The following is a 64,315-nucleotide window of genomic DNA, read 5'->3' on the forward strand; positions in this document are numbered from 1 at the left end:
TTCAAGCAGCCTGGAGGTTGACAGCAGTGGGGTGAGAACATTCTCTCCTTGGAGGCATTGCTCCTCAGGAAGCCAGGTTATCCGATGGTGCCTTGGTGAACGTGAACTCAGAAAGCGAAATTTTAATGGCTCCAGCCTCTCTCTCGGGCAGTGGGTGGGCAGACCCCACCAATGTGCAACTTCTGCCTCTCCTTCAGGCTTCCCTGGTTCATCAGCCTTCACCAAGGGACCCATTCTCCCTGCAAAGGGGTGATTCCATCGTGGGCCTAGGGCCTCTGCACTCCTGTTCACTTGATCACTAGCTGATTTTCTGGTGTAAGTCTCAAGACATCCTTAATTCCTTCCTTCCCATGCTCCCTGGGGTCTCTCTCTCTCTCTCTCTCTTTTTTTTTTTTTTTGGCTGCACCACGTGGCACATGGGATCTTAGTTCCCAGACCAGGGATCGAACCTGTGCCCCCTGCAGTGGAAGCCTGGAGTCTTAACCACTGGACCACCAGGGAAGTCCCTCGGGGGTCTCTTTTAGTCACCATGCAGATAGAATCTTGGTTTGGACTGGACTTGAGGGTGGGCAGGAGGGAGGAGTCAAGGCTGACTCAGGTTGTAGATTTGGGTGGCAGGCTGGGCGGTGGCACCGTTCTGAGCAGTGTGACAATAGTCCCTGTGTATGGAGTGCTAGGCTGTGGACCTCAGAATCATCATCTCGTTTAATCTTCCCAGTGTTCTTCCAATGAGGAAAGTACCAGTATATTTCCCACTAGGCTGAATGGCAACTTTGATAAATTCACTTGTTTTGTTTAATCATTTCATTTTAATTGAAGTTTTCATTTTGTCTTTATAGCAGCATTTAAAAGGAACATTCAGAGTGTCCTTGCTCCCGCTTCCTGCTGCTGCTGTTGGAGCCTAAGGGTGGAGAGGGGGAGGTGGAGGGAAAGGAGAGTAATATATTCTTTAATAAGGAGAATTCTTATGAGCATATTCTTCATTCATGCTTTCTTATTCATATGGATAATGTATTTATGAGAGTCTTCATAATAAAGAACACAGGCTCATGAATGTATTCTCTTCATGCATCGCCCCCAGCCCCCGCCCCAGCCTGCCTCTCTTTAATCCCCTTTCTCCCCTGTAATCTTCTCCCCGACTTGGTGCTTCAGTCTCCAGCTGCAGCAGTGGAGAGCTGGGGAAGACAAGAGCTAAGTATCCCGTAAAATCCTGATATGGGGACAAGACAAGAGCTGATCAACGGAAACAGGATACTTCAAAGAATCAAATGATTTGGTGACTCGCTCATTTGGCAGACTGGCTCTCCGTGTTTTGGGAGAACTGAGCACTTGGCTTGCCTTTTGCCTAACTGCCCACTTTAAGTGACCTGGGGTCCTTTTCCAGATGAGGAAGCAGAGGCTGGGGAAGTTAAGGAAGTTGCCTGAGGTCACAGTAACTAGTGTGAGATCCACAATTTTAAAAAGGCTCATTCGCGGGTGAGTTGGTGTCTTTGTGCCATTCAGCAGGATAAGAGCACAGGAGAGAGGCCAGTAAACCTAGGATGGTTTCCTGGTGTCTCTAAAGAACCGAACTGGGGAAGTTGATTTTCTTTTTTAAACAGTTAAAGAGGAATTTGTTTATTAATTTTTAAATGGATAATAGAGAGTATCAAATAGCCATTGCGTTGAATTCATCTAAAGAAGTTAATTTTTAAGTGTCAAAACCTCAAATGCCTACAGAGGGCAGGAAGGTGAGAAAACAATTGAGGCGGTAAAGGAATTAGAAAAATCTAATTTACTCTAAGAAAAAACACAGTGCAAAGTGTGATGCTACCTGGCTCCTGTCACTTGGCACCAATGACAGGGAGGCATTAGAGATGGGTGGGGACTGCGGTGAACAGAAGAGGGAGCCGCCATCAGTGTTGTAGATCCTCTGATTATTCACAAAGAGCTGGAAATCTTGATTTTGATATCAAATCTCCCAAGCTGTAAGTGTAACTTCAAATTACTTTTAAATACCGTGTAGGCCAATGTAAGCAAATCTGCGTGCTGGATCTGGTCTATAAATTTTCAGCCTTGTCAGCTGGTTGGCATGGAATCATCACCAAGTCTGGAAGTCGAATCAAAACCATGGATTCCATGTGGCTGTGGGAATTCTGCAAATTCTGATCATGATAAAGAGTAGATAAAGCGGTCAAGAAATGACCTCAATACTTACAAGAATACCATTTTACCACTAAAAGGAAATCAGTTGCAAATATATCACCTTGTACATGGAGTGAAGAATTTAAAGATCAGGCTTTGGAACTTGAGAAGTCTGGTGCTGAATCCCAGCCCTGCCACTTAACCACTGTGCAGCCTTGAGCAAATCAATTAACCTCTCGGTGCCTTTGTTTCCTCATATCTGGATTCTTGTGAGGCTTCAATGTAATGAGATACAAAAATCAAGATAACTGGCACATGGGAGATTCTCGAGAAATGGTGCTTGCTAAAATAGCAATAGTGATTGCTATCATTGATAATAATGATTATTATCAGTACCTGTATTTATAAACTCTGAGGAAAACTCTAATGAAACTTGTGTTCTAAAAGCTCCTTTTTTTGTTTTTCGGCCACAGCACGTGGCATGCGGGATCTTATTTCCCCGACGAGGGATCGAACCTGTGCCCCCTGCAGTGGAAGTGCAGAGTCTTAACCACTGGAGGGAAGTCCCCTAAAAGCTCTTTTCCTGGGTGATTTTTCCATGAGAATGGCAAGGCGTTTTGATGTTACTTTCTCGTTTCATTATACTTACATTTGGAAGTCACAGAGTCTCTGTAATTCTGTCTGCAAAGCATTCAGGGAACCCAAGTAATCCGTTCAAATCCAAACCGGGTGGGAATTTCTGACACTTGACTTAGACAGCATAAGGCATCTCCAAATATTGTTATCCATCGGCCTTTGAGGGAGGCTGCGCCTTGAGAGGATTCACGCAGAATTCAGCCCGTTTCTCCTGCACAGGGCTCCTTAATTCTGTTCTCTGCCCCTTCCATGTTGCCCATCTCTTACTGTGCTATTCATCTCAGCCCAGTCTGCAATCACTGTATTCGACGCGAGAAGTGGTCGTCCTCCAGGCAGTCCTCCCAGGACCTGCACACACACACACACATGCATGCTCTCTCCCGCTCTCATGCTTGGGGTGAACCTAAAGAGCTGGTACTGAGTGCTGAGTGAGGGTATGTGTGGGAAACAGGGACCCTTATGTTTTGCAAAGACTGAGAAAATCTCTCAACATAGTCCCAGGTCATCCCGGCAGAGAGAAAGCTGACCTGCCTCACACTGTGGCTAGTGCCCAGGAACACAAGACTTGGGGCTCCAGGACAGTTGATGACAAACGTCCAGGACCCCTCACCTCATTCCTGGCTCACTCCCCACCTCCCAGGGCCACCTGCACCAGCTCCTGACTTTTAGGTTTCGTATCCTAATTCTAGCCCAAGCTCAGACCTGATAGGACAGATCTGACTTCTCCTCATGAGCTGTGTTGCCTCGTAGCAGATACTGTGGGTGGCTTGCCCTGACCGTTCCCATCCACGTGGACCCCATGATGTCCCCAGCAGCTGCAACCTGCGGCCCAAAGAAGGCTTTCTCTGGCTACTTACACCCACTGAGCTGGCACAAGGAGCAAACTGTGCTGGGAAATTAAGCCCAGCCCCCCGGCAGCCCTCACCAATGGTGGATGGTCACTGGGGTGGATAAATATTCCAACTTCCTCACCCTTTCCTGGAGGGACGATCTGAGGTGTGTTCCACCTGCCTTCCAGAGGTCCCAAAGGGGTTGAACTCCAATTGCTCACAGGGGTAGGCTGCACATTAAAACATTCCCTTTCCTGACTCACTTCCCCACTCTCATCCTGGTGTTTCCTAAGATCACTTCCCCAAATAAACTCCTTGGCTCAGGGTCTGCTTCTGGGGGAGCCCAGCCTGAGACTGCCCTCTTTCTTATTCTACAGAGGAAGATAATACTCACTGACCACCTTTATTCACCTCACGTCAGCTCCCCAGGGTGGATGTTGTTAATACTCCCACTTTTCAAGTGAGAAAATGAGGCCACAGGGCCAGCAAGTGGCAGAGCCAGGATTTGAACTCAGATCTTTCTGGCTCCAAAAGTCCTGCCTGTCCCATCACAAGACACTCACCTGGTTCCTTCCATCTTGGATGTCTCTCCTGCCTGTTCAAGCCTCAGCTACCAGGAGACAAGTGGGCATGGTTGACCAGTTACTGTGACACCAATTATCACCACAAGTGAAGAGCAGGAAATTGTAATTCAGGAACCGAGTGTACCAAGACAGCTGGCTCCAGCCCACAGAGGCAGGCAGCACTATTATTTTGAGAATCCTCCTGGGCACAGAATAGCAGCCTTTGTGTCTGTGGAGGTTGGCACAGGGATGCTGGTGCCCTCCCCAGAGACAGGCTGTGTAGGAAGACCCAGTGGAAAAACCCAGCTTGGACCCTCTCTTGTCTGTCACTCTTTGTAAGAAATAGAGGACAAACAATCTGGAGTCTGCGCTTCTAGTTCCCACGCTTCCCTTTATTGTCTGTGTGAATTTTGGTTTCTTGCTTCCCCACTCTGGACCTTGATTTCATGGGTTCCATGTGCTGAAGCTATGAGCACAGGCCACCACGGTCCCCTCAACTGCAGCAGGAAGGTTTGAGTGAATTTTAAGTGTTGGGTGCTTCATTCGGATGTTTTCCCATAAGGTTTGGCCCGTGGCTGACCCCAGACCCAACTTCATCCTTGGACAGGGTAAATAAGATGATAGCCATGTCCCATCTCAGGACAGAAGGAAGCACATCACTGGCCCCAAATTTATTTTTATTATGTGCTTATTCTGACCTGAGATGCTAGAAAAGATGGACATTTGTTCATGCCTGCATTCAAATAACCAACAGCTCTTTAGAGTATACCTTTGTTCTTGGCTCTGAGCTTGACACCATGGATACAAAAATAGATACTACAAGACCCTTAACCCCAAGCGTCAGTGGCACCCCAAATGCCGCTGGAAAGTGGCTAACAGGGATGAATGTGATGGAAAAGGTCTTGGGCTCCCTCTGCTCCCCCTGAGTGCTGGTCTCAATGAGTGCACCCTGGTAAGGGAATAAACCATACAGCTTGTAAAGGAAGGTAAGCTGCCTCCGGACTAGGGACAACTGCTTCCAGTATTGCAGAGGGGAGAGGGGATGCCCGGAGAACCTAGACATGGTGTTTGGGTGAAGTCCTGAAAGGTGCACAGGACTTCAGCCTCTGGAGACGGAAGAGGATGATCCAGGCAAAGCAACTGTATACAAAGCCCCCTGACATTGTCCAGGGCACATACTGTTTCAGTTGGAAGCAGCAGAGGCCATTGAAAAAGAAAAGGATGGTGGGGAAAGGCTGGAATGGAGCATTCAGGTCGCATGATAGAGCTTCTGAATTCAGCCCGAGGAGTGGGCAACTCTGCAGAGGAGACTTGGCCCATGAGTTCTACAATCCGAACTGTGTGACAAGCCACAGAAATCAATTCCAACTAACTTTAGCAAAGGGAAGAATTTTTGAGGAGGATGTGATGAAGCTTGCAGAACTGAAAGGAAAGCTGACCAACCAGGCCTCAGAAAATGCAGGAACCAGGACATCTAGAAGAAAATTGTGGTAGGAGTGAAGAGCAGTGTATTAGTCAGGTCTTGCTGCAATAAAGCTGCTTAACAAACAGTCCTCGAATCTCAGTGACTCACAACCTTTCATTTTCCCTGTCCTGGGCATGGGGGTTGGCTGGGATGGCTCTGTTTCAGGCTATAGCTAAGGTCAGGTTTTGCAATACATGTCTCCTCATTCTCCTTGGACCAGGGGCTACCTGGGGCTTGTCTTTTCATAACAGAGGACAGAAGAGTAAGCCAAACCACAGAAGGACATTTGAGACCTCTGCTCCTGTCAAGCTCAGTAATATTCCATTGGCCAGAGCAAGTCCCATAGAGAAAGAGAAGGAAAAAATAAGAAGGTGGGAATCCATGAGGGGTGTGGGTATGTATGTGGGGGAGGGGAAGGTGGTTTTTCAAGGAAAGATACTATAACTACCAAATTGGGGCAGTTTGTCAGTAGGATTACAACATCAGCCAGAGCCCCCTACTCTCCTCAGAACTCCACTTCCTGGAGAATGCCCTGGAAGCGCTAAAATCCCCCCCTAAGCCTCATGGTATGGGAGACCCTCAGGTGGTTTTACACATTACTGCTCAGACCCAGATGATAAGGCTGGACCCCCAGGAAGCAGCCTTTGTGCCCACATTCTTTTTTTTTCCACACCTTTTGTTTTATTATTTTTTTAAACATCTTTATTGGAGTATAATTGCTTTACATTGTTGTGTTAGTTGCTGCTGTATAACAAAGTGAATCAGCTAAATGTATACATATATCCCCGTATCCCCTCCCTCTTGCATCTCCCTCCCACCTTCCCTACCCCACCCCTCTAGTTGGTCACAAAGCACCGAGCTGATCTCCCTGTGCTATGCAGCTGCTTCCCACCAGCTATCTATTTTACATTTGGTAGTGTATATATGTCCATGCCACTCTCTCACTTTCTCCCATCTTACCCTTCCCCCTCCCCGTGTCCTCAAGTCCACTCTCTACATTTGCATCTTTATTCCTGTCCTGCTCCTAGGTTCTTCAGGACTTTTTTTTTTTTTTTTTTAGATTCCATATATATGTGTTAGCATACGGTATTTGTTTTTCTCTTTCTGACTTACTTCACTCTGTATGACAGATTCTAGGTCCATCCACCTCACTACAAATAACTCAATTTCATTTCTTTTTATGGCTGAGTAATATTCCATTGTATATATGTGCCACATCTTCTTTATGCATTCATCTGTCGATGGACACTTACGTTGCTTCCATGTCCTGGCTAGTGTAAATATAGCTGCAATGAATATTGTGGTACATGACTCTTTTTTTTTTTTTTTATGACTCTTTTTGAGTTATGGTTTTCTCAGGGTATATGCCCAGTAGTGGGATTGCTGGGTCGTATGGTAGTTCTATTTTTAGTTTTTTAAGGAACCTCCATACTGTTCTCCATAGTGGCTGTATCAGTTTACATTCTCATCAACAGTGTAGGAGGGTTCCCTTTTCTCCACACCCTCTCCAGCATTTATTGTTTGTAGAGTTTTTGATCATGGCCATTCTGACCGGTGTGAGGTGATACCTCATTGCATGCCCACCTTCTCGAGTGAAGCCTTGAGCCCTGTGGCTCCCAAGTATTGACCACTGGGGAGCACCAAGGGTTCCAAGAGCCTCAGCTACCTGTCTCAGATCACTCAGGGGTTGCGGCACCCAAGCTGAAAATACCGAGCTTCTGGTCACCCCTCAGGGTGGGGATCAAAGCTCCCAGAGGTTGTCCCTGAAGCCACGCCCCACCCCAACTCTGCCTCAGGACTCAGTGAGCCTAGGGTTCCCCTGGGAAAACGATCTTGGCTCTTCCTTCTCACTCAGTGCTGTGCCTCTGGCTGCTCTCAAGTTCAAAGCTAAAACTTTTCATTCCAGTGGGTGATTTTCCCCTCTTGGCCAGGCCACAGCTTAGGTTTCTATAAGCAGAGCACTGGTTGCTAGGTGACAGCCTCACTCCCGGTTCCAGAGGCAGCCAAGGCAGATATGAACCTGAGAATCTGAAGCTTCCCTTTTCAAGACAAAATATGAAAACTAAAAGAGGAAATACGATGCTAAATTAATTGGAGGGTTATATAACAGCCAGACACGGTCCTCATGCCCTCCCCACCACCCTGCCAAGACCAGTGGGATATATTTAAATGTATTTTTCAAAATAGAGAAAAAAAGTAGGAAGTTGAACTGATAAATATAGTTGGGTCTTTTGATCGGGAGAGGAAACTTCTAATTACGTCGCTTTTCTAAGCTCCCACAATCAGATCTACACCTTCATTAACCACTGAGTCATTAGTGAGACTTATTAAAACAATTAGATCTGCAGAGAACTGCAGCCATAAGCAGTTCTGACAGCTGCATCAGGAATTTAAACTTTTCATGAAAATTGGATGGAGGCTCTTGCAAATCAATATGGAATAGATGAGCATTCCCAGTGAAAAATGAGCAAAGAATGTGAATAAGCGATTCATAAAAGAACCACAAATGGCCAGTAAACAAATGAAAAAAAGTCCCAATTCATTAGCAACTGAGGAAATATATTAAAACAATAACGAGAAAGCATTTTTTAACCTGTTAAATGGCAAGAATTTTTAAAATGATAATATACTGGATGGTCAAATATACAGACTATCTGCTTTTTTGCTACACTGTTGGAATGAGGATAGAGAAGACCTTTCTGGAAAGCAATTTGGCCACATATTGAAAATGGTAAACATATAAGCATCTTTTGACAGAGTAACGTGATGTCCTTATTTACAAAGACGTTTGTTCACGCAGCAGTATTTATAAAAAGGGAGAAATTTGAAAAAATATCTATCTAACAATGGGATGTTAGTTAAGTAAAAAGAAAGCATTTAATCCTGCAAGCCATCCTTCTCCGGATGTGATAAGAAAGTGTGCAGGGAAGAGGGGCCAGTTCTCATGAGTTGAGTGCACACATGTACCAGGTAAACTCCACGTAGAATCAGGGCGGGACTCCTTGTCGCCTGGGTGATGGCTGCTTTAGCAGTTGCTTTTCTCTTTTGCTAAGAAACCCAGGGGATTGTAGAATGTGAGGTGATAACCCAGGGTGGGGTTCCTACCTTCAGCCTCACCCTTGGACGTGAGGCCCTGAAGATAAGCCTGCCCCTTATCACGGATTCATTTTTACTGTCTTTCAAGCCCTGGACTATAGGGCTACAAGCTGTTTGTAGGTGGTTGTTGAGTTGAGTGTCGATTTTGCTCTGGAGGAGCCATGTCCCTGCAGTCTGCACATCGACAGCCTTCACCCATAATGCATGAGGCTGGAGACCCAAACAAAGAGTACATTCATGCGATGGCCTGTGGGAGTTGATTATCCATACGGAAAAAGGAGGAACATTTTCTCCTGTAAGAGTTAGCATTTATCATCACTCTGTTTCTGTCATCGTCCTAGGCTTTTAGTTCTCTGCAATTTTGTACCTTTCAGTGCTTCATGATTAGAAATGAATCAAACTCAACTCACCATGTCAACCAGGAACAGAGTACCCCGAGGACTCAGGGGATGGGCATGTAGTGTGGTGGGAAGAGCACTGGTCAGGAAACTGGAGATCCAGACCTGTCTCCCATTTTCTGTCCCTTACCAGCTTTGGGTCTCAGCTTGTTTTTGGTTTTGTTTTTAATTTATAAAATAAGATATTTGCATGATATTATAACAATCAAGTGTCTGGTATATCATTTGTGTCAAATGTAGCTGCATCAATATTTACCCACCAAAGCTCAGGCATAAAATGTAATTTTCTTTGTGTGTGTGTATGCATGTAATCTGTGTGTGTGTGTGTGTGTGTGTGTGTGTGTGTGTATGATGTATATGAGAAATATATATGACCATATCTTGCTTCAGAGTCATTTCCCTCTGAGGGCAGAAAACATTTACATTTATCAATTAAAGGTAATTAATTCTTTTAATCAAATTCTTCTGATTTGAATGCCTCTTTTGTGTAAATATTCAGTTAACTCTAAGTTCAAACTTCATGTCTGGAATGACGATGCTCGCTTCTCAGGAAGTCTCCTTACCCCTTTTCCTTTCCAAGGAAAATGCAAATCAAAACCACAGTGAGCTACCACTTAACACTCAGTAGTGTGACTGTAATCAAAATGACAGCTAACAAGTGTTGGTGAGGATGTGGAGAAACAAACCCTCAAACGATGCCGATGGGAATGTAAAACTGTGCAGCCTTTTAGGAAAACAGTCTAGCAGTTCCTCAGAAGGTTAAACACAGAATTACCGTATGACCCCCTAATTCCACTGCTGGGTATATACCCAAGAGAAATGAAAACATATGTCCACACAAACACTTGTGCACAAATGTTCATAGCTTCATTGTTTACAATAGCCCCAAATTAGAAACAACTCAAATGTTCATCAGCTAATGAATGGACAAATAAAATGTTGTATATCCATCCAGCAGAATATTGTTAGACAATAAAAAGGAATATAATATAATACTGATATATACTACAATATGGATGAACCTTGAAAGTCTTATGCTAAGTGAAAGAAGATGGTCACAAAGGACCACACATTGTTTGATTTCATTTATGCGAACAGTTCAGAATAGGCAAAGCAGTAGAAACAGAGAGTAGATTGGTGGTTGTCTAGGGTTGGAGGTGGGAGTTTGGGGAAAGGCGGAATGACTGCTAAAGGATATAGAGTTTTGTTTTGGGATGATGAAATGCTCCCAATTGATTGTGATGATGGTTGCATAATTCTGTGAATAAATATACCAGAAACCATTGACTTATCAAGTGGGTGAACTTTAAGAGAGTGAGCTGTTTAATACGTGAATTATATCTCAAGAAAGCTCTTACAAAAAGTGAAGAGTCGGTCTCTTACCTCTGATGTTGAGCTGGTAGAATAAAAACTTGAAACTGCTAGTGGTCATATTTGTCTATTTCTGAATGAAGCCAACACAAAAGAAAGCAAAGACAAGAAAGGTAGAGAAAGTTTCCTGGAGATATTATCTGAGCCCCTGATTCAGCCATGCCTGAAGCCATATACTCCCGGGACTTTTTTGGTTATGCCAACCAACTAATTCTTTTGTTTAATAAATTTTATTTTGAGTCTCTCTCTCTCTCTCATAATTGAAAATATCCTGACTTGTATAGCAAGATGGGCAATCTGTTTTTGTAGAGTTTACCTTGGCTATGATTCCAACTCTACTTTTGAACAGGACTTCCAGAATTTCCTCAGCTACATAAACCTCAGTGTGGGTAAGAGGTGGCCGATTCTGTACACAGGTGTGCTGGGCCCTGAGAAACATCTGTACTGAGTCCACTCCTCACCAGGGATGAGCATGGATGGGACCCCAGTGTCTCGGGGCTCATAGTCATAGGCTGGCCTGTAACATGAGGCTGATTTTGCTGCAGGGGTAACTATTTCAATCTCCACAGCTTCTTACTTGAAAATGTCTCAGGACTTCCCTGGTGGTGCAGTTAAGAATCCGCCTGCTAATGCAGGGGACACGGGTTTGATCCCTGGTACGGGAAGATCCCACATGCCGCGGAGTAACTAAGCCCATGTGCCACAGCTACTGAGCCTGCCCTCTGGAGCCTGTGAGCCACAACTACTGAGCCCGCATGCCACAACTACTGAAGCCCTAGCACCTAGAGCCCATGCTCCGCAACAAGAGAAGCCACTGCAATGAGAAGCCCGCGCACCGCAATGAAGAGTAGGCCCCGATCGCTGCAACTAGAGAAAGCCCGCGCAGCAACAAAGACCCAACGCAGCCAAAAATAAAATAAATAAATAAAATAAATAAATTTATTTAAAAAAAAGAAAGAAAATATCTCAGATGCTCAGACATAAAGTGTAGAGTAAGCGAACTCATTAAAGCCATGGAATACTTGAACTGAGGATAAAAAGTTACACAAAACCCTGTTCGTTTCTGAAAAGCTATGTGAAATTTATTCAACTTATTCAATTTAGCAAAAGCAAGACCATAAAAACAAATGTTTAAGCTGGAAGAAATCTAAGGCATTATCTGGCTCAGGAGCTTCCATTTTCCAAACTGAGTTAATGCAAAAAGAAAAAGAAAAATACTTTCCTTCCTGTACATTTGAAATAACAGTACTAAGCTCTGATTTCACTCCAAAGAAGTGTAGGGTGGCATGGAAAACCAGATCCACATGGTTGTCTGTCAAAGGTGCCATGGGTTGGCCACGCAGGGACCACTCAATAAGCCCATTTTCTTATTTAGACCAAACACCATCATCTTATTAAAATTCACTTTAGAGCAGATTTCATGTTAAAATTTAATGACACAGTTTGAGTTTGTCAGGAAGTGAGGATGAAGTAGATGTAGGGCTGCAGACCGAGGGGCAGTGGTCAGGCTCAGAAAGAAGGGCAAAAATGGAGAGAAAAGGCAAGGTGTCTGAAGCTCAGGAGGCAAGAGGAGGAGTCCAAGGTCAGTCAAAGGTGGAGAAGAGAAAAAAAAAAAAGATGGAGGAGAGAGTGGCACTAAATCAATCAGGTCTCCATCCAGGGCTCCAGCGAGAGCAGGGACTAGGGGTGTTGGGAGGGAGACTGGAGAGCAAGAACCTAGGAGTTTGGACAAAGGAGGAGTTTGACCCCTCTCTGGGTCAGCAGAGGTCAGGGAGGGGACAGAGCCTGGGAACCCAGTGGAGCTCAAGGCCAGCAGGAAGGGCTCACAAAGCTCCGCCCTTGGGCTGAGGGCTGCCAGTCAGGGCAGGTGTTCCTGGCTGGGTGGGGAGTCAGGGGCCCGTTCTTCCTGCACCCCAACCTGGCTCTCCCAAGGTCTCTTTTCCCACCTTGACCCGGCCCACTGTCCTCCAATGCTGGGCTCTGTTTGCTCTGGCTTTGGACCTGGCTCCTGTACTCAGAAGTTAGCTTCTGACCTCCGGACTGTCACCCTGCCTGCCAGAGCGCTGGTCTCTACCATAACTCGCCCCACAGCTTGGAGCCTGAATCCACCACTTATTCCCAGTGTCACTGTCACTGGCCTGTGGTGTCCATTGTCCCTCCCCCCTCCCCCCGTGCCACCTCTGCTCCCACCAGACTGTCCCAGCCTTCCGGGCACAATTCCCTCCTCCCCAGGAACCTGCCCAGTCCACTGCAGCTTGAGGGAACAACGCTCAGACCATGATCTGAGCTGCTCCTTTAGCCCTTAGATTGCCCATAAGTGTTAGTCATCTGTTTTGTGCAAACGTCTTACCTCTCAACTAAAGTGGAAAGTCCCTGAAAGCAGGGACTTCCTCGCAGCCCTTATGCAATGCCAGATATACATGTCGTTGATGCCCAGTGTAAGTTTCAGTTGAGTGAATGAGGTCTTTGGGTAGAGTTTTCTTTTCCAGCCAGCTTCTCAGCCTGATCGCAGGAGGCTTTTGCTAACAAGCTGTTCTAAATAACGTTGGTTTTGTACTTCAGAGTTTGGAACTGCTTATTGGGCTGTTGGTAAAAACCAAACCCAAGGGTGCCTTTTAAGTAAAGGACCCAATGTTTAAAGCTTACGGTGAAAATAAAATAATGAATACCCTGGAGGGATCTTGAAGTCAGGGCTGGAATTTCAAATTCGTTATAATTATTTTCTGTCCAGCTTGAGAGCTCTGAAAGCAACTCAGAATTTCCCTTAAATATAATAAACAACCTCAAGTAAGGGAATAAAAGACCGTCCCTGGACCAGAGTCACACGGGGAGGGATGTAAATGGGTACACCTGTATAGCTGGGCCAGGCGATTTACCTGAGCAACAGGGGGCTGCTCCCAGGCCAGGAGAGGGAAGAGAAAGAAGGAAATGCAATGCTTGTTTTTGTAGAAAAGTGCCAATGAGTAAAATAAACATAAGTGTGATGATATTAGATCATTATTGAGAATTTTTGATGTTGATAATGGTATTGTGGTTATGCTTCTAATAAAAGAATCTTTGTATTTTAGACATATCTACTGCATGATTTACTAATGAAGTGATAAGCACCCTCCCTGGGATTTGCATAAAAATAAAAATAGATGCAAGTAATGGGTAAATGAGAATTTGTTTATACTGTTTTCTCTACTTTTATATGTGTTTGAAATTTTCCATAACTAAGAAGTGAAAATGAACAATAAAATAATCCTGAGCCATCCCAACTTGCTTACTGCTGTGGCTTCAGAATTTCTCCATGAGCTGACTGGGGGAGGTAGGTGGAGTGAGGGTAGGCTAAGAATAATTGTTTGCATAACAAGGGCACTCCTTTTACTTAGAGGGTTTATTTGGAATGGCCTGGTGAGGGGCTTTCGGCAGTTATGCGAGAGGGGATGGTAAAGTCCCCCAAAGACTGGCTAATCCTAGGGACCTCCCGGTGAGTTTTTTCTTGAGGTCAGAAACATTCTGGAACATGTGACCTGTTCCTGCAGGTCTGGGGACTTAGAGGAGGAAGAGAAGCAGCCAAACCACAACCGCTGTGTTCTCTGGCTGTAGAGGGACTGGCTCTACTCCTGTGATCTAGGCTGGTCTTGCTCTGTATGGCCAAGCCCTGGACTCAGAGTTCAAAGGGTATTTGAGGATTGATAAATGGATTGATTGACTGATCAATTGATGAACCCTGTAAAGCCAGGTTATCGGGAGGATTGCTCGAGAGCACACACCTGGCCCAGTGCTAGGCACACTCAATAAATGGTCACCCTCTCCCTCTGATCCCACATATTATTTATGCATACATCAAAACTGCACAGAACAGGGCCTGGAAACAGAATTTTTTTCTCATTTCCATTTCCTTGCTTTGCTCTATTCAGGTTCCGAACTTAGTAATTCTTTACCAGCTTAAATTTTAAAAGAGTGGTTTTTGGAGAAAACCTCCTACCTAGATGCTGCCTAAACTCAGCAACCATGTATTCTTTCCCTAAAAAAATATATTATACACAGTTAAGCAGTCAGCTCAGGGTCCTGAAGATGCAAAGTGAGCACTATTCACTTATAATGAATACGGGAAAGGCACACGAAAAAGCCCACCAGGTCATTTACTTACCTGTGAGGACCTGCAATTTTAACTTGCACGTGCTTAAGATTCTCGAATCCACTTCCAAAGGCCAAATAACTTTCCCAAATTCTAGGTCTGTATTTCACTGGTCTACTAGGTATCTCCACTCTGGGATTTTCTTCACAAAACCCAATTCAGCATTTCCAGTGCTGAATTCATTATTTTCCTCCAGACTTGTTCCTCGTCCTGTATTACCTGACTTGGGAACTGGCCAGACCAGAAACCCTAGTGTCATCACTCTGACCGTCACTTCTTTGTCCCCATGCTCAGTTGATTCTGTCTCCTGAACACCTCTGGAATCTATTCACTCTCTTCAATCTGAGGACCATTTTTTTTTTTTGTAATACATATATTTATTTATTTATTTATGGCTGCATTTGGTCTTCATTGCTGCGTGCGGGCTTTCTCTAGTTGCAGCAAGCAGGGGCTACTCTTCGTTGCAGTGCGCGGGCTTCTCATCGCGGTGGCTTCTCTTGTTGCGGAACATGGGCTCTAGGCACACGGGCTTCAGTAGTTGTGGCACACAGGTTCAGTAGTTGCGGCTCACAGGCTCTAGAGTGCAGGCTCAGTAGCTGTGGTGCATGGGCTTAGTTGCTCCGCAGCATGCGGGATCTTCCCGGACCAGGGCTTGAACCCGTGTCCCCTGCCTTGGCAGACAGATTCTCAACCACTGCGCCACCAGGGAAGCCCAATCTGGGGACCACTGATGGTTAAGAAGTTCATCATCTTTCTCCTGGATCCTGACAGCAGACTACAGCCTCGATACTTCCAAGTGAATGGATTTAGGGTATTTCCTTGAAAAATGAGTGAGTAGACAATCTCAAGAAGATAAGTAGACAGCAACAGTCAGCTCTACCCACCACCAGAGCCTCCCATCAAGCCTCTTAGATAGCCTCAACCACCAGAGGGCAGAGAGCAGAAGCAAGAAAAACTACAATCCTGCAGCCTGCGGACCAAAAACCACAGTTACAGAAAGATAGAGAAGATGAAAAGGCAGAGGGCTATATACCAGATGAAGGAACAAGAAAAAACCCCAGAAAAACAACTAAATGAAGTGGAGATAGGCAACCTTCCAGAGAAAGAATTCAGAATAATGATAGTGAAGATGATCCAGGACCTCGGAATAAGAATGGAGGCAAAGATTGAGAAGATGCAAGAAATGATTAACAAAGACCTAGAAGAATTAAAGAACAAACAAACAGAGATGACCAATACAATAACTGAAATGAAAACTACACTAGAAGGAATCAATAGCAGAATAACTGAGGCAGAAGAACGGATAAGTGACCTGGAAGACAGAATGGTGGAATTCACTGCTGCGGAACAGACTAAAGAAAAAAGAATGAAAAGAAATGAAGACAGCCTAAGAGACCTCTGGGACAACATTAAACGCAACAACATTCGCATTATAGGGGTCCCAGAAGGAGAAGAGAGAGAGAAAGGATCAGAGAAAATATTTGAAGAGATTATAGTCGAAAACTTCCCTAACATGGGAAAGGAGATAGCCACCCAAGTCCAGGAAGCGCAGAGAGTCCCATACAGAATAAACCCAAGGAGAAACACGCCGAGACACATAGTAATCAAAGTGGCAAAAATTAAAGACAAAGAAAAATTATTGAAAGCAGCAAGGGAAAAACGACAAATAACATAAAGGGAACTCCCATAAGGTTAACAGCTGATTTCTCAGCAGAAACTCTGCAAGCCAGAAGGGAGTGGCATGATATACTTAAAGTGATGAAAGGGAAGAACCTACAACCAAGATTACTCTACCCGGCAAGGATCTCATTTAGATTTGATGGAGAAATCAAAAGCTTTACAGACAAGCAAAAGCTAAGACAATTCAGCACCACCAAACCAGCTCTACAACAAATGCTAAAGGAACTTCTCTAAGTGGGAAACACAAGAGAAGAAAAGGACCTACAAAAACAAACCCAAAACAATTAAGAAAATGGTCATAGGAACATACATATCGATAATTACCTTAAACGTGAATGTATTAAACGCCCCAACCAAAAGACATAGACTGGCTGAATGGATACAAAAACAGGACCCATATATATGCTGTCTACAAGAGACCCACTTTAGACCTAGGGACACATACAGACTGAAAGTTAGGGGATGGAAAAAGATATTCCATGCAAATGGAAATCAAAAGAAAGCTGGAGTAGCTATACTCATATCAGATAAAATAGACTTTAAAATAAAGAATGTTACAAGAGACAAGGAAGGACACTACATAATGATCCAGGGATCAATCCAAGAAGAAGATATAACAATTATAAATATATATGCACCCAACATAGGAGCACCTCAATACATAAGGCAACTGCTAACAGCTATAAAAGAGGAAATCGACAGTAACACAATAATAGTGGGGGACTTTAACACTTCACTTACACCAATGGACAGATCATCCAAAATGAAAATAAATAAGGAAACAGAAGCTTTAAATGACACAATAGACCAGATAGATTTAATTGATATATATAGGACATTCCATCCAAAAACAGCAGATTACACATTCTTCTCAAGTGCGCACGGAACATTCTCCAGGATAGATCACATCTTGGGTCACAAATCAAGCCTCAGTAAATTTAAGAAAATTGAAATCATACCAAGCATCTTTTCTGACCACAACGCTATGAGATTAGAAATGAATTACAGGGAAAAAAACGTAAAAAAGACAAACACATGGAGGCTAAACAATACGTTACTAAATAACCAAAAGATCACTGAAGAAATCAAAGAGGAAATAAAAAAATACCTAGAGACAAATGACAATGAAAACACGACGACCCAAAACCTATGGGATGCAGCAAAAGCGGTTCTAAGAGGGAAGTTTATAGCTATACAAGCCTACCTAAAGAAACAAGAAAAATCTCAAGTAAACAATCTAACCTTACACCTAAAGAAACTAGAGAAAGAAGAACAAACAAAACCCAAAGTTAGCAGAAGGAAAGAAATCATAAAGATCAGAGCAGAAATAAATGAGATAGAAACAAAGAAAACAATAGCAAAGATCAATAAAACTAAAAGTTGGTTCTTTGAGAAGATAAACAAAATTGATAAGCCATTAGCCAGACTCATCAAGAAAAAGAGGGAGAGGACTCAAATCAATAAAATCAGAAATGAAAAAGGAGACGTTACAACAGACACCACAGAAATACAAAACATCCTAAGAGACTACTATAAGCAACTTTATGCCAATAAAATGGACAACCTGGAAGAAATGGACAAATTCTTAGAAAGGTATAACTTTCCAAGACTGAATCAGGAAGAAACAGAAAATATGAACAGACCAATCACAAGTAATGAAATTGAAACTGTGATTAAAAATCTTCCAACAAACAAAAGTCCAGGACCAGATGGCTTCACAGGTGAATTCTATCAAACATTTAGAGAAGAGCTAACACCCATCCTTCTCAAACTCTTCCAAAAAATTGCAGAGGAAGGAACACTCCCAAACTCATTCTATGAGGCCACCATCACCCTGATACCAAAACCAGACAAAGACACTACAAAAAAAGAAAATTACAGACCAATATCACTGATGAATATAGATGCAAAAATCCTCAACAAAATACTAGCAAACAGAATCCAACAACACATTAAAAGGATCATACACCACGATCAAGTGGGATTTATCCCAGGGATGCAAGGATTCTTCAATATACGCAAATCAATCAATGTGATACACCATATTAACAAACTGAAGAATAAAAACCATATGATCATCTCAATAGATGCAGAAAAAGCTTTTGACAAAATTCAACACCCATTTATGATAAAAACTCTCCAGAAAGTGGGCATAGAGGGAACCTACCTCAACATAATAAAGGCCATATATGACAAACCCACAGCAAACATCATTCTCAATGGTGAAAAACTGAAAGCATTTCCTCTAAGATCAGGAACGAGACAAGGATGTCCACTCTCACCACTATTATTCAACATAGTTCTGGAAGTCCTAGCCACGGCAATTAGAGAAGAAAAAGAAATAAAAGGAATACAAATTGGAAAAGAGGAAGTAAAACTGTCACTGTTTGCAGATGACATGATACTATACATAGAGAATCCTAAAACTGCCACCAGAAAACTGCTAGAGCTAATTAATGAATATGGTAAAGTTGCAGGATACAAAATTAATGCACAGAAATCTCTTGCATTCCTATACACTAATGATGAAAAATCTGAAAGAGAAATTATGGAAACACTCCCATTTACCATTGCAACAAAAAGAATAAAATACCTAGGAATAAACCTACCTAGGGAGACAAAAGACCTGTATGCAGAAAACTATAAGACACTGATGAAAGAAATTAAAGATGATACCAACAGATGGAGAGATATACCATGTTCTTGGATTGGAAGAATCAACATTGTGAAAATGAGTATACTACCCAAAGCAATCTACAGATTCAATGCAATCCCTATCAAATTACCAATGGCATTTTTTACGGAGCTAGAACAAATCATCTTAAAATTTGTATGGAGACACAAAAGACCCCGAATAGCCAAAGCAGTCTTGAGGCAAAAAAATGGAGCTGGAGGAATCAGACTCCCTGACTTCAGACTATACTACAAAGCTACAGTAATCAAGACAATATGGTACTGGCACAAAAACAGAAACATAGATCAATGGAACAAGATAGAAAGCCCAGAGATTAACCCACGCACCTATGGTCAACTAATCTATGACAAAGGAGGCAAAGATATACAATGGAGAAAAGACAGTCTCTTCAATAAGTGGTGCTGGGAAAACTGGACAGCTACATGTAAAAGAATGAAATTAGAATACTCCCTAACACCATACACAAAAATAAACTCCAAATGGATTAGAGACCTAAATATAAGACTGGACACTATAAAACTCTTAGAGGAAAACATAGGAAGAACACTCTTTGACATAAATCACAGCAAGATCTTTTTTGATCCACCTCCTAGAGTAATGGAAATAAAAACAAAAATAAACAAGTGGGACCTAATGAAACTTCAAAGCTTTTGCACAGCAAAGGAAACCATAAACAAGACGAAAAGACAACCCTCAGAATGGGAGAAAATATTTGCAAATGAATCAACGGACAAAGGATTAATCTCCAAAATATATAAACAGCTCATTCAGCTCAATATCAAAGAAACAAACACCCCAATCCAAAAATGGGCAGAAGACCTAAATAGACATTTCTCCAAAGAAGACATACAGACGGCCACGAAGCACATGAAAAGCTGCTCAACATCACTAATTATTAGAGAAATGCAAATCAAAACTACAATGAGGTATCACCTCACTCCTGTTAGAATGAGGATCATCAGAAAATCTACAAACAACAAATGCTGGAGAGGGTGTGGAGAAAAGGGAACCCTCTTGCACTGTTGGTGGGAATGTAAATTGATACAGCCACTCTGGAGAACAATATGGAGGTTCCTTAAAAAACTAAAAATAGAATTACCATATGACCCAGCAATCCCACTACTGGGCATATACCCAGAGAAAACCGTAATTCAAAAAGACACATGCACCCGAATGTTCATTGCAGCACTATTTACAATAGCCAGGTCATGGAAGCAACCTAAATGCCCATCAACAGACGAATGGATAAAGAAGATGTGGTACATATATACAATGGAATATTACTCAGCCATAAAAAGGAACGAACTTGAGTCATTTGTTGAGACGTGGATGGATCTAGAGACTGTCATACAGAGTGAAGTAAGTCAGAAAGAGAAAAACAAATATCGTATATTAATGCATGTATGTGGAACCTAGAAAAATGGTACAGATGAGCCAGTTTGCAGGGCAGAAGTTGAGACACAGATGTAGAGAATGGACATATGGACACCAAGGGGGGAAAACTGCGGTGAGGTGGGGATGGTGGTGTGCTGAATTGGGCGATTGGGATTGACATGTATACACTGATATGTATAAAATTGATGCCTAATAAGAATCTGCAGTATAAAAAAACAAAAAAACAAAAAAAAAAAAAAAAAAAGAAGATAAGTAGGGGCCAGTCCATACTGAGAACTGGGTCTTTATCTATGCTCTTTACACTGTCTTTGCAGGGAGGGGTGGGGGGGGAAGATAAGGTTCTTAGCCAAGAGAAGGGCACCATGGCACTGTTTTAGACACCACAGACAAATCACCTTTGTCCTTGATTTCAGGTAGTCTCAAATGGGTACATTAGCTCGGCACAACTTAGGAAACCTTACTTACAAAGAAGTCTGGAAAATGTAGTTTTTAGTTTTCCAGAGGCTGCAGGACCAGAAGGCAAGCAGAAGAGGAAAGTGTGTGGTGGGTATTGAGTGAGTCCGTCTACAGTATCTGCCCCAGTGGTTCCCCAAACTCTTCCAGTGAAACTTTCAAGAAAAAAGGTAAGAGGAGAATCAAATAAATACTATGAAAGCTGTGAAGACAAATAGCCTAAAGCCACCCTCCATAATTCTAACATTTCTTTGACATCTCATATTTTATCTTAAAAATTAATGGTGAGATTGCCTTCTACTCCATAATATGTCTATGTTTGTTTGTTTACATAAAATTGTGATGTTTTCCCCTGAAGCTTTCTGGAAAAATTATACTTTAGATAAAAGCAGCACTTTTACGTAACAGCTGCTCATATTCCTGGAATGCTGAGATGCTCCACTGGGGTAGATCCACCTGCCCTGGCCTGAGAAGCTTGGGATGAAGCCAATATGACAAAGTTTGGAGACATGCCTGGAGCTCACCCAGGAGCTCACCCAGGTCCCTGGAGCTCACCCAGGTTCCAGCACCACCAGCAAATGAAGTTGAGAATTTCTCAGCGCTGAGGTTTCCACTCTTACCTTCTGTTAGGGTCAGGAACCAGGCAGGAGGAGCCCACGGGTGGTGAGGGATACTGTTTAGTTCTCCTTCTCAGAGGAGCTGGGGAAGGTAGAATAGTGTGGGTATTCTTATTACCTCTACTGCTTTCATGGGCAATTTCTCCTGTACCACACAGATCCCTATCAGTTTGCAGATAAATTCAACCTCTTTCCGCCATGATGACTGCTTCCCATTTGTAATTCTCAAGCTCTTACCTGCAAAACATTTAACATTCTTATTAAAGCTTGTTTAAAGATGTCTTCCTTGGATAAAGTGACAATTACCAGGTATATGGGTTGTGGCTTGGGATCATCTATCATCTTATGATCAATGGGATTGATTTAGATTCTGAGCACTATGGATCTGAAGGTTTTCCAGCCAACTGTAGCGTCACGGAATGGCAACAAAGTCAGTGTTATTACAATGGATGATAGAGGAATCCCTGACAGGAATGGGATTCGAGAACACCATGATTCCCTAGGGTCCTTCCTTTGCAGTCTTAGGATCATTAATGGGAAATAGTCCAGATCCTAATTTTGCAGTTTCTGTTCCTACTCTGGGAACCCAAGGACAATTTTGTCAATGCGGCCTAACTGCCTGCTTGTACTTTTTACAAAGTATAACCTTGGATCAAGAGACTTATATGTTTCCACTGCAGTCTCCTCATTTAAATCCCTAGAAATTCAAGAAAATGTATCTTTTTAAAATTCATAACTATTTTGGAAAACAAGAGATGGTGCCATTAGTGGAAATTGTGAGGGACACCTGAAAGTCAAAAGGCAAATGGGATCGATTTGAAGGAGGAAACTAAATTCCAAAATATGGGAAGGAAAGGACTCAAAAAGGAGGAAGGGATTCTAGGGGGAGCTCCGAGTTGGGGAGAGGTGGGTACAGAGATCTGAAGGGGTTCTGGCTGGGATATGACAGGAGAAGCAGACAGGTGGTTCAAAACATCTCCCACCTTCCACTACTTATGCTACTAGTAGGTGACAGAAGTGTCAGCGTTCAGGTGGGAGCAGTGAGTGTAGATGCTTAGGTCACCAGGCAGGCAGTATCCTTCCTGGCCAATGACTCAGAAAGAAACCAGTGGTCCCCACATCCAGAAATCTGGACTCTCCCCAGGCAGCTGTATGTCACCCATTGCCTGTGTCAGTGATGATAAACTGTGGTAATAGCACACACACAGACAGGCTTTCAGGACAACTCAATTGCAAAAATGAATACACAACCAAATTTACAAAACCCCTGAAAAAAATCAAGATCACATAAGAGAGGCACTAATGAACAAGAGAGAAGAATGAACACCCGAGGAAGCACAGTTAATCAAGAGAATAAAACTTCAGAAGGATGAGAGAGAATTTCACATTGAGCAAGAATAGGTTAGCTTGAAAACCAGCTTCAGCGGGACTTCCCTGGTGGTGCAGTGGTCAAGAATCCGCCTGCCAATGCAGGGGACACGGGTTCGATCCCTTGTCCGGGAAGATCCCACATGCCATGCGTGGAGCAACTAAGCTCATGGGCCACAGCTACTGAGACTGCGCTCTAGAGCCTGCGAGCCACAACTACTGAGCCCGCATGCCTCAGCTACTGAAGCCCGTGCGCCTAGAGCCTGTGCTCCACAACAAAAGCCACAATGAGATGCCCACGCACTGCAACAAAGAGTACCCCATGCTCGCCGCACCTTGTGAAAGCTTGCGCGCAACAACGAAGACCCAATGCAGCCATAAATGAATAAATAAATAAATAAATTTATTAAAAAAATAAAAATAAAAAACCAGCTTCAAGTGTTGAAAGGAATCCATCCATATTTTCTTTTAGTACTTATGATTTCATTTTTTACATGTAGATCTCTGATCTATTTGAAGTTTATCTTACTATACATATGAAGTATAGGTCCAGTGTGATCTTTTCCCGAATGGCTGGCCAGTTGTCTCAAACCAGTTATTACACATCCCATTTTCCCCACTGATTTGAGACACCGCCTTTATCCTGTACTGGATTGATATATGTACTTGGGTCCTACTCCAGGTCTTTCTATGGTGCTCCATTGGTCTGTCTCTTCAGGCACCAATTAGTTTAAATATTGAGGATTTCTAGTATGTTTTAATATATGATAAGGCTATACCATATTCTCCAGTATTTTTCTTTTTTTCATGGTTTTCCTGGCCAATTTTGCCTTTTTGGTTCTCCATAGGAACTTCATATTTATCTTAGCAAGTTCCTGGGGGGTGGGGGTGGGGGGAGGAGGAAAGCTTTGTATTTTTGTAGAGATCACATTAAATTCTTTAAATAATTTGAGCAGGATGTAAATCTTTATGATGTTATCTTCCTATCCAAGAATACGTTATATCTTTCATTGGTTTAGGCCTGCCTTTTTGACTTTCAGGAGTGTTTCAGAGTTTTGCACATAAAGGTTTACACATTTCCTGTTCAATTTATTTCTAGATATTTTATCTTTCTGATGCTAAAGTGTAGTGGCAACAGTTTCTTTCTTGCCTTGTTCTTATCTTTAGCAAGAATGTCTTCAGTATTTCCCCATTAAATAAGAAGCTGGTTTTGGGTTGAAACATATCTATTTTAACAGAACGTGACCTAACTTTTGACATATTCTTTAGCCAGCTGGAGAATTAGCAGAAATTGTGTTCCAGGATTGTGTAAAAGAAAGGCACATTTAGAGAACAGTAAGTAATTTAAAATAATTGTAAGTGGCAGGAGAGTAGGTTGCCTGTTACAGGAGAGGCAGGAAATGGGGATGGAGACGGTTAGAAGCAGATCATGAAGACCTCACAGGCTGTGCTGGGGAGCTTGAACTTTCTTCCATAGTATAAAAAACCACCAAAAGGTGTTAAGCAGGAGAATGGCATGATTAGATTTATATTTTAGTAAGATTCTTCTGGAGGCAATGGCTGTTGATTTCCATTAACAAAACGTTTCCAATACGACTGCAAATCAGACCAGATACGACCCCACTGAATAAGCCAGGAGGATGAACAAGATCGGTCCAGAAAAAAAAATTGCAGCCATGTCACTTTTTTTCCTTTAATGTCTTAAAAATTATGGAGTAAGTAAATCTATTCAGGACTAAACCTGAAGGATATTTTCTTTTTTTTTTTTCTATATTTTCAGGACATTTTCAGGTTTTTTTCAAAACCTGAAAGTCTTGCTGGGGAGATGCAGCTCCAGGAGGCTGCTGAGTCCTCATCTGACCTCAGCGTGAGCTCAAGTGGGCAGACCTAGTCAGGAAGTGGTCCCAGTGGCATGGCAGGGCCTGAGGGACACTTACAGCAAGCCCCAGAATCACTTCCTTTTGCTGAGGACATGACTCTCTTCTCTCCCTTTCTGTTTTCCTGAGTGGAGTGCTGGAAATAGTCAAGCACAAAGCACAGTATAGTGGACAAAGAATATGACGTTTGCGTTCATGAAAAATTCAACCCTAATTATACCTCTGGGAGACAGTGGGAGTTATTGAAACAGTGTGCCCAGAATGTTCATCTTGTTAATAGATGCTGGCCATGGGGTACTTATTTTCCATGCCATTTATAAAGCCTGTGATGGACAGAAAGAAGCTACTTGCGTCAGTCCATAAAATAATAAGATATGAAGGATATTATGATAATTCTTTGGGGTGATTTTCATTTATTATCTGGTCTAGGAGAATGCCGTTCCTCCCTTTAGTGCAATATTCCAACAAATGCAATAGTCAGCTTAGCAGGAGCTCTCAAAATATACACACTAACTTTGGTTCAGACACCAGGGATGCATTTTGCTGCCATTTAAAAGTAATTATTTTCAATATGTTTGTGAAGAAATAGTCTTTAAATTTTATTTCTGACTCTCAATGTAGGAGTGATAGCTCCTAGATTGCAATCACATGGACTGACATAGAGAAACCTTTCAATCACATGGTTTTTGACCCAACTGAAATGGGGAAAGCTCAAAGAAAGTTTTCTAAGGACCAAGGCAGACAAGATCCACTTATTCCAGCATGACAGCCAGTTTTCTGAAAGCAAATGAGCAGTCAGATAAGGTAAACACAAAAGAGTGAAAAGGGAAAACTAGCTGGTCCTTTTGTTAGAAGGACAGAGAATATACAAACAAGGGTCTTCAGCCTGAAACCAAGTTCAAAAACTCTACTTTAGCGACTTCTATCAATGCTTCTGTATGTTGAACCATATGTAACTCCTGATATTCTACTGCTTTTGACCTACAAAATCAGTCATTTTATACAGTTCAACCTAATGCTTTAGGAATAACATCATGTCCACACCCTAGAACTTGGCATAACCTGCCATTGCTTTAACTCTAAAGCCTTAAACTACCTGACTGCAGCTTCCTGTCTTTCTAGACCCCTTAGGTCCTCCCTTCCATCACAAATCCATGTCTACAGCCCAGACCAGTTTGCTAGTCTTCAGGCCCATGGAGCCAAAAGTCCCCTGGGTGTCTCTACAAGGAACTCCTGCAGATACTTCAGTGTGATGGTTTAAGAAATATGTCTACAAATTCTTTGAAACTCTCCCCTTTAAGAGGTGGAGTCTAATTCTTCTCCTCTTGAGTGTGGACTGAAGTTAGTGACTTGCTGTTAATGAATAGAATGAAGGAGAAGTGTGTAGCTTACAAAATTGGGTCATGAGAAGCCTGTGGCTTCTGTCTTGGTCTCTCTCTCATCTCATCAACTCAACTCGTCTGTTGAGTTATTTTGAAAGTGGAAAGTGGTTCTTTCAGTTCCAGTCAAGCTTTCAAAACCCTGCATCTTTGGCTAACATCTTGACCACAGTGTCATGACAGACTATAGACAGACTTACCCAACTAAGAATGTCCTAAATTCCTGATCCACAGAAAATGTGAGATAATAAATGTTTGTTACTGTAAGCCAGTAAGTTCACGGTAATTTGTTACGCAGCAATAGATAACTAATACAACCAAGAACAAGAAGCCCAACTCTTGATTCACCATTTTATTGGTTTCCCAGGATTACTGTAGGAAATTACCACAAATTACCTTTCAACCCAGTCAGTCATTCCGGGAACCCAGGAATGTTTTAGACTCTTCTGTTTTACTCACTCTGACCACCAGTTAGTTACTGAGTTTTGTAGACTGTACTTGCTAGACACCTCAGATCTGCCCCATTCTGTCCATCTCCACTGTCACTGTCTCAGTTGGGGTCCTCATTTCCTTGTAGCCAGATGGCTGGAATTGCTTCCCAAGTGGGCTCCTTCACTTCCATCTCACTTCCCATTTCTTTGCAACCAGAATGATTTTCCTAAAGCTCACCATGTCACTCTTTTGCCTGCAAAACTTTGATGACTGCTTGTTTCCTCAGGAACTCTTTGGTTAACCCTAAAACAAATCCATGATCTAGAATACCCTACCTCACCTCCTGCCATTTTTTACAAGCATCCTTGGCTTTAGCAATACCAAATTTGCCTTCAGGCATCAGAAAAGCCAAGCTGTTTCATGCAGGTGCTGTTCTTTCCGTCTAAAATGCCCATGACTTTCTCCTTTCCCACCTTTATCTAGCTACATCCAAATGTGTTTAAAATTCAGGTTATATTTCATCTCCTCCTAGAAGACTTCTCCAAGTCCCCAGAGGGATTCTGATGCTTCCCCCTACAGCCTTCCTGGGCAGAGGGTGTAATTCTAAATCCATCTTCCCCTTTAAAAGTGTGCTTCCATGAAATTCCAGGATAATGTCCATGTTCATCTACCTTTTTATCCCTAATGCCTGGCACAGTTGTTGCATGTGGTAGGTAACCAGTAAGAGTTTGCTATCTAATAAGTGAGTGAATGAGAGAGTTAGGGAAGGCAACATTTATGGCATGATTATAGAGCCCCGATTGAAAAAAAATCTTCTTCTTTGATAACATAACTTCACCCCTTTATTTAGATTAACATGGTGGTGCCTTTTAAAAATTCACCTTGTGTGCTTACTGGGGCCCTGCTCAAACCTCTGACCATGGAGGAAAGGGACAAAGCAACAGGGAAACGTCACAGTCATCATTACCTCCATGCTTGTCATCCAGGAAGGATGGGGTTAAGTTTCCTCATTCCTGAAACAGCCAAGGGCAAAACAGACTGAGCTTGAGGGAATCCAAAAATCGTCCACTGCTTCCAGAAGACATGCTAGTCAAATTAAATGGAGGCCTGAAGAGTGTTGCCACATCTCTGTTTTGGAAAAGGAGGTGGTGTCTCCTCTTCCAGCAGATGGAAGGCCTCTGTGTCCTGAGGGGGAGGGAACATTTCTAAGGTCCATACCAGGGCTTCCCACAGGTGCATCTCCATGGCTACCTTTTCATTATCACCAGAAACAAGGGCCAGGCTGACTGATGTAGACATCCGCCAGAGGGCAACTGGGATTTTCCAGATGGAACTGCCACACCCTTGATGGAGAATACCCAGGAAAAGAGGAAAGGGGGGCAGGGCTGGTAGAAGGGGTGACCTGAGGGCTTGATGGGCCAGCAGAGGGAACCACCAACCAGCCTGAGAGAGCGGCCCAGGACACCAGCCTTGGGGAGCACGCTGGAGAAATGGGCAGATGGCTGGGGTCACAGGAGAGGATGGTGACGCTCACCCAGCAGGACGGGCAGGCTACGCAGTGTCCTTACCCATCAGGAAGAGAGGCCAGGAAGGTGACGAGAGGCTGACAGGGAAAGGCTGGGCTAGGCAGGGCTGCAGAGTCTCAGGATCTTTTTACCTGTCCCTGGGCCTTACAGAGGGGAGCATTGTCTTTCGGTCCGATAAAGATGGTCACAAAGCATGCCCCTAGGTCTGAGCAGAGGGACAGAGATGTTTCCTGAGCAGATGGGGGGAGAAGTTAGAGCCTAGAGGAAGCTCTGCAGTGATCACCTTCAGGAATGGGGGGTAGGAGAACACTGCAGGTGAGGGGCGTTTGCCAGTTTCCTAAGTGTTCTTGCCTGCATGCTCTCATTTGTGGTGCAATCTGTGATTCTTGAGTATAAGAACTAAAACCTGCATGAGAGGGACCCCTCCAATTTCCTCCTTGCCTTCTAACCTCGTCCCTTTTTCTTATTTCTTCGCTGTATAGCTCCCTCATGCTGGAAACCTTGACTAGAGGATAAGCCATGGCTTACAAAAATGCTTCTTGGGATATACTATACTGAGGATGGTATGGGGATTGCACTGATGACATGAGCAAGAGGCAGAAAACCAGGAGTGACTTTTAAACCATGAGTTTCTATTAAAGGTGAAAACTGTTGCCTAAACCCAAACCACACGTCCACGTGTTCAGCTTTCCCATCCTATAAAAACCCTGACCCTGCTTTAATCCAGGGTCACCTGTCCTTTAGGTACTCTCTGATGTGCCTTAGTTGAATAAAGTCTTTAATTTGTATTTGAGTCACTTAAATAATTTTCTGATATTCAGAAAAATGGTCCTAGAATGTTATTTGGGTTGTCTGTCCCAAAAGCCACATTTTGGCAAGTGTCCAGTGGCATTCAGGGAGGGGATTAACCTCTCTCTGCCATGGTTTTGGGCTTCATCTGACCTCGCTTTGCCAAGCACACAGCTGTACAGGACGGGGAGAGTTTGAGGGCAAGCATGTAGGAGTTAGTGCAAACCAGATGGAGAATAGCGGTCAGCTCACCCCGTCTCAGTCCATGTGCAAGGAAAGGAGGTGGGGTGGAGTAGGGGCAGGAGAGGGGAAGTTTAATGTCCTTGGGTGTGTGATAAGCGTAAGTTTCATCTTATGAAATAAAGAATTCAAGAATTAGAACTTGCTTTATATCCCATGACTCTACTTAATTTCTCACTCAAGTCTCCATTCTGCTGGGCTACAGGAAAAACAACCTCAGTCCTTCCTGGGAAACCCCATTCTCTAGGTGGTCCTACCATCCCCGGTTTTGCACAGCGCCAAGGCATGGGGGTAGGGGAACCCTATTTGTTCCTTAGTCATCGGTGCTCACAGGGAGTCATGACAACACCTGTCATCCTGAATTCCCAACTCCTTCAGTCTGGGCAGCTCTTGAAGAAAATTAGTATGTCTTTGTGAAGCACCAATTCAAGTGAGGTCAACATGATCTCCAGGCCGGGGGAGACCATCTCCTCTGGCAGAGGGAGAAGGTTGCTTTTGCCAGCCAGGAAAGTTCAAGGGAATCTGGGGATTCAAGACTGTTGGGTTCAGCCACCAAAATGTTTCCCGCCCAGGTGTCAAGCTCTCACTCTTTCCCTATTAGCTACTCATATAGTAAGTGGGATTGTTTTCTTAATTTCTCTTTCTGATAGTTCATTATTAGTGTATAGAAACGCAACAGATTTCTGTATATTAATTTTGTATCCTGCAATTTTCCTGAATTCATTGATGAGTTCTAATATTTTTTTGGACCACCAAAAAACTTAGGATTTTCTCTAGGGTTTTCTATATACAGTATCATGTCGTCTGCGAACAGTGACAGTTTTACTTCTTCCTTTTCACTTTTAAAAATATATAAGAAAGATAAGAAGATATTGACATTCTTTAATCTAATAATCTAATTCATGGAATTATGTTTTAAGGGAATAATGAACTTAAAGGAAAAGGATCTATTCGCGAAGAAATTAGACCCTTACCTCCTTAAAAAAAAACACTGGAAATAATATGAATGTTCCAGAGTAGGAACTCTGGGGACTTCCCTGGTGGTGCAGTGGTTAAGACTCACACTTCCAATAAAGGGGGCCCGGGTTAAATTCCTGGTCAGGGAACTAGATCCCACATGCGTGCCTCAACTAAGAGTTCGCATGCCACAACTAAGGAGCCCGCTTGCTGCGACCAAGACCCAGTGCAACCAAATAAATAAATTAAAAAAAAATTTTTTTTTAAAAGTAGTAACTCTGGTTCATTCATTCCTTCATTCAGTAGACATTTATTTAGCTTTTACTATGTGCTAGACATTAGGTTAGGAACTAAGAACCTAAAAACAAATGTGGCATTTGCCTAGGGATCTGCTGGGCGGAACATGCAAACACATTTAGTTCACAATGTGAGAAAACCACAATGAGGATGATTTCCCATCTTTAGTGATTTCAGTATACTTCCCCCCGTGCCCCACAACCTCCCCAGATGAATTGATTTCCAATTCATTTGACATTAATTTCTAATGTAATTGCAATGTAGTTTTATAAAAGATAAACAAAATGATTTTTCAGGTAGCACATATTGATAAACCTGTAGCTCTGAAATACTGAAGAGTCCCAAGATATGGGAGATGATATTTGTTCAACAGTAGAATTGGATCCATCAAGTTTTAATGGCCTGAGAGAAAATGTATGGGGGGAAATGAGCATGATTTATTTGTAGATGTAAATCTTATCGGTTTTTTTTTTAATAAATTTATTTCTTTGGCTGCATTGGGTCTTTGTTACTGCGTGTGGGCTTTCTCTAGTTGCGGCGAGTGAGGGCTACTTTTCGTTGCAGTATGCGGGATTCTCATTGCGGTGGCTTCTCTTGTTGCGGAGCACAGGCTCTAGGCATGAGCGCTTCAGTGGTTGTGGCCCATGGGCTCAGTAGTTGTGGCACGCAGGCTCAGTAGTTGTGGTGCACGGGCTTAGCTGCTCGTGGCATGTGGGATCTTTCCGGACCAGGGCTCGAACCTGTGTGCCCTGCATTGGCAGGCAGATTCTTAACCACTGCACCACCAGGGAAGTCCAAATCTTACCAGTTTTTAATGATGCCTTTTTACTCTCTCTGAGACTAAAATTATGTCCCAAAGGTAGCTTACTTCATGGCAGTGGGGGGTCAAGTTTACACCATCACCAGGCCCAGGTTAGCAGCAGGGCAAGCACATGGGAGCAGGTGTGTGAATAGACTCATGTCTACATCAGAGGATCTGCTCATTGCTGACATTTCTCCACACAAAGGCTTGCTGTTCATAATCTCAAAATGGAGCTTATCAAGTTAGGCTCAGACACTTTTAAATGTTCACTTGATAAGCTATTCTTCAAAGTATATTTATGTAAAACACTGTAAAACTTTTTATGATTGAATCAGACCTGGATGAAGATTTAGGATGTCTGTAGTCCATTCCTCTGCCTTTAAACTGGATGGACCATGGCTACTTCAACTTAGAAAGATGAGAATTTATCTTTTTTCCTGGTAGCATTATGGGTAGTAGCCAAAAGCTGGAAACCTCAAATGACAATTAGCAGAATAAACTGTAAGATATAGTCATTCAATGAAATACAGTAAATCGAGCAAGGAAAATGAGTAAACAACAGCTACAATTAATTCCCCCTTCTATCCTATCCCTGCTACATCCCAGCCCTTCATGGAAAAAAAAAAAAATCAGTGATAATGATAATTGCCCCAAGAGCTAGTTAGCCATTTCTGCTAATTTGCTCCATTGTTTAGAGACATTAACATTTAAAGACTTCCTCCTACACTCCTTGTGCTTCAGAATAAACTTAGTCCTTTTGGTTCTAATCTTGGCAAAATGAAGGGCCTTGGATCAGTCCCTTGGCCATCTCGTCCCCCTCATCTTCCTCTCCATCCACCTAATAGCCTTGGCTCTACTTGGATAACTCTTATTGAAAAGTTTCCAAACACATGCCACCCTCTGGGCTAGCCTATGGCTCATTTCTCAAGGGACAGTGAGAGGAAAACATCTAGGAATTTATTGTTGGGCAGAGAGGGTATCTGCTCCCAACTCGACCAGTTCAGGGGAGCTTTCCCCATTTGTTTTGAGGAGGCAGCACTGTCTTATCTAAACACTGTTTTCAACTCACTTTAAAATTATTATTAGCGAGTCTAAAAAATGGAAACAAATCTATACTGACAAGAACAGATCAACGGTTTCCTGGGGCTTGGGAGGGAAGGTGGGAAGAGATACTTGGAAACTTTGCAGGAGATGGAAATGTCTGCTGTCTTGATTGTGGTGATGGCTTCAAGGCTGTACACATATGTCAAAAATGATCAAACTGTATACTCTATGTGCTGTTTTTTGTACTTTATACCTCAATAAAGTTATTTAATAAATTCTTAGCTGTTAGTTCAACATCTTTCAGACCTCGTCTAATTTCAAAAGCCTTGGTTTACTGATTTGGAAAGCCAAATCCCTCAGTCAATAGCTTGTCTCCCCAGTCCCCAGAGCTGGAAACCACAGCAGTAACATCCTAAGCAAGCCCTGCTTTGTAAGACAGCCTTAGTTCCCTGTAATCATGTAACCACTTCACTGTCAATGAAGCTCAGAGAAATTAAGTCAATTGCAATTTGTTCTTGCCAGAGAACATCACCCTTGCAGTTCAGCTGGGCGTGGGCCACTCTGTGACATCGGAGAGGCGGTACAATGGACATTTCATAGATGAATATTCTGAAGAGGACATTCAGCTTCAGGTATATGGACCACCACCCCCACCAAGACCTCCTCAAGGCCATGACTAAGCCTTTTCCTTTCTGAATGTGTTTGTTGAGGGGCCTTGGGGTTCACCCAGTGTCTCCTTCCCAGCAGCGTCCCAGCTGTGTTAAAGGGAAGGGAATCTAAGGCTTTCTCTTCCAAATCAGTCCCCATCAGTCCCTTTTCTCCATCCCCTTCAAGGGGGAGCAGTGAAGAGAGAACATGAGAACACTGAGCATCTTAGAACACCTCCAGAGCCTTCCACAGCAAAGGCTCCAATTGCATTTCGCTCTAAGGCAAGGTAGAAGGGAGGAGAAGATGGTGATGAACGCGTGTATCCACGCCTGAGCTGCCTTTTCCAAGGAGTGGCGCGAGTCGTTGATTGTAATCACAAATACCCTTCCTATCCCAAGAAAAGATGCTTCCTCCTCCATTCACCTGGATAAACAAGGCGGGACAGACTTGATAGAAGTCAAGGTTCAGATTGAATTGAATGTGACAAAAGCCTGGCTCAAACAAACTGGCACAGAATTGGAATTTACTGACTACCATTACTAGGAAATCCAGATGTAGGTCTTCTCAGGCACAGATGGATACAGGAGTTAAAAGGCCTTGTCCGTCTCTTTCTCTCTTTCCTGTCTCTCTCTGTCTCAGTCCTCCGTACTGGCTGAATTCTCAGGCAGACTCCTGCATTTCTGCAACCACCCACAGCTCTTGATTACAAAGGCCCCTACTGATCCTACTGCATTCTAGATAAAGCCAGGCCAGCTCCCTCAGCGGTAATATATCAAGTCTTATAGAGGAACTCTGATTGGCTCTGCTTGGGTTAAGTGCTGATTTGGGAACCAATCACTGCAGCCAGGAGAATGGCCATACGTACTGCCATGGCCCACCCATGAGGGAGTAGGTGAGGAGGGGAATTATAGACCCATCCAAACCACATGGGCTGGTTTCCCCACAGTAAAGAGGAGCTCTGCTAGCAGAATGGGAGAGGAGATGGCATTCTGGGAAGCTGTCATGGTCCACTAGAAAGAGGAAGAGAAATCGCTAGCATCACACCAGAAGGCTGTTGCCTGAGGATAAGACTCTCTCCACTTGCTACCTCCTGGAGGGTCACAGAACTCGTCTTCTCTCTTGTGAACCTCCACAGTTCTCATTCATCCGGGGGAAAAGGAGATACTTCAACTCTGCTAGGAAGGCTACTGCCCTGCCTCTGCCTGTGCTATCTTGCTTCTGCAGCAGGAGGAAAGGCTGTCCTCCCCATTCACAGTAAAATAACGATGTCGGCTTGTGATTCATTCAGAGCAGAGAGAAACTTGACCTTCACAGAGAAGAAAATAGCTCAGAGGGGCAGAAGTGATGATGAATGAAATGTCATTTTTCTTGGCCTTGACCTGGAAGACTTAGACATATAGTGATGACATTCACGGAGGAAAGGGGCACCTGTAATCATCTATTATGTGCCTGAGGTTTATGTTCTCAGAAAGTCCATAATTTGAGATTCTTTCTCCCCCTCCCTTATTCAGTGCTATTCCACTTAAGAGAAAGGAAATTTTAGCTGATATTTCTGTGATTTGAAAGCAAGTCTAGCTTGTGCTAAAGCTTCTACTTTTACCATTGACCCCCCCCCCATTTCCCTGGTCCCTGCTTTGCCATTTGTTGGCTATGTGGCCTCGGACAAGTACTGTAATCTCTCCAAGCCTATTCCCTAAAGGGCAGGTAGAAATACTCAGACCATTTTGGTAGGAAGACACACCAGAAAATGTTCCTCAAATTTCTTTCTTTCCCCAAAACCTAGGACAGCTTTTTAGAACTGCATTTTTAAACAGACTACACTAATAAAATGACACTTGTGCTATATACAAATGAAGGTTATCCAAACCTCCTAAAATGTGAATTTATACACATTTTATATCACTCTGTGCTATGCTAAGAATTGTGTTTTTATCAAATGCTTTTCTTAAATCCATGCGCAATTGCATCCCCTTTCTCCTGACTCTGATGTATGAGCTACTTCCTCATCAACACAACTAGGACAACAACAGGGGAAGGGAAAGAGAAAGAAGTGTGTGTGTGTGTGTGTGTGTGTGTGTGTGTGTGTGTGTCCCTGCAAGTGCACACACAAATATGTGGTGAGGTGGGTACCATGATTATTTGACCTGTGCATTCCTACCTAGCAAGGAAGTATTCTGATTATCACATATGGGCACCATTCCCATGAGGGTCCTCTGTGGGAACCCAGTGCCTCCAAGATGTGAGTGGGCATTCAACCAGTCCTAACTTCATACCTAAGGGAAGGGACTTGTCCTCCTGCAAAGTTATTCCACTCAGAAAAAGCAGAAAAGAAAAAACCCTGCATGCCTGTGTCCTTTCCTCTGCCCTGTTCTGTATCCTGATTGCCAAGTAGAGAAAAAAAATAATAGCTTAGGCTTGGTTGGAGCAGTGTATGAGGACAGAGATTTCAGGATGACTTTAAGCCCTTGACTATCGTTTGCTGAGAAAATATGGACTTGCAATCATTTCTCCAACAATGAATATTTGCTTCTCTGACAATATCTCTAGGTCTTACTGCGGTTTCTGTGTAAAAGAAGCAAAGAAAAACCTTTTATTTTGATGCCAAATTGTAGTGTAACCTCATGAAAGACATGAAAATAGTGTTTAAACTCAACATGCAACAATGCCATTACTTAGGTGAAGCGATATCAATATGAACAACCACAGCCATCTGGTCTCCAGCAATTGTGAGATGCCTGATTTTAAATGTTAAAATGTGGAAAAAATAAAAAATAAAAATAAAAAAAAAAGTGAAAAAATATCTATATCTTAGAATTGATAAAATGTGGTAAACAGGGACTTACCTGGCAGTGCAGTGGATAAGACTCTGCGCTTCCACTGCAGGGGGTGCAGGTTCGATCCCTGGTGGGGGAACTAAGATCCCCCTTCAGATTATAACCTGCCAACTCAATGAAAAATCGTGCTCCATTCAAGGGACTGTCTGAGAGGGTGAGGAATTAATGCTAAACTCACACCACTGATTGCACAGCGAGCCCACTATTGGCAGTAGGTGTCCTATCCCAGAGGATGGGAAAAAGCCCAGCTTGTACCCCATTTTCCAAACACAACAGGCTTGGTCCATACCTGGTTTGCCACCATCCCCGAAGTGAAGATTCCCAGCTCTCCAGTACTTACTCAGTCCCTTAAGCTAATGTTAGCCTTAAGAGGGGGTAGGAGAATATGCCCCCAGGTGTTCTTGGGCCACATTTTGGCTCCAAGTGGGAAAGGTAGTTGTAAATTTCAGCTAACCAAGAAGAAGGAGAGAATCCAGGCTTAAACTGGGGGACACCTGGTCAGAGAAATATTTTTCTTTAGATGCCCTTATTCTGGTTTGGCCCCAGATCTCACACAGACAGAGGATAGATGCAGGTGGGGAAACTGTGGAGTCAGGGGGATGTGGAGGTCACTGCCAGAAAAAGCTAGTTTTGGGGTGATTTGTTATGCAGCAATTGATATTGGAAGGAAGGGAAGGAGGGGGGAGTGTTAGACTCAGGGGCTATGATAACAGCCCCAGTATGAGCCCATGAGAACCTGAACTATAGACTGAGAGAGAGAAAAAAAGCACCTTTGATTTGACCCAGAAAACTCAGAGCTTCTAAGCCCTGACAGACATGCAAATAATCCAGCAGCCAGAATTTCCACTGTCAAAACCTTCCAGATTGGACAACAAACATCAGACAATTTTGGTCGCTGCCCCATATAAAGGTCTACTCTGCACATTTTCCCTGAAAGGAAGAGAGTGTTTTCGTTCGCAGTGGTGATCAGGTTCTAGCTACAGAGAGGCTCCACTGACCTCAATGTCAAGCCCTTCTGAGGAGTGGCTGCTCTGAGCAACAAACAGAAATGTGTGTGAGGGTGGGAACAAGGTCCAGAAGCTCCTGGCATCCTCCCTGCCTCCTTTCCTAAATTTATCTGCTCTCACTTTTTTCTTTTCTTTTTTTTATTAGTTACCTATTTTATACCTATTACTGTATATATGTCAATCCCAATCTCCCAATTCATCCCACCACCCCCCTGCCCCCGCTTTCCCCCCTTGGTGTCCATACCTTTGTTCTCTACATCTGTGTCTCTATTTCTGCCTTGCAAACCAGTTCACCAGTACCATTTTTCTAGATACCACATATATGCGTTAATATACAATATTTGTTTTTCTCTTTCTGACTTACTTCACTCTGTGTGACAGTCTCTAGGTCCATCCACGTCTCTACAAATGACCCAATTTCGTTCCTTTTTATGGCTGAGTAATATTCCATTGCATATATGTACCACATCTTCTTTATCCATTCCTCTGTTGATAGGCATTTAGGGTGCTTCCATGACCTGGCTACTGTAAATAGTGCTGCAATGAACGTTGGGGTGCATGTGTCTTTTTGAATTACGGTTTTCTCTGGGTATATGCCCAGTAGTGGGATTGCTGGGTCATATGGTAATTCTATTTTTAATTTTTTAAGGAACCTCCATACTGTTCTCCATAGTGGCTGTATCAATTTACATTCCCACCAACAGTGCAAGAGAGTTCCCTTTTCTCCACACCCTCTCCAGCATTTGTTGTTTGTAGATTTTCTGATGATGCCCATTCTGACTGGTGTCATCTTTGATTTCTTTCATCAGTGTCTTACAGTTTTCTGAGTACAGATCTTTTACCTCCTCATGTAGGTTTATCCCTAGGTATTTTATTCTTTTTGTTGCAATGGTGAATGGGATTGTTTCCTTAATTTCTCTTTCTGATATTTCGTTGTTAGTGTATAGGAATGCAAGAGATTTCTGTGCATTAATTTTGTATCCTGCAACTTTACCAAATTCACTGATTAGCTCTACTAGTTTTCTGGTGGCATCTTTAGGATTCTCTATGTATAGTATCATGTCATCTGCAAACAGTGACAGTTCTACTTCTTTTCCAATTTGTATTCCTTTTTCTTCTCTGATTGCCATGGCTAGGACTTCCAAAACTATGCTGAATAATAGTGATGAGAGTGGACATCCTTGTCTTGTTCCCGATCTTAGAGGAAATGCTTTCAGTTTTTCACCATTGAAAATGATGCTTGCTGTGGGTTTGTCGTATATGGCCTTTATTATGTTGAGGTAGGTTCCCTCTATGCCCACTTTCTGGAGAGTTTTTATCATAAATGGGTGTTGAATTTTGTCAAAAGCTTTTTCTTCACTTTCTTTTCATAATGATTCAAAAATACAGTTATTTTATGTGGACATAATCCCTCCCCCACCCAAAAGAAATAATAATAAACCTGGTTTTCCCAGGACAGTCTTAGTGCTTGACACCAAGGCAGCTGCTTAAAAATACAGCCATTGAAGTGACTCTCTCCCATCGTTCAAGTAATTACACCCACCTCTCCACTGGGAAACCCCGTAAGGCATTGGGATGTCCTTTGCAGTATCTGTGGGGAGGGAAGGAACTTGGCAAAAGAGCCCTGGGGCTCCTCTTTCCCTTCCAGCAGACAGAAGGGTGAAAAACCTTTGAAGGTTTCATCCAATTATGTTTACTCTAATGGCATGTGCGCATGCTCGTGCATTAAAAGTTACCCATCAGACAACCAGGAAGAGTGATCGGGCACGTTTGCACATCTCAGGGGTGGGGAGATCTCGAAAGGAGCTGGCTTGGAGAGCCAAGCCCATCTGGAATTGTCTGACCCAACCACACTCCCCAAAGCACCCCCCACCCCCCGCCCGACTCCTATCACCATCTCCACTCCATGGAGTTAATTCCAGTCCAGGAGCCCGATTTCAAATAAGAATCACCAGCTACATGGACACGGTCTGTGTTCTGCCAAGGCGGATCAGTTTTGTTGCTTCTAATGGCTTCCACTTGTGATTTTATCTAGAGGGCTGTGCTCGGGCTAGTGGGGTTTCTGCCTGCGCCTACAGAAAACCGGAAGTGCCCACACAGCCCTCAGCCAATGATGGACGGGTGCAGCTATGAAAGCTCAGCCCCCTTGCCTCAAGTAGGGACATCACTGAGATATAACTTAAATGCCAGAGCTTCCCTGATGATCAAGTGGAGGCCATCCTGTGTGGGATTTCTCCGGGATCACACCCTGCCTTGGCTTCCCCATCCCTGTCTTGCTTCCCTCACTCTTCGACCAGTCTTCCCCGGGAACACTGCCTGCTGCATCACTCAGATCGGCTTCTGGGAAGCCCAGCCAAGACATTTCAGGAACTTGTTAAAAAGCAGACCTCTGACTCATCTCCAGAGGTCCTGATGCAGTAGCTCTGAGAGGAGACCCCGACTCTGCCTTTTTAATAGGCATCCCTGATGATTGTGAAGTAGGGGATGGATCCATGGACTCCACATGGAGAATGATTAGTCCAAAACATGGCATTCAGACTCAAGGAAATATATACCTGGGGGTTACCCTGTGGTTTGATGGTCCTAAGAAAGCGTGAAAGTCTGGATGCTGGATTGAGGCCACCTGTGTGGATTAGGGGCCATGAAACATTCAGCAAATGCTTTGCCAACTTGTGCCAAAGGAAGCTTCTGCAACCTGCCAAGATAAACCCTCGTGTTCACATCTACATGTCAGCCCCTGATGCCTGGGAAAAGTAGACTCTTCGAAGCCAACACTATACCCTACTAACCACAGCATCCCAGGACTGTGCAGGTCTCTTAGCCACATAGCCAGCAGGAGTCTATAGCCCATGGACAGGGGTAAAAAAGCAGGAGGAATACATTTAACCCTGGAATATGACTCAGGTTGATGGAAGCTGAAAATTCAACCATTGTAGTTTGGGTTTTTGCAGAAGTAGACCCTAAGCAAAGGCTTTGAGGGCAAGAGGTTAATGTGGGAGGTGATCCCAGGAAGCACAGGGATGGAAATAAGGAAGTGAGACAGGGCAGGGAAGGCAGCCAATAAAGGTTGCATTACTGAGCATGATACCACCAAGGGCCATTAGGGCTGAACTGTGCTAGGGACCTATGAAGCCAGCATGGAACATGGTTCAGCATGAGAGAGCTGAAGTATGTGGTCACCACTTCCCACTAGTTGCTGGCTGAGGGCTGCTCCTCGGGGCATTCATTCCTTAGCCCTTGAAGCAGGCTTCCCTCTACGAGAGACAGCACTCTGGCAAAGAGTCATGGGGGCTGGGAGCTGGAAGTCAGAACAACCCACACAGGAAAGTGAGTGCTAAAGAGACATGGGCAGGGCACCCCTGGCATCTGATGAAGCACCTACACTAATATGTGAGAGCCTGGTCTGTGAAGGCAAGTTCTTTCCAATCACAGTGCCTATTGCATGGGCCTTTTTAAAGCAAGAAAGCAAATTGTTATGGGCGGAAGAAAAAGAAACACAACCACCGCCAAGAAACCAGTAGCATTTCTCCAGACAGATCCTTGAGACCCATCTGTACCTTCTCAAGGAGAGCAGATTGCCTTGTGAGTTCCAGGGCTTTGGCTGGTAACAAACCCAGCTCCTCGCTTCTGATTTCCCAGCTGTGTGTACAGCACAGGCGAATGCCTTTAGCAGCCTGGCAGCTCTTGCGGCAATTAGGGTTGCCAAGAAATAGCTACACGTTCACTCCTGCTCCCAGCATCCACGATTTCCCGTTAAAATTAGCATCTTGTTATACAAGGGGTCGTCCCCAGGGAGCCCAGAATAAACCTCCTAAACTTGACGGTTTCAGTGGACGTGAGTGCTGTTCTCTGTCACTTTGACATCAGTGGAGCTGCTGTTCTCCGAGTAACTGATAGAACTCAGGAGCCCTGGATCTGTAAAACTGAAAAAATGCCAAGATTCCTCTCACCTCTGCTCTTCCCTTCCAGGGGCTGTGTCCTACTCAGTATCTCACTCTGAGATCAATACTTTTGTTCCCAAAATTGCTGAATGTGGAAAAGGGCCGGAGGTGCGAGTTGTTTTGTCCCCGAGCCCTCAACTCACATGGCTAAGGTTTATCCCACTGACGGTTTACACCCTTCTAGGAAGTGATTTCTCCCCCACCTTGGATGGTTGTGCAAACGCAGGGTCGTGAAACCAAAGTGGCTTGCTCTGCGTGACACGGACAGTGGGTGTGAGACCTGAGACTCAGAACTAATATCATTTCCACTATGAAGTTCCCAGGGTCAGAGAAGAAAGAGAACAGTGCCCACCGTGAAAGAGGACATATTCCTTGAACATTTCTCCAGGTCAAAATATTTGTACACATTGGTGCACGTGTTCCCCCCAAAACAAGAACAAAATAGGGAGATTTGTGTGTTTTCACAGTTCAAGAATGTAACGGGGTCTTTCCTGAGATTTGCACTTAGGGGCTGCAGAAGCTGCTGTTGATGTTTCGCCTGATATCCCCTCTGCTTCCCTGAATTCACCTGCAGCTGTGGGGGACACTTCCGGTACCAGCTGATGGCTTCCCACAACGAATACCTGCATCTCTCTTCTCTGCCTGTTAGGTCCCCCTCTTTCACACCTGCTACAGAAACCCTCAAACAATAGGACATAGGAGTCACGGATAAACGCTCTAGTGGGAAAATTTTGAAGTGATTTCTATACAGCTTCTTTGAACCCCAGTGGGCCCCAGCAGTAGCCTGTTCTTTTTTTTTTTTTTTTAAGACATTTTTTGCTTTATTTTATTTTTTTTAATTTTATTTATTTTTGGCTGCGTTGGGTCTTCGTTGCTGCGTGTGGGCTTTCTCTAGTTGTGGCGAGCAGGGGCTACTCTTTGTTGCGGTGCGCAGGCTTCTCATTGTGGTGGCTTCTCTTGTTGTGGCGCACGGGCTTCAGTAGTTGTGGCACGTGGGCTCAGTAGTTGTGGCTCACGGGCTCTAGAGCGCATGCTCAGTAGTTGTGGCGCATGGGCTTAGTTGCTCCGCAGCATGTGGGATCTTCCCAGACTAAGGATCGAACCAGTGTCCCCTGCATTGGCAGGCGGATTCTTAACCACTACACCACCAGGGAAGTCCCAGTAACCTGTTCTTTAACCCATGTCGTATCAACTTTTCTCTCTTCCCCACCTTCTCAGTTCAGCTTCCTGGGATGCCCTCCCAAACACACCACCTGCATCTGGACTTTGTCTCAGGGTCTGTTTACAGGAAGCCCCAAACTAAGGGACTCAAAATATAAGCCAACATTCTTGCTTGAAGACCGAGTTTCTTTTTCCTCCCCACTCCAAGCTCTAGAAACTTACATAAGAAACCCAATCTGGCAGCCACCATCATATTCTCCCTCCTCTGCACGTCCTCGGCGACCCTGGGCCCAGCACCCTGACGCTCCCCGCTCAGCTGGAGGCCTGTCTGTTGCCAGCGTCTCCAGGGAAGTCTCAGAATGGGGTAAACAAACTCCTTCCTTCACTCATCGTCATGCGTGCTAGGAAACTCTATGCACAGATCCCTCATTTCCGGGCTGCCAATTTCCGCACATGCTGCAGGTTCGTGCCATTCCTTAAGGAATGGATGTCGTGAAAATCTAAATAGAACTTTTACTTTCATGGTAAAATTCCCTCTGCTTTTTAGCACTGAATGATTTTCTCTTTTCCTTTTGCTCCCTTTCCCATCGACACGCCCTTTGCACATGGCTCAACAGCACCCCTAGGCAAAGTAGCCCCAAACTTGCTTTTCCTAAAACCCTGAACCTCTGGAGCACCTCAGCTGGCTCTGCCCATCTCTGCGCTGAAATCTGACATCTCTTTTGCCACCCTCAGGTCTCAGGCTTGTCCAGGAGAAGCTAGTGCAGATGGGATGCCGTGGTCAGGCCCAGTGGTCAGTAGCTTGGTGAGAAGGAAGAAGAACTTTGTATTCAGTGCTGTTTGTGCACCATCTCTCTTTTTCGGTGACCACGTCCTGACTCCCTGCCCTCCACACACTGCACCCCGTCTTTCTGGAGTCCCTGCCTTTAATCCTTGCTCCCAATGTTTGCCCTCCTATATTCCCCAGATTGAGTTAGGATAGCAAGAAACAGGTGGAGCAAGATTAGGCCTTAAACATCCATGTTCTGAAGGCCTGGATTCCCAAACCCATCCGACTCTACATCTACTCTGGATAATAGATATTTCACATTCTCCCTTTATTGGCCTAAAATACCATTTATAATACTCCAATAAAGATGTTAAAAAAAAAAAAACGTACTAAAGGTAACTACATAAGTAAATACAAAAGACAGTATAAATGTATTTTTGTTTGTAATTCAGTTTTTCTCCTATATGACTTAAAAGACAAATGCAGTATAAGCAAGTCCCAAATACATAAAGAAAAACTAACAGAATTAAAATGAAAAAACCTGACACTATTTTTTTAAATAAATAAATTTATTTATTTAAAAAAATAAAATAAAATAAAATACCATTTATAACTCATAATATACCTATACAAACAATATTTTTTAAAAATCAATATAATGCCCCCAATATAAACATAATATAAAGTATATTCTGTAATATAAAAGGAAAGCAATTTAGAATACAATGATATGTATCTCAATGTGTAAATGGTCAGGCACAGTTAACTAGAAGACAGTTGTCAGATGTTTGTACCTACTTAGAGTGAGTAAGTTTGGATTTAAAACAAGCAACTCAGTTTGCAGCTGAATTTTATAGACATTTTTCCTTTACATTTGATAACTTGAAATAAAGGTTAAACAATATAAACAGAGGATTTTGTGAGTGGGACAACTAGCTACATGGGCCAATAGAGGTGTGTCACAGAGGGAACTCAAACACCACAAGCAACATTGGGGCTGGTGACCTGAGTTTTCAAAATGGTGGCCATCTCCTGTTAAAATCCCAAACAAAACAAAGTCCAATCTTCAGTAGATTTAACATTGTTGGAAAGTTCAGTTATATTAAAACTGTGCCAAAATGCTTTGGGTTTTTTTTACGTTACATGAAGTTAGCTTCTAGGCTTGAATAATTATAGACAAGATTTTCACCCACATGAATCACCGGGGGTCATCCAACATCATGTGCTTGTCCGTCCAGCAGGTCGCCAGACACCCTGCCTCCTGGCCCCCTCCCACCAAACGCCAGTAGGCACTGCCCACTATTGTGCTCACCCAAAAATTCCTCATAAATTTCCAAAATGTCACCTAGAGAGCAGTATCAACCACATTGAGAAGTATCACCCACCCTTTGCCCCCTACGTGCACAGGCCACAGGAATTCAAACAGAACGGTGACCCAAAGATAAAACCCAGTGGGTTCAGTGGGGTCAGCTCTCCACCACCTCAGAGCCAATGTTCTCAGGCAGTGAGGATGTGGCCAAGCAGCTGGAGCTGAAGCATTAATAAGCAAGAAAAGATAAATATGCTGCCCTACTGACAGGTGGGGACAATTGCCCCAAGGGTAACTTGGCAATATTTACCAAAAGTTTAAGTGTACACACTCTGTAATTCAGCAACTCCACCTCTAAGAATTCATCCCAAAGGTAAAAGTGTGCATGAGCAGTATGATATATATTCAAGGAGCCTCAGTTATAATTGGAACATATTGGAAGCTATTTAAATTTTTATCAGTAGGGCACTGGCTAGATGAATTAAGGCACATCCATCCAGTGGAATGTTCTATAGAAACTGAGGTAGAATTATGCCAACAATACAAAGTGACCTCCAATATATATTTTAAGTGAAAAAAGTAAAGCAGAGAACATTACATATTATGTGCTTCCAAGTAGGAATTATTTTGTGTGTGTGTGTGTGTGTGTGTGTGTGTTTGACACTAAATTGGTTTGCTTGTATGTCTGCGGAAGAATTCACTAGAAACTAGAAGCACTCCTTGCTTCTAGGGAGGGACAGGGGCGAGGGGGAGACTTAGTTTTAACTATATACCCTTTTCTACCTTTAAATTTTTGAATTATGTGCATTTAAAACCTATTCAAACCACTTTAATTTGTAAAATTAAGAGCCTTCCCTGATAAGGCTGTCTAGGAACAGCTGTGTCCTCAAGCATTAATTTGGAGTAGGGGAAACAGCCGCCATTGACCAGTAGGCGGGGTGGTAGGTGGGACGTGTCTCTGCTGGAGGCTGGGACATTGCAGGGACACTTGCTCGTCCTCTGCTGCGAGGGGCCCGCTTCAGAGGGAATCTGGATCAGCAGGACCTCAAAGACTTCAGACTGCCCCTCAAAGAATTTAAGTCTCCCTGTTCATTAACTTTTCCCAATTATGGCAACAGAGGCTGCTCTTAAAACTTCTACAAAGGAAAGTGACCCAAAAGACGGGCCTGGAGACACTGGTGGATGGTTTCCCAGGCAACTACAATTCCTGTTGGCTTTTCAGTATTAGTTTGAAAAGCAAAGGCTCATTCTGCATGTGGGGATCAATGGGCTGGGAGATGACCTCTCCTCTTTCCTGTCACCTATTCAGGAGGTGACCTCCCATTTCTGGTGGCTCTTATATCCATGGCTAAAAGAAATGGTGTTACAAACAATTCCTGTGGCTATTTGAGAGTCCATGACCCAGCCAAGGGCCAACCAATGGCTTTTCATTCACCGCTATATGTCTTGTAAATCCAGTCAACTGAACTAAGAGTTGTTTCCTCAGTGAACATGTATTGATCACTTAGCACGTGTCCGGGTTCATTCTTGCATTGGGAGAATAAATCATGGTTCCTGTCCTCTGGCGTACTGGCAGATGAGATGTTCGTATAGATGAAGAGTTCAGTCAAATATCTACTGAACAACTGCTCTCCTCCCAGGCTCGGGGGTGCTGGTTATGATGTGTGTGCCTTGGGTTATCTCACAGAGACTTCAGTGGGATTGAGTCCACAGCAGTAACCCCCTCATTAACATGCACTTGATTTTCTTCTCTCTCTTCCCTGCTCCTTCACTCCTGCTTCCTTGAGATCACTCCCAAGTAATCTCCCTGCACCCAGGTGCTTGTCTCAGCCTTGCTTTTGTGAACACCTGAACTAAGACAAGAGATTCTGAGGGAACTCATCATTAGGAAAAGGAAACTGTTCACCATGACCACAGCTACGTCTTTCTTTTCTGTCAAATTGCTTCATGTAATGGCAGATGACATTGGCTATGTGGGCCTTTGGAAAATTCCAGGACAAATAATGGCATTTCTAATACAAGTTCAAGAGAAAACAATTCAAGATCCCAAATAGAAGCCTTCAAACACATTTCTAATCACAGCAAACATTCTCCTGACCTCCTTTAAATGGGGATCACTGTAACAAGTTTAAATTCCATGAATAATAAAGTAGGAGTCTCTAGTAGGTCCCTGGAAATTCCATTAAGTTTTGTACAAAAGCAAAATGGACATATGTCTTTGAGATACTTCCCATGTCTTTGAGATACTACATGGAAACAATCACATTCCTGTTTCAGGGACTGCTTTGGGGGATGCCTCCCCAACTCTGAATGGGACCTCACTAAAATTGTTTTTGCCACAATCAGACGGAAATTTCTAGATTCCAAACCAATAAACAGTCGCAGGTTTTCTCTCACCTCTACTCTCTCTCCAATGACACATCTGGATATGGTTCCCACCCTTTCAGTTCCCTGCATGAAGCTAGGGACCTTCCACATCCTGGGGCATCTGAGTCCCAGCTGTGAGTCTCACTCAGTGATAAGAGGTTGGCTGGGGTTGGGGGGAGCAACAGAGAGGGCACTGCCCTTTTCTATTCCTTTCCTGAGACAAGGGTAAAATTGGGGTAAAATTTAATTGCCATCTCACACTTGGTAAAATAGAACAAGAACCTCCAAACAAGGTAAAATTCCATTACAACTTCCCTTGTCTTTGTTCGTACTGAGAAGGAAAACCATTTCTCCTTAACATGAGCAGTGAGGTCTACATGTCAAAGACCCTCACAGAGGGACCTCAAGCAGGGGTTTGCACATGTTCATGCGGATACCCTGCCCAACCCCCCTCATACCCTCTCCCGGCTCTACTTTTCTCCTAAGCATTTGTGACCATCCATCACCTACTGCACCTGCTAATATTTTTCTTGTTTATTATCTGTCTCCCCAACTAGAATGGAAGCACCATGAGTGCAGGGATTTTGCCTGTTTTTCTCTCTGTTGTAATCCAACAGTGCCTGATAGACAGTTGGTATCTTCAGTAGTATTATCCTGAAATTAGACAAAAGCTTGGGGGCAGGTGGTTTATTCGGGAGATGATCCCAGATACCAGAAGTGAGGAAATGAGGAGAGGACAGACAGGACACAAGGAAAATTGTTCAATAAATGTTAACTAAATGGATGGAGGGAAGGGAGTTCAGTAACTGGCTTACCCTAAGGAAATTCTACAGCAGTGGGTCTCTAAGTGTGGTCAGGGAAGCACCACCACCAGCAGCGTTAAGGAACTTGTTAGAAATGCAGATTCCTGGGCTCCACCTCAGACCCACTTGAATCAGAAACTCTGGGAGGTGTTTGAACAAGCCCCTTAGGTCAGCGGTCCCCAACCTTTTTGGCACCAGGTACCGGTTTCCCGGAAGACAATTTTTTCCACAGACGGGGGTAGGGGTGGGCGGATGTTTCACGCGGTAATGCGAGCGATGGTTCAGGCGATAATGCCAGCGATGGGGAGCGATGGGGAGAGGCAGATAAAGTTTCACCAGCTCGCCCGCCACCCGCCACTCACCTCCTGCTCTGCGGCGGGCCCCTAACAGGCCGCGGACCGTTAGCGGTCCGCAGCCCGGGGGTTGGGGACCCCTGCCTTAGGTGATTATGCTCTACAACAACTTTGTGTTCTCAGACACCTCTTGGCCACAGTCACAAATCAAACGAGTTTCCCCAACTGAACTACACAGCAGCCTCGTGGGAAAACCACTGGAAAACATCTAATCTGCAGCTCTGTTTCAAAACTGTTGCCTTTTAGATTGCAGAAATGCAGCAGCTTCTAGAGTTCAGAAAGGGGGACGGCGACCAGAGGCGGCTCCCCGCCCAGCTCCCCGCCCCTCGCCGGCTCCCCACCCACCTCGACCCCTACAGTCCCACCATCCCGGGAGCTGAGTACAGATTCCGATTTTGAAAGAATCACTTCCAAATCTTTCTCCGGGAGGGAAAAAAGGGGAAGGAGTGGAGGACCCCGGGAGGGGACGAGGCATGGGTGGCGACCCCCAGGTCCCAGGCTGGAAGGCCTCGGTGCGCTGAGGCTCCAGGGGTCTGTGGAGGAGCCTTGGCCAGGCGCTGCTCCTGTTGGCGCCTAGGTTGCCGACGGTGACGTGGGCTGTCAGTGACTTTTGCAGGACGCGGCGAACCGGAGCACCAGCTAGCGGACTCGAACACAAACGGCTTCAAGGCGGAGGTGGATGTAGACCCCTACGGCGCGCTAGCTGGGGGTCGCCTAGCTCCGGAGCCAGGGACGCGACCGCGCAGGGAAGGGCGCACGGCGGCCGCGGCGCCACCCGTGTCCCTACCAGGTGGTTGAGTGACGAGGGGCGAGGTCCTTATTTCAAAGCCGTTGGGGACCGGGCCAGGTGTGAGAGCTCGGGTGCACAGGGAAGGTGGGAGTGGCGGACGCCGATGCCAGAGGGGAATGGGGACCGGGAGGCTTTGGGGGACACTCGCTGGCGCCACTTGGCCACAAGGAGGCGCGGCCACCGCGGGCAGGAGGTAGCTCCGCTGGGAAGAAAACACAGCCCTTTCCCAAACTCCGGGCGAAGCCCAATGGTGTCATCCTCATTTTACAGCTATGTGAATCGGGGCCCAGGACGCCAGCAGCCAGCCGTGGCCGAGCCCTTTCACTGACCCGGGAGCTCTTGCCCTCGGAATCCTGGAGAGCTTCGAGGGCTTTTCATGCGGCTGAGAACAAAGTGAAGACCCCTCTTGCCTCCCCCCGGAGGAAGCCCACTCTCGGGTCAAAAGAGCAGAGCTGCTTGGGATGCTCCAAGAGGGGCCGACACTTCCTCCATCTCAGGATTGCACTTTGCTGACACCCAGCCTGGTCTAGCGTCCCCTCCACCCCACCCCCAGTTTCCCTTCTGGCCCCTCTGGTCCCCCGAGCGGACTATAGGCGCGCGGGCAGCTTCTCCATCCCGGAGGAGGGTCCCCATTCCTAGATCTCCCGCCCTGAGAGGGGGAGCTTCGAGCTGGAACGGGCAAGGGAGAGGGGGTGGGCCCGGCTTGGGGAGGAAGCTCTCCCGACAGAGACGGGGCTGAAGCCGGACACCCCGCCTGGGACAGGTTCACCCCGGCTCCGCTGGGCCATTGGCCCCTCTCTCCCGGCAGCCACCTCAATCTTTTGTCGCCCCGGTTGCCGCCCTCTGAGCACGTGTCGCTACCCGGCTGCGTCAGCGCTGGGTAAATAGATGACTGGCCAACGGCTCAGGCGGGGCTATTTAAGAGGCAGCCTCCTGCCCGCCTACCGTGAACTTGGCTCGGCTCCCCCGCTGCTCTGGCAGGAACGCGAAGCCCGTCGCGTCCTATTCCGAAGGTAGGTTCCCCGCTTTGGGGGATCCAGGTGCCAAGTGTCCTTCATCCAAGTGAAGAAGGGTGTCTTCACTTTTGTGCCCCTTCCGTTTCACTTTGCTGTTTTCTGTGTCTTCTTTCCGACAGCTCGAAAGACATTTCTTGAAGTCAGAAAGGACAGAGCGGGTGGGTAGAGCTGCTTTAGAGACTTCTACCCGCAGGCTTTGTTCTTCTCTCGCGCAGGCAACGCTGGAGTATCTATCTGTTTGCTCGGATTAGCATGCAAATTGCGATTTGCTAGATGTTACACATCGGGGCCGTCTACTTTGCAATCTTTTCAAATAAACTACCCAGAGGTTTTAAGATTTAAATTCATTTTCTGAATACTGCAGGAAAATTCAAGTCTTTGGGGGATAGAAACGTGTGTGTTTTATCTGCCGGCGGATCTAAAATGCAGCGGTGCTTGGCTGAAGCCCGAGGACTGAACGCAGATTTCTGATTTTCCTTTTAAAAAAACCTCCCTGTGCTTTGCGTAGGGGTTTATTGCCAAGTCCCATGTGCACCTTGAAGAAACTTGAAAGATATGGCTTTTATTTAATGCTCCCACATTTTAAACCGTGCTTCTTGGTTTTTCACCATTTATTTCCCTATTGGAAGCGTCTTAGCTCTCTGGAAAGGTGCTACTATTCCTCAAGGGTCTCATTTCTCCCCCAGAGTCTTCTCTTTAGGGTAATTTTCACCTATCTTTAATCTCTTGCTTTTCCAGTTAGGAGAAGAGAGACGACACTCTGTAACACTTCCTCAAACTAAAGGAAAACAGAAGACATTCCTTCTGCTAAACAGGGCAGAGGACAGGGTCTCCCTCCGTCCTCCGCACCATTGCCCGGCCCCGGCTGTGGTTCCCCCAAAAGACGAGCGCGGTGAGCCCGGACGCGTGTGCTGGGGTCACGGCTCCCTCGTGCTTGCACCTGCCTGGCGGGTCCGGAGCCCCGCGCGTTTGGACTGAGCCCCCTTCTCCGTACCTCGGGGTGCCCGACCCTCCGCGAGAGCCCGCGGAGGCCCCACCTTTCCGTTCACGTCCCCTTCCCTCTGCTCCCCGCAGCCATGAACGGGGGCTTGTGCCTGTGCGTGCTGATGGCTGTCCTGGCGGCGGGCGCCCTGGCGCAGCCCGTGCCTCCCGCGGACCCCGCGGGCCCCTGGGCGCAGCAGGAGGACGAGGTCCCGCGGAGGCAGCTGAGGGCCGTGCGGAGAGTGGACGACGAGTCCCGAGCGCACCTGGGCGCGCTGCTGGCCAGGTACATCCAGCAGTCTCGGAAAGGTACGCAGGCCGCCTCCCTGTCTCTCCCTTCTGCCTCCAGTCCTGACCCTCTTCTCTACCGTGGGGCTGGTGGAGGAGGGTAACTCCTCCGCAGGAAACAGGGGCAACACGCTAAGATGAAAGGTTTTTTCACTTTCTTTTCCCGAGTTGTGCTGCACTGGACAGTGCAGTTTTTCTGGACGTCCTCTGTAGCAAACTGAGAGCGAGGGTGGAGAACTTAGTTTATTCAGGGAAACCTTTTTAAAAAGCTTTCTTTAAACTAATGTTTGGCACGGGTGTCGCTGTTTAAGTTCAACACCATATGAAGACATGAAAAGATAATTACTGAGCAAATTACAGACTCAGAAAGGGTTTGCAGATCCACTAAACGCTCTCTACTGTAAATGCGAAGGACCCAGGAGCCACCCAGATACTGCACTTGGAAACCCTCTAGCAGGCAGTAGTCAATGCTGAGAACGCTTGAGATCTGACAGCAACAGTTTGAAAAGTGACAGTGTGTCGATTTTCACCAAAGTATGTAACAGGAGGAAAGAATCAGGAGCAGGTTTGAGCTCTCCTCGGCAGTGATTTAGGATGATTACCCAGCAAGAGACGTGTTTGTTTTTATTTTGCTGTTGGAGAGATGGACCCAAGTGCAGCAGGAGCTAAACAAGCCACACTTTTCTCAGCCTCAAAGTCTTTCTCCAGGAATAAGGTGATTCAGCAGCTCAGTAGCTGAGTGGCATACGGACAGCCCTGTCCCTTTCCTGGGCCTGGCTGTCTCATCTATAAAGAGGGCATGAGGGTGGGGTTCCCCTCAGCCCCTTCCAGGTCTTTTTGAGATTCAGAGGGAGGCTCATTCATCTCTAGAATTCCTGGAAATCATGATTTGGACTGGGGCAGATTTTTTCCAACCAACTTTATCCACAGTGATACTGATGGTGTACACACTGACTGGGGAGTGGTATTTCAAACTGGACCAACACAGCTGGATAATAAACCACAGCTGCTGGGAGGGGTAGGGGGTGGGCTCCATTCCCATGAGGCTCTCTTAACCTGCTGGTGTGCCACGGCCTGGATTTGAAATTTAACTCATGGCTTGACGAGATGGGGAGAAAATAAAGGGCTTGGCTCTCCAGAATCTCCTATAATTCCATATGAAGGTGAGAAGGGACCTTTTTACCAGGGGATTTCAGAAGGAAAGAATAGAAGATGATTTGTTATATTTCATCCTCTCATTGGGAAATTGTCCCAACTACCATCTTCTATTTTGCTTTCCTGCTAATTAAACTGAAAGATGTGGAAATACTAGTCAGATGACAGAGAACATCTGAAAATTTGGGGGGGTTCCTGCTGATTGTCTGCCTGAAAGTAGTTTAATATCTGTCCTTGGATATGGGTTGAATTTCAGCCAGACCAGTCTGAAATATCCTAGGCTTTTCATTGACCATAATCTGGAAGCCCCTTCATACCCTCAAGAAAGATCCACCAGAAACAGTTGTGGGTAAAAAAGCCAATTACCAGATGATTTCCCCAGAACTGACACTCGACAGTGGCTTTAAACCACAAATCTTAGCTGGAAGGTCCTTCCTGGTGCTTCTTCTCAGCCCTTTGCCTTCAGCCTGCCGTGACAAACAAACTCATGTGGGAATAGCTGTCACTTGGAACTTTAGCTGCCAACACCAGGATCAGCACTAGCTAGAAAATAAATATGCTCTTCTATTTGACAAATATGAACTAGAAATAAGTATCTACATCTATAGAGTTTCTTTGACTGTTTTACACATTTTGAGATCACAGTGAATATTTACTCAACTATAGTATATATTATGCTTAAAGATTCCAAACAAGATAACGCACCCTCTGGGGAGTGCTCAAGAGTTTATCATTAGAAACTGTCTGTAGAGCTTTCAACGATCTGAGGAGAAGCAATTCTGTTAGTGTACACGTGCCCCAAGCCCAGCAAAGCCTGGTGCTACATCTGTATTGTCTCTCTTCATCCTCACAACAGCCCTGCGCAGTAAGGTCTATTATCCTCATTGTGTCAGTGTGGAAGCTGGGATTCTGGAAGACTGAGTGACCTACATGAGGTAGCACATCTAGGCAGCATCAGGGCTGAGAGTCTATTCAAGTCCTGCCCTCCCTGGAAGGTCTGGAAGCCATTCAGCTTCCCAGCTGTACTGCCCATTACGAGTTTTAAAATTTCCAGGAGCCCGGCCCTTCAGTTGTGTAAGTCGGGTGTAAGTGCCTACTCTGTGTCCACTAAGTGAGTGAGAACTCTGGTAAACGCGCAGGACCGTGTGTGGATTGGGGAAATTGTGTCACAGGCGCAGCTTCCGTGCTGTACACGGTGGCCCCACCAACCACTGAGGCTGCTGCTCGCATCAGAGCTGCCCCCTTGCTTCCGTTAGGTGGAATTCCCAGCTGTGCCCAGCCCTCAGAGGGGGCATTCAGCAGCAACAGGCAGGAGGATGGGGCATATCGCCGTGTGACTGTGCACAGATAGCTGGGTCTGAGAGTTTTGCTGAATGCAAGGACTAATATTTCACCTGAAAGGTGTTGAACAGTTAAACAGCAGGGGCTGTTTTTCCTCTGCATAGACTGGGGATGCCTGCAAAGGGGCTGGAGTGTGCTGGGGTGACACTTAGTTCCAAAGCTGGGAATTAATGGGGGGGGGGCGGGAGAGAGAGGGGAGAGGAAGAAAGGGTGGGGATGTAACCTGCTCTGTAGGGTAATTTAGCTAGCCTTATTTGATTATCCAACAAGACAGAATACCTGCTTCTGCACTGTCATCAATGAATAAGCCGTGGTCTGACTCGATGCAGCCTGTGGGCAGGAGTTGGCAAGGGCAGCCTTGTGCAGAAGAGCTCAATGCCAGCAGTGGGACCACGGTGGCTCCCAGTACAATGGGAACCATCGAGTGATCGTCCACCCCTCTGCCCTTGAAGCCACCTGGGCTTTGCCTGTCGAGGTCCCTGAGGGACCTTAGGTTGTATAAGAGAAGGTATGATACTGATTTTCTACCCAGGAGGCCACTGTGTGTGATCTGGAGGCCAGGACTGTCACACGCCTCGTCATGGCCCTGTCCACTCAACGTGAATCATTCCTGGACTCATCCTGTTCCTAAGGACTTAACTCCCATCCCTAAGGGCCCATTTCAGGTTCAGTTATTGCATTTTGGTCAAAATGGCTGAATTAAATTACCTCTTTGTTCTGCCCACCCTTCTTTGAGTGTCACTGAGGTGCTGAGATTTTAATCTGATGGTGTGCCTTTTTCTCAATACCATATTTTTTTTTAAAAGAAGGTAGCTTTCAAATTAATAATTTTAAAACAGTATTTATCTAGCATTGGGACTGGATTCCATTTTTAAAAACACATCCTAACATCAAAATATCGTAATTGCATTACCTTAAAAAGAGTCAGGCAGGCTCAGGGATATTAAGGGGTAAACTTTAGAAGTGGGTAGTACTGGGGAAATCCTGGGTTAGCACCTGCTGAGAGCCAGCTACATAAGGGAAAACACCCCTAGGAGTAGAAAAACCTAGGCAGGTCCCAGCTGTGAAAGGTGAGACTGAATGAATTCACCTAAATTCATACAGATCGCAAACCACACCCACGACTAGAAAAGACTATACCCTCTCTCCAGTTAAACAGACATGGGTCCGTCTCCTCGCTTAGATTTTGGCCCAGCAATCCCACTATCTTGATACCTCTTTGATACCTTTAAGAAGGTGCATGTTATGTATTGTCTGGCCTTTTCTATTGTTTTCCTTTACAAACTGAACATGTGACGCTCTTAGATATAATGGTCCCGTTTCCTTCTTCTCTGCCCCTTGTAGCTCCTGCTGGCCGAATGTCTGTAATCAAGAACCTGCAGAGCCTGGACCCCAGCCACAGGATAAGTGACCGGGACTACATGGGCTGGATGGATTTCGGCCGGCGCAGTGCCGAGGAGTATGAATACACCTCCTAGAAGACCCAGCCTTCGTCAGCACAACAGGAAGCAAACTCCTGACTCAGAGGAGGCAGAATAAGAAAACAATCACACTCATAACTCGTCGTCTCTGACGTCTGACATTTAAAGTATCTATTTGTTAAGTGTTCAATGTGAAAAATCTGTCTGTAACGTTGTCCAACGCAACCATGCACCTTAGCAGAAATGTACAAGTGGAAGACAAAATGTTTCCCTCATCTGTGACCCCCACCCCCCCGTTCCTAAAGTGTTGCTATGCTATTAAAGTGATTTCATTCTGCCCCTTACTCCCTGTTTCTACCGAGGGCAAAGGGTCCTTTAGTCCTCAGAACATTCAAGGAGGGATTCCTGATGTATGGGGCCCAAGGAGGCATCCCTGTGGTAGATGGTCCCAGAAAGGGCTTGAGAAATGAGGGTCAGGCAGAGAGCTGGCTTCTCTACTTCAGGCCGGGTAGCCAGTGAAAGGGCCTTCCGTGTCAGCTCCACGGCCCAGCCCTGGCCGCCCTGGGCCCTGGGCCCCAGTGGGGCACCATTGCAAAAAAACACCTGCCCAGCTTATAGTGCTACTTGTTTGTCTGGGTGAATCCCAGAGAGGCAGCTGGGGATGGAGCTTTCCATCAGCCCATCCCCACGGGGTGTTCTCATCTGCCAACTCCATCCCACACCAGGGTTTCTCTGGGGGTGCTCTTGGCCTTTAAACAAATAATGGGGCAGCACTGGTCAGCACTTTTGTGTGCATTGGACCTCTCCATGGCCCTGTGGCACAGAGGCTATTGTCCTTTTACAAATGAGGAAACAGACTCTGAGAGATGATTCCCCAACCATTTCGCCGTGGTTCCCCAGCTAAAGAAATTCACAGACTTGAGGGCATATGGCTCCTAGGTTAGCGTGACCTCCATCGCTCTAGCACTTCTCAGACTCTGGAGTGGGTATGAATCACCCGGAAATCTTGATGAACAGCACATTCTGACTAAGCAGTTCTGGGCTGTGGTCTAAGCAAGCCCGCAGGTAATATCTGGTCCTGGACCACACTTGGAGTCACGACAGTATAGAAAAGAGTCTGTGATTACAACCCCTTGGGTCTCACCATATTCCAGAGATGTATTGCCGGGCATGTTCTGGGGGATCGGGTAGTTACCCAGAGCAGAAGCTCTCTTTTCGTGGGCCACTCCCTCTATTGGGTCTCTGCCGGGGTCAGCAGAGAGAACTAGTCCAAAGGGATGTCCAGGGATCATCTAACGCCAGCCATCACACAGCAGCCTTTCTGTACCTCCTGGCTGAGGCCCCCAGGAACCCAGGGTTTTATCCAGCAAAGGCCGCAGGTGGCCCAACGCAACAGGACATGCAGCTCCAAAGGGGACAGACATTGGAAAGAATGGTGGTCAGTTCAGTTTTCAAGGAAGGCATACTGCTGTTTGGTTCCATATCAGTTGGGCACCACCCAGTGACCAGTCTGGGAAGTAGATGGTGGTCTATGTGTTACTTTAGCTCTCAAAGTCTTTGATATGCTAATTAGGACCAGATTCAAGCATGCATGGCTTCCGGTGAGCCCTGGAGTTCATGAAGGACTATATGGGGTTGCTTTCCTGAGCTACTCCCTTTCTACGATCTCTCCCCAGTACTTTCCAGTTCCCTGGGGCTCCCCTTTTTGGTCCTCCACCCAAAAACTTGGGGCTCTGGTTACCCTATTCTGCCACACACTGCCACGTTTGGGCCCATGTTCAGGTCCAAGTAGCAGAAGAATAGAGAGAGAAAAAAAGCAATGGGGATTGACTCCACCCTCTTGGGATCACAGCTCCTCTGATCCAAGAGCAAGTTTCCCCTTCCTTACAGTTTTGGCCCTGGCCAGGGTCATGACTGACTGCTACCACAGCAGCTGTGTGTTTGCCTGGGGGCTGTGGCATGAAAGAAAGAGAAAAAAGAAAAAAACAGGGAATGTTCACGCTCTCTGGCCATTAGGAATTCCCTTTTTCACTCCTCGAGCCAGAACTAAGGGGCATCTCCTGGAAGTATCTGTGGCCCAGACCCCACTTCTGGTCCTCAGCTGTGTTAGGTTCAAGAAAGGCCCCACCCATAGCCTTCAGGGACTGTCCCTGCCTCCTCTCTGTCCACCAGGGCCTGGTAGTTTCTGCTGAAAATTCTAGGATCTTGATGAAATATTATCTCAAGATGTGCTGAAATTTAAAAACCCAATCATTCACAGCATCAGGCTATTCTCTAAGATTGGGTGCTTATTTTATTATCTTAATTTTGAATCCTTTACTATGACTCCCAAGAGGCTTCTGGTTTGGAAAATCTCAAGACAGCACAAGTGGGATTAGTGACAAGTGGGATGTTACATCTAATCAAGTTCCAAGACTAACAACTTTTCTACCTTTCCTTTCCCTGGCTCACATGCTGGTCTGGACCACATGAGGCAAGAGTTCAAGCCTTATCTGCCCTAACACCTCTGGACTGCAGCCAGAGTGACTCAAAGTGTTTGATCTTTTTCCAAGTTCCATTCTGGAAAGGATTCAACTGCTCTCTGGTATCACCTCGTGTGGACTGTTACAAGCTCTTCACTAGCCCGACAACATGTGTGGAAGTGCACCTGTGTGTCAGGCACTATGCTGATGTGGCAGGTACAATAAACCAAGAACTCCAGTGGGAGAGTCACAGAAGCACAGTATAATGTTCCAAGAATGATGGCAGGTAATATTCAGAGGCTGGGAGAGAGCAGCAGAGCTGGCTGAATTAAGGGGCAAGACAGCTGGGCAGCTGCCCCAGGAGCCAGTCTCAAAGAGACATCTAATCACCACTGCAGCATTGGAATCTGGGTATCAGTGAAATTCTTCATACTTAGTAACTTAGCTAACTGATGAAATGGGCATCGATTCCTCATCTACAGAAGATGACAATGCCCTCAAGTGGACAGTTTTTTAAAAAACCACTCCTGTGGGTGCCAGCTTCTCTCCGTAGAGAAACACGTTGAAATCTGCAGGATTCAGGCCTGCTTCTCTTTGCCAAGCTGCTGGTTAACCCACCTAGTCAGCTGAAAATTTAAAACCAGATAATTCAGGCCCTCAGACTGTTATTCTAAGAATGGGTGATTTATTTTATCTTAATGTTGGAACTTGAATATGACTGCCAAAAGGCTCCAGGGCTTGGAAAATCACTCAATGAAACTGAAAAGAGAACAAGAACCACCGACAAATGGAATGCTTTTTGTAGAATTAAAACCAAGAACAAAAAAAGGAACTCTTAGATGTATTTTGAAGATAACTTGGTAACTATGGTTACCTCTAATTAGTGAGCGCCTCATGCTTTCCAGATTTGAGTGGAGGAAAACTGAAGTGAAAAACAATTCCAAATTATTAAAAATGTAAGTTCCATTGAGTGCATGTAATGTACTTTTGAAATGTAATTTAATGTCTGTTGAATCTAGTAATTAAAAAGTTGGCCTTGCATTTTTAAATTTTTTTTTTCTGTAACTTATCATTATTATATGTTACGAAAAATATTGGCCCCTGATAGACCAATTTAAAAAACAAAACCGGGGGGACCTTCAAGATAGCAGAGGAGTAAGATGTGGAGATCACCTTCCTCCTCACAAATACATTAAAAATACATTTACATGTGGAACAACTCCTACAGAACACCTACTGAACGCTGGCAGAAGACCTCAGACTTCCCAAAAGGCAAGGAACTCCCCACGTACCTGGGTAGGGCAGAGGAAAAAAGAAAAAACAGAGACAAAAGAATAGGGACGGGACCTGCACCAGTGGGAGGGAGCTGTGAAGGAGGAAAGGTTTCCACACACTAGGAAGCCCCTTCATTGGCAGATACCGGGCGTTGCCAGGCGGAAGCTTTGGAGCCACGGAGGAGAGTGCAGCCACAGGGGTGCGGAGGGCAAAGCCGAGAGATTCCCACACAGAGGATCAGTGCCGACCAGCACTCACCAGCCCGAGAGGCTTGTCTGCTCACCCACCGGGGCGGGTGGGGCTGGGAGCTGAGGCTCTGGCTTCGGAGGTCAGATCCCAGGGAGAGGACTGGGGTTGGCTGTGTGAACACAGCCTGAAGGGGGCTAGTGCGCCACAGCTAGCCGGGAGGGAGTCCGGGAAAAAGTCTGGACCTGCCTGAGAGGCAAGAGACCATTGTTTCAGGGTGCACGAAGAGAGGGGATTCCTTCCCTGTCTGCCCACAGAAGGCAGAGCACTGCCTAAACGAGCTGCAGAGACGGGCGTGAGCCGCAGCTATCAGCTCGGACACCAGAGACGGGCATGAAATGCTAAGGAGCATTTCACCTCCTACAGCCACCAAGAAGCCTGTGTGCAAGCACAGGTCGCTATCCACACACCCCCGGGAGCCTGTGTAGCATGCCACTGCCAGGGTCCTGTGATCCAGGGACAGGTTCCCTGGGAGAACACACGGTGCACCTCAGGCTGTTGCAACGTCATGCTGGCCTCTGCCGCCACCGCCGGCTCGCCCCTTATTCCAATTATAACTACTGCACCCCACACCCCCCAGCATGAGTGAGCAAGAGAGCCCTAATCAGCCGCTGCTTTAACCCCGTTCTGTCTTGGAATAGACCTTGGGGCCAAAACCAAAGCTGAGCCCCAGGATCTGTGTGAACAAAAAAGAGAAAGGGTAATTTCTCTGTGCAGCCTCAGGAGCAGCAGATTAAATCCCCACAGTCAACTTGATGTACCCTGCATCTGTGGAATAGACAACGAATCATCCCAAAATCGAGGCAGTGGACTTTGGGAGCAACTGTAGGCTTGGGGTCTGCTGTCCATGACTGATTTGTTTCTGATTTTTATGTTTATCTTAGTATAGTTTTCAGCACTTGTTATCATTGGTGGATTTGTTTATTGGTTTGGTCGCTCTCTTCTTTTATTAAAATTATTATTATTATTTTAAATAATTTTCTTCTATCTTTTTTTCTCCCTTTCCTTCTGAGCCATGTGGCTGACAGGGTCTTGGTGCTCCGGCCTGATGTCAGGCTTGAGCCTCTGTGGTGGGAGAGCCGAGTTCAGGACATTGGACCACCAGAGACCTCCTGGCCCCACGTAATATCAATCAGCGAGAGCTCTCCCAGAGATCTCAGTCTCAACGCTAAGACCCAGCTCCACCCAACGGCCAGCAAGCTCCAGTGCTGGACGCCCCACGCCAATCAACTAGCAAGACAGGAACACAACCCCACCCATTAGCAGAGAGGCGCCTAAAATCATACTAAGTTCACAGACACCCCAAAACACACCACCAGACATGGCCCTGCCCACTAGAAGACAAGATCCAGCCCCACCCACCAGAACACAGGCACCAGTCCCCTCCACCAGGAAGCCTGCACAAGCCACTGAACCAGCCTCAACCAGGAGAGTCAGGGGTCACATGCTGTCGCTGCTACTCTGGGCCTTAGTGTCACAGGTGACAGATAGAAGCCCCTGGGGGGACCAAGGGTTTGTACACTGGGGGGCTTGGGAGAACGACACATCTGTGGCTTTTCCCTTCTGAATAATGTCCCTAAACTTTAGCCTGCAGTTGTGAGTCTCTGCTACCGATGGCCCCCCGGTGCTGCAGCTGCCTGGCCCTAGAAAACCCTGCTGAATTCTGCCCTGCCCTCTGGCTCCCCTCAGGCTGGGGCTCTTCGAGAGCAGACCTGTTTTTCCTCATAGTGAGGCACCCTGAGGCAGGGCTGTGTCTCCCCTCAGAATGTGGCCCCTCAGTAGCAGTGCTGTGTTTTCTGAGAGTGGCTCCCTGAGGCAGGGCTGTCTCTGTCATCAGACTGGGGCTCCCTGAACTCATGGCTGTGCTTCCCCTCAGAGTATGGCTCCCTGAGGCAGGGCTGGAGCTCCTCTTTTTTCTTTCTGGCCATGCCCCTCGTGGCTTGAGGGATCTTAGTTCCCCGACTCGGGATTGACCCCGGCCAGGGCCAGGGAAACAGTGAAAGCACCGTACCTCCTGGTCGCTGTGTCTCCTCAAGGGCGGAGCTGTGTTTCCTCAGCCTGAGGCTCCCTGAGGCGGGGCTGTGTCTCCCCTCAGACTCAGGGTTTCTGAAGCAGGGCTCTCTCTCTCCCTCTTTGACGGCAGGGCTGTGTTTCCTCAGATTGGGGCTCCCTGAGGGTAAGGTGGTGTTTCTTTCAGTTTCTGGCTCTCTGAGGAAGGGCTGCATCTCCCCTCAGAATGGGGCTTCCTGAAGGCAAAGCTGTTTTAATCCTCAGATTTGTTTGCGCCCCCTGAGGCAGCTCTGTGTCTCCCCTCAGCTTCCGGATCCCTGAGGGATCGCTGTACCCCCCCCCCTCACTGTGGCTTCTCGAGGACAGGGCCGTCTCCCCCTTAGACCGGAGCTCCGTGAGGCCAGGGCTGTGTTTCTTTCAGTTTCTGGCTCTCTGAGGAAGGGCTGTATCTCCCCTCAGATCTGGGTTCCCTGACGGAGCGCTGTATCTCCCCCTCACTGTGATCCTCAAGGATTGCAGGGCTGTGTTTCCTCATAGTGGGGCCTCCTGGCGTAGGGAGGTGTTTCCCCTCAGAATGGGGCTCCCTGATTGCAAGCCTCTTCTTCCCCCTCAGCTTCCCGCTCCCTGAGCCAGGGCTGTATCTCCAACTCAGACTGTGGTTCTTGGACAGCAGGGCTGTGTTTCCTCAGCCTGGGGCTCCCTGAGGGTAGGGCTGTGCTTCCATCAGATTTTCCAGCTCCCTGAGGAAGGACTGTATTTCCCCTCAGAATGGGCCTCTCTGAAGGCAAGGCTGTTTTTCCCCTCAGATTGGGGCTCCCTGAAGTCAGGGCTGTGTCTCCCCTCTGACGGGAGTTCTGTGAGGACAGGGCTGTTCTCCCCTCTGATTCTGGTTCCCTGAGGGGGCTCTGTATCTCCCCTTCACTGTGGATCCTCACGGGCAGGGCTGTGTTCCCTGAATGGGCTCCCTGAGGCGGGGCTGTGTTTCCTCACAGCGGGGCTCCCTGAGGTAGGGAGGTGTCTCCCCTCAGACTTGGGCTCCTTGCAGTCAGGGCTGTGTTTCCCCTCAGAGGGGGGCTTCCTGAGGGAGAGCTGTGTCTCCCCTCATCTCGGGCTTTCTGAAGCAGGGCTGTCTCTCCCCCTCAGACTGTGGCTCTTCGAGAGCAGCGGCTGTGTGTCCTCATAGCGGCGCTCCCTGAGGAAGGGCTGTATCTCTTCTCAGAAAGCAGCTCCCTGAAGGCAAGGCTGTTTTCCCCCTTAGGTTCGCACTCCCTGGGGCAGGGCTGTGTCTCGCCTCAGATTCTGGGTCCCTGAGGGAGCGCTGTGTCTGCCCCTCACTGTGGCTCTTCAAGGGCAGGGCTCTCGAAGCCCTGTTTCCTCGGCTTGGGGTTCCTAATGCAGGGCTGTGTCCCCTATCAGACCGGGGCCACCCGAAGGCAGGGCGTTATCGGCCCTCAGGCGCGGCCTCCCTGGAGTCAGGGCTGTGTTTCCCCTCAGAGTCTGTCTCCCTGAGGCAGGGCTGTGTCTCATCTCAAAGCCGGGCTCCCTAAGGCAGGGCAGTGCCTCCCCCCAGAATGCGGCTTCCCCAGGTTCCCGTCTTGCTTGCTTTCCCTGGATCTCTCACATCTACTCAAGGCGCTGCTGAGCCTCCGTTCTGCTGGTCTAAGATGAGGGCCCCGCTTTCCCTCTCTGGTTCTCAGTTCTTTGGGACTTCAGAGCATGATTAGCCTGAACCTTGGGATCTGGTGTGGTGAGATCCCAAGTACCGCTGAACAAATACTTCCTCCAACTCTGGATTCAATCATAAAAAATAAAGATTATTTTTAAAAGGAAGATGTATTAAAAGTGGGGTCGGTTAATTTCAAAAGATGGAAATACCGTAACATAGAATGCTTTTTTGTAAACTATTTTAAAAAGGTGCTTTCCTCTGTCTCCTGGGTGTGGCAAGAGGATATTCGAGGTGGTTTCCTCCCCATTCTATGCTCAGTTTTTTCCCTAATGCCCCAAACCTGTGTGTATGCCATGCCCTTCGCGGTGAATGCCTGCCTTGGGTTCACCTGGTGAACTTAGACAGGTGTCTCTACTAGGACAGCTGCCTGCCTTGAATTACTTTCCAGGGAAAAGCACACCCACCTGATTTTAGGATTGAATCATCAGGGCAGGTTCCTTCAGGTCTTCTGCTGTCGCCAAGCGCCCTCTACAGGCCAAAGAAAATAAATCCTCCCAGGATATGGTGTCTTCCAGCCAGGAGCCCAAATGTGCAAAAAATTAAATTTATTTTTTTCTAAATTTGACTTAATCCCTATTGTGACCTCCCAATCAATTCAGGTAATTCAGAATACCTTTCTACCTCCACCAACTTCTCTCCAGGAAGCATCTAAGTTCTGTGCACCGCCTCTCATTGGAGCTTGGGGTAGGCACTTGCCCCACTTTCTTTATCCTGTTGGAAAGCCCCCAACCCATACCTGCCTCTGCTTCCAGGCAATGTTTGGAGGTGAGTCCCGCATTTGCCTGGCGCTAGACACTTTGGGACCTCCTGCGGATCTTTCCATTGAGACCCACTTGCTGCCACTTCTACTCTCCCTGTGGTCACTGCCCTGTGATGGGGGTAAGGAGCTGGGCAGGGGTTCTGGAACATCTCCACTTTCTCAGTCCCCCCCAGGAAATGAGCTTGCCTGTCCTTGGATCCCCAGACTCATCTGGGGCTTCTCCCAGACCCTGGACTTGGTTCAGGGACAGGGGAAGGCGAAGGCTGCCGCAGCAGCTCCCTCCTTCCTGCACCAGCTTGGTGAACCTGTTGGGGCCCTGGGAGGCATGGAGTGGGGCATGGGGGAGGGGGAGTAAGCAGTAGAAAGAAAAACTGGCTAGGTTTTCAATCCAGATCTTTTTGTCCTATACCAAAACAGATAGCCTTTTCTTTCTTCATAACTAAAAGCCAAGACTTTGACATCTTTGTTTCCTGGTCCCATCAGCTGCCTCTTTGACAACTTCCCTTTGGGCCATGGTGCCCTCTGGTCAAGCTCCCTGGGCAGGGGGCAGGGCTCAGATATACAGAAGGAAATTCGTCATAGAACAGGGAGGGGAAAACCAGACCACCTCGAGCAACCCTCTGCCACAGTCACAAGACAGAAGGATGCATTCATTTTTATATTTACAAAACATATAGTACGAGGGTGCTTCCCACCTTTTGGGGGTTCCTTTTCTTGCACCTTCCTTTTAAAAAAATTCTTATTTGCTTTTTCAAGAAATATCTGAAGGTGACTTGCAGAAAGACAGCAAGCCCCTTTATTTTAATCCTTTGGCTAGTCTCTCCTAGGAAATAGGACATGCTTTCACATAGCAGAGTACAAGGACTGAATTCAGGAAATTTAATATTAATACAATATTTTAAAATATACTCTCAATATTCAAATTTCTCCGATCATCCCAATCTTTTCTTTTACGGCATCTTTTCCAATTTGGGGTCATGAATTGCATTCGTTGTCCCTTTATTCTGGAACAATTCCTCTTTCTTTCATGACATTGATGTTTTTAAAGGGAACAGGTACATGGTTTTATAAAATGTCCCTCAATTTGTGTTCATCAATTTGTCAGCTTCATGATTCAGGTTTTGCATTTTGGGAACAACAGCATAGAAGTGCTGTGTCCTTCCCAGGACATCACACATGAGTGGTACCTGATACCCGTTTGTCCCATTTGGGTAACGTTCAGTTTGATAACTTGTTTAAAGTGGTGCCCGACAGGTTTCTCCACTGCAAAGGTACCTCCCCAGCACTTTGAAAATTAATAAACATTCTGTGGGAAGGTACCATGTATGTAAATATCCTGCGACCTAACAAATTCTTACCCAATAGTTTTAGCATCCACTGTTGTCTAAATGAGTTAGTTTTGCAAAATTGTGGTTTTTCTAACCCTATTGTCCCTTCTACTCAGCATTCTACTTAGAAGCATGCATTCCAGGCTCCTTTTCCCATCCCTCCT

The 64,315-nt window shown here is 45.7% G+C and overlaps 1 protein-coding gene across 1 annotated transcript; it reads left to right on the forward strand.

Annotated features, from left to right (window-relative positions):
• The first annotated feature begins 48,548 nt into the window (after positions 1-48,548).
• Positions 48,549-54,688, forward strand: CCK (cholecystokinin). The gene is made up of 3 exons (XM_082413111.1): positions 48,549-49,155; positions 50,233-50,448; positions 54,268-54,688. The coding sequence occupies exons 2-3, from the start codon at positions 50,235-50,237 to the stop codon at positions 54,399-54,401; spliced, it is 348 nt and encodes a 115-aa protein (XP_082269237.1). The 5' UTR covers positions 48,549-49,155; positions 50,233-50,234; the 3' UTR covers positions 54,402-54,688.
• Positions 54,689-64,315: the final 9,627 nt, after the last annotated feature.

The sequence above is a fragment of the Balaenoptera physalus genome (assembly GCF_965194825.1).
Source record: "Balaenoptera physalus genome assembly, chromosome: 11".
NCBI lineage: Eukaryota > Metazoa > Chordata > Mammalia > Artiodactyla > Balaenopteridae > Balaenoptera > Balaenoptera physalus.

Bases quoted from the DNA above. Each gene is read 5' to 3' on its own strand.
- CCK (XM_082413111.1), top strand. From the start codon at position 50,235: ATGAACGGGGGCTTGTGCCTGTGCGTGCTGATGGCTGTCCTGGCGGCG. The intron at 50,449-54,267 runs GTACGCAGGCCG...TGCCCCTTGTAG, and splicing joins CATCCAGCAGTCTCGGAAAG to CTCCTGCTGGCCGAATGTCT.